The following is a 60,948-nucleotide window of genomic DNA, read 5'->3' as shown; positions in this document are numbered from 1 at the left end:
TTGTTTTTAAAGTGAAAATTGTATAATTTGAGACAGGCAAGCAGGGATGACCACAGACATTTCTACAGAACAGCTTGCCCAGAGTTGTATCTCTCTGTTCACTTGGGAACCATCATTTTTGCCCAGCTTACAGAATCACATTTAGGATGCATGTCAGCCACTTGCAAAGGCAGGAGCTAGAAGTTAACCCTTTTAAATAAATAGAAAGTATTGAGTGATCAGTTCTTCTATAGAGAATCCCTTTCTCCATGCCTTTTTTAAAGTTAGTTGAGCACCTTTATGTGCTAAAGATAGGTTAAATGGGGTCATAGGGCTAAAATAGCTAAGAACGTCAGAGAGACTTGGAAAAGGAATATAAATACCTCTTTCCTACACTGCCTCTAGTCATGCAGAAGGACAACAGTGTATGTTCCAGAAATAAAAATCTTGGCCTTCTGAAATATTTTGCTTTATAGTTGCTAACTAAACACAGGGCAAGGCAGAAATCCTGATTATGTCTTGTGTACTTCATTGGTTTTAGTAGGAACTATGGGACAGACGTTCCACAGACCAAGCTGGTAGGTTTTGATGTATTTGCCCCAAGACAAGCAGTGTAATCCAGAGATTAACAGAATAAATATCAAGGACTGAAACATAGTATTTTTCAAAGCTATGAACAGTTGTGTTATATGGACTGTGCCAGAAATCTGAGCTTCAGATTACTTAGATAGGGGATCAGAAACACATAAAGGGTTAATATCTGCTCTTCCAGATGTGAACTTCATTAATTTAATCTAAAACATCTTGAGAGATAATAATACACGTATTTCCAATTACAACAGTTATTTAAACAGCCCTAATCTTGCACTTCATGAAACCATTTACATTCACTGTAATGTCAAGCTCTACAGGGGAATACGTTAACAGAGAAAATTTAGCACCTTCTAATTACAGTACTTCTATGAAACAGAAACAAAACTGAGATTTGAAGGTTGAGCTGAAAGCAGGAACTATTCCATGGCAGATAGGAATGCAAAAGCACCAGGGCAGATAGATGGGTATACTACTTTTCACTTCTCTGTGGAGACACTGGCACACAAGTCTGGGAAAAGATGTGTTATCAAAAAACCCACATGTAATTTTGGAGTAAGAACACTTTCTCATTGAATGAGTAGATTCCATAGTTGTAGGTCATCAAAGAGAGCTACCATGTAGTTATATGCTCTAATCTTTCTAAAAGTCTGACACAGCTCATCAGAGAGTCACATCCCAAAATCATATACAGGATGAGTTGCATCTATGCAATATTTTCGGATTCTTGCTCAGAATGAGAAAGTCAGCTCTGATCTTGGCCATCTACTGGGGAGAGAGAGCAGCAAATGGCAGCACAGTATTTCCCTGTCAGTCAGACCTGAGGCTATCTGAAAGCACCAGTCCCATTTCACTCCTGGGGCTTTGCTTCAGCTCTGAAGGCCTCCATGCTGCTCCCATGACAGGCAGCTGACTCAGGCTGGCCTCCTGCTTGGCTCTGGGAAGCTCAGCTCTTGGGGCTACCACAGCAGTGTGGAAAGGACAGCTAAGAAAAAAGTCCCAGGGCCAGGATGTCACGTTAATGTACTGAAGCCTAAAGGACATGTCAGTAAACACAGTGTGAGTTTGCAGATGGGAAAATTTCAGATTATTATTCCAGACATGGTGCTGGCACTGCATCAGTGTGTTGTCCTCCATGGCACCGGGAATGCACCCACTGCTATCATGGATACGTGGGTGGGCAGCTCAGAGATGTTCATGGTCCGTTGAAATTCACAGTGAGTTGGGTACCATATGGCTTCAGCAGTCTTTGTAAATCTTGGCCCTACTTACATTTTCTGGTTATCTGGTAAGGTTTTCCCAAAAGTGACAATGACTTTACTGCTTTGTAGCAGTAACAATCTGCAAGTGATACGATAGCAGGCAAAGACACCATCTTAGGCTGGAACATTTTCTATGACATCACACAAAGAACAAAGACTACTTCTATCAAGCAAGACTTGCTGTGAAAAGCTTTTCTCTCATATCACTACATTTGATCACCAAAATACACATGCAACTTTTTTGAGATGCAGCAGCTTAGTTCCCTCTTTGAACTTGACTGAACCACTGACTGTCTATAGCTGACAAAATGACAGCAGAAATGCAAGCATAGGAATATGTAATTCCTGAAATAAATCCAGTGCACCCACAACACGTGATTACCTCAACCCTTTGGTGATGTTGATGTTGGGGGGTGCCATGTCTATACTGCACAGGTATATAACTGACCCCCTTCCCACCCTACATCCCCCTTGGTAACTGGTCATTTGCTGGTGGACAGCACAAGAAGTATGGTGGTTCCTGTAAGGGCTCTGGCGCGCACAAAGAAATCAAAATCTGTCTTAAAATAATGAAGCAATCTTTTGTGCAAAAAGATTCAAAGTGGAGCAAAAGCTCATCCATCTAATAAATGGCCCCCACCCACCTGCCAGGGGAAAGGCTCAGCAGTGCAGGGGACAGAGGCTGAAAGAAGATGATAGGGAGGGATTTTTTTTTTTTCGAATTGCAATTGTTTGGGTTTCTGATCCAAGGTAAATGACAAGAAATCGAAAAACACCCCCAACACACATATTTCAACTAAAGCAAGTGCTTGGGATTATTTTTTCCCCCTCTGTGTCTGTTTGAAGGTATTCTCTGAAGTTGACAAGCACGTGTTTTGGAGACCATTGAAAAGTTTCTGCCATAAATAGAGGAGGCAGCTTGGCTTAAGTGTTGCTAGGGAATACCTGGCAACAGGCAACAATAGTCCTTTTAGAGAGCCCAGGGCAAACAGTGACCGTGGTAATGGGGTGGGCTTAAGGGAGGCTCCTTGCCCAAAGCCCCTCCACTCACACTGCGCCTCCAGCCCTGGGCTGTGTTCCGGAAATTCCCTGCACAAAGCCTGCCATTCAATGGGAGGTGGGCCCGTGCGTGTGCTTTTCTGGCAGGGAGGGGGCTTTCAGAGGGAGGGGGCCTGCTTGCCAAAAAAAAAATCCAAACTTTTTTTTTTTTTTTTTTTTTTTTTTTTTTTTGCAAAGGCTAAGAGAAGCACAGAAAGTGCTAAGTTTGTAAAAGAAGCTGAAAAGGTTCAGAAAGGAGCATAATGGGGCCAGGGAATGCCCCATGAATTTTGAACAGAAAGCAGAAAAGAGACCCTAAAAAGCAATTAGTGATGCTGCTTGTCGCTGAAGAGGGAGCTTGAAGGAGGTGGGAAGGCGCAAAAGGAAGAGGGCAACTCCAATCACTTAGTAAAGTACGAGGGAAAGGGGGGGCAGGCATAGAGAGAGAGAGAGAGACTGGCGCCTTCGGGAATTTTTATAGTAAATGTAGATGGAGGCACACGGCAAGGGCAGCATCCAAGGAGCATCTAGAGCCAAAGGCACATGCCAAGATGCCTTTTAGCTTTGCCTCCCCTGCCCATTTCTGCAAAACCAGGGAAGCAGCAGGGCCGGGCTGCTGTCTCTCTGCTAGCCCAATGTGCCACAGGCTCAGCCTCAAATCCTCACGCATCCCTGAGAAGAGGATTCCTTAGCCAAGGGTCTCTGCCTGACAGTTGAAGGCAATGGGGACATTTCTAAAAGACCTCCACTCTCTCTCCCTTTGCTTTCCTCACCCCATTCCAATTTCCAGAGCCTTGCACAGACGCCTATTTAGCCATATATTCCCTGCACAAAATAAAAGTAACGCTGTCTGCTCATTAGCTGGGAGTTGTTAGGGGGAAAAAAAAGAAGGAAAAAAGGGCTGTCTGAACAGGGCTGAATAGCTATAACCTTAATGGGTTGTCAGAAGTCTGCAGGCAGCAGGGTGAGGGGAGCCAATCCCCCTCTAGTCTTTTGTCCTGGACATTGTTTAGGATCAGTGGTAGCTCATTAGGTCGGGACAGTAATATTCCTAACGATTCTGTGGGGCTGAGGCCTCAGAATGTGTCTTCAGCTGTTTTCCTGATGTCAATCTGATTCATGGAGAGGCATTTATCTCGACAGAGATCTTTGGTGGAAAGCGTTATTTACCTTTCATACCCTGATTACTAACCTTTGACAAAAGTTGCAGCTGGAAGGGGAAAAGGGGGAAGCCGAGAGTCCTGTTGGCATAAACTGAGGTGTGTTATAGTGAAAGGCAAGCTGGAAAAGCCAAGTAGATGGGGCCTTGGCCTACAATTTGACCTTACAGCTTGCCTCCTTGTATTTCGGATTCCATCGGTAAAGTAAGGATAATCACCCATTTTGTGTTCTGGTAGTGGTGGAGAAGAAAACACTGGAGTGTGAGGTTTCCAGGCAATGGGCCAGAGAAGTAGCTAAATTAATACCTTTTCTGTATTCAGGCATCCTAGAAGGGCTGGGATTTTTTTGTTAGTCGTTTGCTTTTTCTGGTTCCTAACAAAAACAAAAACCAAAACCCAACTGAATTAAACTGTAAATCAGAATGGATTTTTCAGTTGTGTATGATTTCGCTTACATCCTATACTTATTTTCAGCCTAGAAACATGAATCTGCTGAGGCAGGGAGCAAAGTTAAACTCCCACTTTCCCTCAGGCATTTCTGCAGGCATGGGGCTGAAGCAGATGCTGTTCACTGACACAGGCCAAATCCCCCTCATTGGTCATTTGTGTTGTCCAACAGCGTCACAAATCCAAAATGACATATTATTAAAATGATGAAATTAAAGAATAACTGATCACATGGCAGATTTCCTTGTGATTAGGCAACACATTACATATCCATTTGCCAGTCCTGCCAAACACAGAGAGCAAAGTACATTGTCATTCTCTACCCTCTCCAAGACTTTGCTTCTCGTATTTAAGGCCTGGGGTTTTCTAAGGAAACTCTCAAAGCTCCGTGCAGCTGCCCTACATCCCTATTAAAAAACAGCCAAACTAACAAGTAATGATGAAATTATTTCCTTATTTATTTTGTGTTAGAAAACAGAGTGGACAATGAACTGCTCTCTGAAACAAAGGGGCAAGAACTACTCGTCCCTTTCACTCCAGTAAGAGGAGGGTAAGTACGCAAAGGTCAGTGTACAGACACTGAAAGGTTCAAACCAAGAGCACGAGGCAATGGAAACAACATCCCCACATCCTCAGTGAGTGCAAAGCAGCTGCCTCCGTGGTGCTCCAGAGCTGGCCAGAGCTGGAGCAGCTGCCGTGGGCATCCCGTGAGCCAAAATAGCCCCCAGTGGCTCTGTCACATTCCCTATGCTAAGACCCTGGGGAAGGATTTGGTACCCCATAGGACACCATCTAAACACATGGACAGATGCAGAGAAAAAGCTTTGGGTTTCTCCACAGAGGCTTAGCTGTGATTTGGGTAACTCTAATACCTGGGGTGAGCTGCAAAGGAACATTGTGAATGATGAGGTCTCCACAAAGAACCCTCCCACCACCCCAAGGAGGGATGGAATTTCAGACCCACATTTTTATATTCTTCCTGTGGGAAGCATTATTCAGCTGCCAGTGAAAAGCCTGCTGGGCTAAATGTTATTCTTCACAGGTTACCTATTTTTGAGAGAGCATGAGCAGCAAGAGGTATCTGCCACCAGCAGACCATGACAGAGTGAGCAGGTCATGCCTCTTGAATAGATCCAGAATGGTTTTCTAGGTGATGAGCAGCAAAAGAAATGCTGCCCAGAAATGAAGCAATGCGATATATCTCATCATCTGCAAGACAGCTTTTGCTCATCAATTTTACTGGTTTCTCTCTTACCAGAAATATTAAATATCAATTTCCATACCTGGGCTACAACTGGCAGAGGTGTCTGTGCCCATATTCACATGAATGAATCAAGCTTGGCAGGCTGTAGCAAAAAGGGTGTTTTTAGTAGCAAGCTATTAAATAACCAGCAGCATTGTTATTATATGACAGAAATACTACAATAACTAATGGGACACATCCTGCTCTCTACCAGAACCAAGCAGAGAAAAAAAACAATCAGCAGAATCACTCAAAGGTTTCTGAAATATTTCAATCTCTTTTAAGATGGTCTCTGTGTGGTATTTCTAGCAGGGGAAGTAAAGGGATATGAAGACAATACTAACTTATACAGTGTTCCCTGGTCCATACTGATTTTTCTATCTTGTGCGAGGCTTAATAACTGCAGGCCTGTAAGGCACTTTTAAGAGTTGCACTGAGATTCTGACTGTGTGTAATGATGTCAAATGATATAATTTTTAAATTTTATTGTAAAAAGAGACTTGTGAGGCACTGGGTCGGGTTGCCCGAAGAAGTTGTGGATGCTACATCCCTGACAGTCTCCAAGGCCAGGATGAATGGACCTTGGAGCAACTTGGTCTAGTGGGAGGTATCCCTGCTCATGGTGGGGGGGCTGGAACTAAGTGATCCTTCAGGTCCCTTCCAGCCCAACCCATTCTGTAGTTCTGTGATTCCATGATGCACCTAACGCGTAATCACACCCAGGGCCCATCTGCACACACTTGTACCCCACTCACGCTCACACCCGTGCTCACACACGAGTGCACAGACCCGCGCACGCCTCCCGCACGGGGCAGCACCACGGACAGCGCCCGCCGCCCGCCCGCGCCCGGCCCGGCCCGGCCCGCTCCGGCAGCCAGCCCCGGAGCGCCCGCTCACCGCGGGGCTGGCAGCCGTGCTTGGGAAGCACGGAAACTCTTCTGGGAGCCACAGGCAAAACCACGCTGGAAACGCTTCCAGTTCCCAGCAAAATGCGCGAGACCAAATCCCTGCCGGGTCCCTTTGGTTTCAAAGGGGCTATTTTTAGAATCACCTGGTTTAAACACTGAGGAAACATGCCTACCTGGAAAACATCCCTACGGCTGAGCACATCAAGAAAAGCTCCCAGGCTGCACCTCAGGACAGCAAAGGCACAGACATTTTGCCTGCGATGGCCTTGTGTTCTCAGGTACATGTCTAATACTTTTTATGCAGCATGGTGATACAAGCCATAGCAACATTGCACCCCCTCATGCTCCAGCATGAACCCACAAAATAGCTTCTCCCTTAGCCAGTGAAGACTTCAGAAGTGATCGCCTGGTTGAGATGACATTCCTAGCTTAGAGGTGAATGTGGCTGTGGTTCTTGCTGAACATGTAATGGTTAAAGCACGCTTGACTTTACTGGGACACAACAGCTGGAGTTCACCAGGCTTAGTGCTCACTACTTGGGCACAAAAGAGGCTGCTTCAGCAGCAAGACTGAATGAGCTGAGGCTGCTGGCAGTGTTTAGAAAAGCAGATTCATAGATGGATGACATACAGTCTATGTGTAGAAATTAACACCATGACTGGCAGGCAGGTCTGAGGGACATCAGCACCCTGAGAGTGACTGGCTGTGGGCTGTGCAAATTCTGCATGGGTCTAGATGTACTGCAGAGTTCACAGAGCTCAGGTGAAAAGTGTAATCTAGCATCTTCAGCATCAACTACTCAATATCTTTTTTGATCAACTATACAAACACTATTTTCTATATCAACTCCCCCTTATATGACACCAGAAGAAACAGATTTTGGGTGCTATACAGCAGTATTCAGCCAGCCAAGCCCTGAGCTTTGTAGAACCAGGGATGTGAGACTGCAACCAGTTAAACTGTGATTCTCAGGTACCATGTGTGGCCATTTCTCTAGGATTTTTAGAACACATCTAACAGAAAGGATATACTGAGTTTCTGTGAATGTGCTGTGCAGAGCATGGATTTTGTCCAACGACCATGAGACCCTTCAGAGTGCTCTGTGGTGTTCAGCCATCCATAAACACCTCCAGAATCTCTTGAATTAGCAATGTTTATGAGAAATAAGGGTGTAGATGTGCCAGATACAACCCCTTCACAGCTGTAACAGATCTGACAGTTTAAATGAGCACCAGGTGGGAGAAAGAAAGCTTTGCATTCACACTTTTACAGCAAGTGACCTGTCCATTCCCCAAATCAGTTTGAAGCTGGGGCAGAGCCCAGCAGAGCACAGTGCTCAGGGGGCCTGGCCCTCCGTGGGAGAGCATGCTGCCATGCAGACACACTTGCAGCAGGATGAGCAGCTTTATCAGCCTGACACACACACAGGCTTTTCCTCTCAGCCAGGAGAATTTGCCTGGGCTCAGCTCAGCTCTCTGTCAACACATGCACAGCCTTGAACTAGCAAATTCAGAGCCAACAGGGTGTCTTTTCACTGAGCTCCCTCACAATGCAGCCATGATCTCTCTCACCCTGTCTGAGGCTCAGCCAAGCATGCAGAGTAAAAGACCCTCCACTATCCCTCCCCTTCATGCTTTCTGGTTGTTCTGTGAGGTATGATGGGAGACAGGGAAAGAAACTCCTGTCATTTATTACCAATCCAAACTTCTTTGATTTATTTGTAATCATCCTCCATGACAAACACAGTACCAGATACTGTGTACCATGCTGTAAAAAAGTACTGGCTTTATTACTGCATTTTTATTTTCAGCCTTGTGGCTGTCAAACAGCATTTGGGTCTAATTCATGGCATCACCACAGAGGCTGAATGCAGGCAATACAGAGCTGGGCAGCAAGTGATGCAGCACGTGCTTAAAAAGCCCAAGCTGGCCTTTGCTCAGAGAGGAAGCAAGTTTGCAGTAGCCCAAAACCTTAAACAGCTTATCCCCTCCTCCCTGCTGTAGCACAGGAGGCAACAGTGCAGTAAGGACTCCAGCCCCTGCCTGCTGATGCAGAGATGCTTTGGACTAGTACAAGGTTAGGATGTTCAGCAGAAACCTAAGAAACTGAAGAGGAAGATCTCTGATCTGAGTTCTCAGAGAGGAGAATTGAACACACATCTTCCAAAGACAGAGGACCAGGTGCACAAACATAGTTGGAGGTGAGCACCACTTTGCTCTGGTGGGTAGCTGGTTAGTGATGCAGACTCTGACGTCCCAGAATGAATGCAGATCCTATGCAGCCTGGAAAACAGGGCACCTAGTTACAGTTTGAACCTCCTGGCTGGGACTAAACAACCTGAATATTACAGCCTGAAGAGTGGAAAACCCTTCAATGATGTGAGCCAATCTATTCCTACCTAGATAATCCTGTGGCAATTAAAACATCATAATCAAAAACCCTCTTAAGGAAGGGTGGGTTGTGATTTGTAGAGCTCATTGAAAGGAAAAGAGTGAGATGAAGAAGTATGAAGGCCTTAAAGGACAAATTATCATCTCCCAGCCTAAATCATTGGTCAAGAAACTTTCCACAAAAAGAATAAACATAGAAAAGCATTTTCAAAATAAGTGTGGAAAAAAGGCAAATGTCCAGTAATGTATTAGGAATATTTTTCTCCAAAGTAATATATGAAGTGGCTGCATAAAAGAGAGGAAATGCAATTTTAGGTAGAGCTGTCTGAAATGAATCTGACAAGAAAACAAGATAAAATTGCCTGTTTATACTGTACGAAAAGATGTTCGCCACTCTAGCTGTGATGGTGGTGTTCAGATGTGCGCTTGCCCTATTCCCACATGGATTCATGGTGGCTGCACAGAGGCAGGCAAATGTGAGAGTGCTGGTGGCGGCTCCTCCAAACTCCCACCTGGCCAAGACCCATCACACGCCTGCCCAGATACGTGGTCTGTCAGACCTGGAGAAGGTTCACATGGACACCCTCATGAAGCAGTGTGGACCTAACCTTGTGTCCACCACAGCACGTTCCAGAGCTTCCCACTGATTCTGACCATCACAGGGCCATGCTCTGAAACACGTCAGCAACTAAAACACAGTATCCCCTCAGTGGCTGCTCTGTATCACGAGACATGTGTGAACACACCAGGGAAGAAAAGGAAAATCTTGTCCTTGATTTTAAATAGCCACAAGGGTATAGATCACAGCAGCAGCAGCAGCCAGCTAACAGGCTCTCTCAACTAGGAAAAAAGCTGTCTTTTCCCAGGCAGAAATATCAACATGGTTTTTTTTCTTTCAGCTGTTGGATCAATAAATCCTTTCAGACTAGGACAATTAGCCTCTGAAATAACTAATTCTTCAAGGGAGAAAAGGGACAGACTCTTTCTCTTTGCTGAGGTAAGTGCTGCAAAGGTAGGCCTTTTCTTGCGGGCTTACCACTTATTAAGAAATTATGTCCTTTCCCCTTGATGCTGGAGGCTGAAGCTGAATCCATCTTTTTTGCTTAGTTGTTCCATGCCAGTTTAAAAAGCTTTATTTGTCCAAGCAAAGTTTCTCTGTCACTGCAATTCACCTGAAGAGATACTTCTTCAATGGTGACCCATCACTATGGGGCAAAAATTCCAACTCTAATTCTTGAAAAAGACTGATTTCTGTAGCGCTGAAAGAGAAATTGAGAAACCACATATTTTGGGGCGTAGCAAAACATTCAAGAAACAAGTGGGAAATCATTGTTCAGCTTGTTTTTAGGAAGCATATAGAACAGTCTTTAGTGCAATAAATGACCAATGATTGCTGAAAATTAATCTTAAAATTTTCATGAGCTGTTTTCAGCACCGTTACCAAGTTTTGGTATTTTCTTTTCTCAGAAATGTAGACTTCTTTTCTCTCTGTCTCTCTCTCTCATTTTCTTAAAAAAAATTATAGCTTTTTTAGTAAAGAAAATCAGTGAATTTTGAATTCAAAACCATTCTGACAGTCAAGGATGCTGTCCATCTCCTCCAAACAGAAATTGTGTCTTCACTCTGATGCTCCCATCCCTCCCAACACTCACTTTACCACAGGAAACCTTCTCTTTTTGAAGTTTCTCTTGGCTTAGATCAGTCTCTAAGAAGGAGAAGATCCTTTCTGCCCCATCCCTTGTAGTGCTGGCTCTTTCCTGTGTGAGTTCACTTTGAGTAATTGATTTCTAAAAAGCCTGTGCCTGTATTTGCACTGTAAACACACACACTGCATCAGAAATCTCCTTTCAGTACATTCTGCTAAGCTTAAACAAAATTCTTGATTTTGGAAACACTAGACAGGCCGTTGTAAATCACCACCTTTGAAGGCATAAGTCAATGCCTTCCTTTTGCTAAGAACACTTGTAAAAGTGCACACGGACATTTTCCAGAACTTTGAACAATTCATTCTACCAGTTAGATGAAAAATGGTTTGCATACACCTGTATGGAAAGTGATATCTAATCTTTTATGTTTGCCATTGGAGAGTGCTCAGGTCAATCAACATGCAATAGAAGGTAGTGGTAACTCTTATTTTTTATTTAATTTTACAGTCAAGGTTGAGTATTTGTTTTTGAAAGATTGGAGGAGTTGGTTGGCAGTGCCAGGGAATCGGACTCTTTTTATCTTTAGTGTGCTTGTTATGAGGAGGAGGCAGGTGCAAAGCAAGCTTTCTAACACCGTCAGCAGCAATAATCCCCACCTGAGCACTGCCTGGCCACCTGCTCTCCAGGCACAGAGATAACCCAAGCTCTAAGTTCGTGCACTTCTAAGTCTTTGCTAAGTAAAGACTCATAAAAGACTCAAATTACGGTAACATCAGTGGGTATGACAATATATCGATATTTGATCCCTGACAGTGATTTCTTCCGGATTCATCCCAAGGCGTGCAGCCCAGTCTGAAAGGGCCTAACCCAATATAATGCACCTGTGGTTTATGGAGAGCCTGTTCAAAGCCTTGCTGAAGATGGCATCTAACTTCCTGATAACCCTCATGCCACCAGCCACCCAGCTTGTTCTTACAGCCAAGGCATCCTCAAAGCTACTGAATGCTGAGCTTGTCTTTCAGTCAGTAGTTAAAATCCATAAGCTTCTCATGCAGAGACTGGCCTTCAATTTACAGTGGGATTTGTCATTTTTATGGGAAATTACTTTCTCCGTGCTTAGTGACACACCCATCCCAAAACACAGTGTGAGGTGGCTGCCAAGAGGTGCAGCAGACAGGAGAAAGCAGAGATGTGCAGAAGCAAGTTTTTTAGCAGGCAATGCAACTTCCCTTATGTAGGGTAAAAAAAAGAAAAGAAAAGACAGATGAGGCTTGGCTTCATTTTTCTGTTATCTAAATAGATTCATTTATAGCCTGTAAATTACAACTGTCTGCAGGCAAACATTCCTTACTCCCCAGTCCTGATACAGCCACGTTCCTTCCCACAGATTGAACTACCAGGTTTTACTCTCCTGAGAGATTTTAAAGCTGCACTTTACAGAGGTGCCACAAAATACACCAAGGAAACCAACTGCAGCAAGGAAGCCCTGCAGAAATAGAGCTTAACCTGCCGGTTTGCTTATTCCCTTCACAAAAATATGCTACGTGCCATTGAAAGACCTGCCAGCTAAAAATCCTTGTTTACATCACTCTCCTGCAGGGCAGACATCCGTGGGCTAAGGGGAGGTGGCAATAGGAGAGCAGTTCTGGAGTCTGAGCTCAGCTGAGAGGATTGGAGGAAGATGTGTGAAGTAAAAAATACTCACTAAAACCTTCGTTAGCACATAATTAAGAAGCAGAGAAAGTTATTTGAGGCTGATTTTACGACTATGACAGGAGAAAATGAAATAAAGGCATTGACTTCCCCAAGTTTGCAAGGGACAAACTTGTCCCTTGGACATGATAAAAATGAGACAGTAAATGAACTGGTCATTGCTGACTCCTTACATGGACCCAGCTCAACAAACCCACTGTAAAAATCTAGCCCAAACCATCAAATTTTCCCTCATCCACTACCCTCAGGAAACTGCTAAAATTCACAGCCTACTCTCTGAACTGCAGGTGAAGCAGGGAGTTACCAGTACCACCTTTCACAATGCTGTTGGCTTCTTTGATATGGCTCTCTGGGATGAGCTGCAGGTCTCATTATCACCACAGTGCACACAGATAGGGAATGGAGAGGTTGGATGAAATTGGGATAAAAATGGAGGGGAGAAAATTAAGCTACCTGGTGAAAATTAATGACAAGTATGTACTGCTGGTGAAAGATGGACTAGCATGAAATTGTGAAGGTTTCTAGTACTCTTTCACTGGAGATTATGCAAAAATATTTTAAACTTTTAAACGTTTTGGGTTTTTTTTTTTTTTTTATCAAAGCATTATTTATTCCACCCCACTCTTTCAAGCAATGGGGAAAAGTTAAATAAATTTAAAAATTAAAGCCAAAGAAATCAGCAACTCTTCTGCTAACCTTGTTAGCAGACCTTTTGATGCTACTATCCTCACTACCTATAAGCCCTTCAAACCTCACAAAAATTTTAAAAATATCTTAAATCCACTTGAAAAGCACCATTAAGAAAACAAAGTCATGGTCTCACATATTCTAGGACCTCTAGAAACTATAATTTGTGAACTCTGTAAATGTTGTTGGTCACCATACCGCATGTCTCCAGCCGATTGACATTGTGTGTTCCATTTGTCAGAGCTTGTCTTTCATTCTGTTCATACGTGATACCTTTCCAAAACAAGTGCTGCCAATGGATGACTGAGGATATGCAGGCAATAAGAGTACAGGAAACTGCAGCAACACTGTAACTTTCACTGTTCCTTAAGGTGGAACAAGGCCAAGGATATTTTAGCATATTCAGGAAGAAGAAGAAAAAGAAAACAGCATGCAGAGAACCATTCTACGCTCAGTAGAAGTACAGTTACTTCATGCTGGATTTATCTCAGCACAACATAACAGCTTTCCACAAAGTGGTTTAGATGGAATTCCCAGGTGACTTGTTGTGTATTTAAATACTGCCTGCCTGAGATTTAAATAAACAGCTTTTATATTAATTAGAAGCAAATCCTCTCAATTGGAAGGTATTAACTGTTTCTAAATTGCACACACAACACTTACTCAGACCTTGATTCAGTTACATGCTTTTAACTTGCCAGCCACTCGTAGTCTAATATGCTATAACCACAGTTTACAGCAGTGCAATAAAATATTGATTCAACTGTTTTAACCTTTCATCGATCGGCATAACACGTAATTAAGTCCTAGGAGCAAGCGAGCAGCTCATTGCTAGCACACCAGCCTAGGTACATATTTACAGCCTAAGCCCAGCAGAATTGTTTGATGCATGTCTTGCAGTAATACACATGCCAATTATCTCTTTGCTGGCTTCTGATTGCAGTTTAATCAAAGACACTCCACACCGCGCAAGTAGGACCTGAACATGGACTGCCAGGCTCTTCACTGACCGAGTGCATTGATTTCACCAGCTGAGAACCTGACTCAGATGCTTTGTACTACACTGATTGCACAACCCCTGTAAAAGGGCCTGTGGCTTCCAGAAAGCACAGGAGTTTTTAGTTCCACCTGATACTGGGAATGCGAACTCCCTCTAAAGGCAGAACAAAGCTCCCTCCTTAAATTCACTGGGTTATTTAGTAGCTCTAAAGTTTTTAGAGCCTCAGGATCATCCCTCTCCCTAAAGTAACCACCTTGTCTGGCTCCCAGGAACAATGTTCTGCTTCTCTCAGCTTTGACCCCATTAGGTAAATCCATGTGGATTTTTTTTTCTGGCTGACTAGCTGAAAAAAAGATGTTTTTTCTCTTGGTTTACCTCACACCATTCAAAAAAGCTAAACAGATTCTCAAAATGTTTATGATCAGATTGAATAGGCCAAATTAATCCTTTGTGCTTGCAGCCTGTTTTTCGTTAATTAGTGGAAACCCAACCTGACAATATTCAATATCACAGTTTCCAGACTAAGAGTGCATTGCTGAGATAAATGGAGTAGAAGGAAGATGTCAGTTCCTGGCATTATCATCCTCCTGTACAATAGCATTTTGTTTGTTTGTTGGAATATATATGATAGTGGCAGATAATTTTTTTTTTTTCAGAGCCTAGGACATTTCAATAAATTCATGTAAATAAAATATACAGACAAAGAAAAATTGTGGTTATACAGCTCTTTTGGAAATCTCCATAATCTTGTACAAATCTCCTCTCTTTTGGGTGCCCTCACAGACGTGTTGAACTCTGCTCCAGCCAGCTGTGAGAGGTAAAGATGACCATGGTGAGAATATTACTTTTTCTAGATATTGTCCTTTTTGAAATGAACACTCTGGCAAGACATTTTAGAATTCTTTAAAATGGCTCCAGAAAAAAAGACTTTCAAGTGAGGAGCAGGTATTAAAAAAACCCCAACTCAATAAACAAACAAAAGAATCCAACAAAACAAAGCTAAAGTTATCCTGTCTCCTTTGTAACCTTCCTCCCTTGCTATGGAAGAGTGAAAGTTTTTCTTGAAAGCCAAACCCCTGTGGGTTTGCAGATTATTCCCTGCACACAGTGATCAAAGAGCAGGCTGTGGTTCTGAGCAGACCACAGAAATGATGGCCAGAGGCCTTGGACTGTCAGCAAGGCTGACACGCTGCCCCGGCAGTGCTGCACGACAGCACCTCCATCACTTCCAGCCACTGGGACACCTGACTTTTTGTGCCACACAAGGCAGTCTGACAGCCAGCACTTTTCCCATCCTTTTTATTCCCTTGAAACTGGAAAATAAGCCGCAGTTTCTCTTTTGCAAGGATCCATTTCTCCATCAGTCGTAGTTTCCTGGGCTTTCACATTACTTCTGGACAGAGTTTTACTCACTGTTGTGACAAGTGCTGTGCTCTGTACCCCACACATATTCCTGTCGTAGAGCACTTTTATAAAGCACAATGTACCTGAATTTTTTACTAAGGGGTTCATCCCAGCCCACTTGACCAATAGTCATCTCTATTTAAGGAAAATTCTCCATGCTCTAAATGGGTCATTTTGTAGTCAATGTGTCTGAACTTCAATTACAAATTAAATGTTTAACAGATGCAAGGGGGTTTCCTCCAGAACAGAGTCTTTACTCTCCTAGTTTTTTTTGATGAGTCCTATGAACGCACTAATCCAAAATCTAGGCTAGTTCTGTGGCCAGATCCCATTGTTAATGGAAAACTGGAATCATCCATGCAGAACCACTGATTTGTGTCCCCTAGCAGTCTGGCTTATATTAAATGAGATTAAATAGTGGGTTTTAAAGCTACTGCAGAAAACACTAAGAATGACTTTCTCAGGGTGACAACAAACTCCATTTTGCTGACATCCTTCTCAGTGGAACATTCTTGAAAGACATGGTGCCCCACAAGAGGTCAAAGGAATGAGGTGCTGTCCCAGCAGGCCAGCAGGAGACTTGGATCTGCATTTTCTTCACCTCTCCGCAGATCCTCTGCCAGTAATAGTACAGCTGAGATGAGGTTTCAGGCTTTCTGAATCTTTCTGGTAAGAAAGATTCATCTGGCTGTTTCTCTTCTAGCCAAGCAGACAAGTTCAAAAAATTGAGACCTGGAGCCAGCTTAATCATGCATTGCTTCCTAGGGAACAGGGCTAAAAAGGAGGAATACAAAAGAACCTCACCATATCCATACCCATGCATCAAACTCCAGGCAAAGCAGCGAGGCAGAAATACTTTGATTGGCAAGCTTTGCTGTCAGCCATATCTAATAAAAGAATGTCTTATCTTGGACACCTCTGCTGATCCCAGCTACTGCATTATCACACAGGAGGTACAAATTTTCTAGCAGAGCTTGACCTTCAGGAACATGAAATATTCACCCACTAGAAACTGTCCTGAGAACCATATAACTAGACTTACCCTGCATTTTCAAATTAAATACTTTCTTGTTAGGCAATACAGATCCTGTCAACAAAACTGAGTTTACTGTTTTGTTTTTTTTTTTTAACTAAGAACAGGAAACAAAAATTTGTTTAGATAATGCCAAAACATTTTGTTTCAGTAAAGTTGTTCCAAAACATAAAGAAGTGCTATTTATTCAAATGTATACATATTCAAATGTATAGAAATGAAAAAGTAACTCAAAGGGAATTGATTCCTGATTTCTGAGTTCCTCTAAACCTAGATGTGATCTCAGATGTCCCCTCTTGGCTACATTATGACACAAAGTGAGATAACAACGTTTAGTTACTGTCATCAAGTCAACACCACTGCTTTAAATTCAGAGAGAATCTGAATCAGATTTAAACTCAGATAGAATCAAATCTGGTTGACCACAAAGCATACTGTGTGTGTTATCTCAGGGCTCTGTCTGGGACAGGAAAGTGCCAGTCCTTCACAGCCCTGGCTGGAGGACTCAGAGCATGTCAGCTGAAGGAGTAGGATCAAAACGACAATCAGAAGGGTGACGGGTCTTGCTGGGATGACAGGCAGGGCGTGCATGGGGAGTGAGCACATACATGTGTACTCTGTTGCCCCTAAACTCCCCGCTGGCCCTTTTCTTGTGAGCCAGCGGGGCACCAAGCCCGCTGAGAGGACTGACTTGTGCAATTTCAATGCCCTTTAGTGATGCACAAGAACAGAGCCGACAGGAAAACAGAGGAGATGGGGCATCGCAAGGCTGCTGTTTATTTGCACAGCCGCAAAGCCCACGATCTGCCCATGATTCAGGGACCATGATTTGCACAAGATTCAGGCACCAGCAATTGCAGATATTTATACTGATAATTCTTTGTAGCAAATATTCTAAGGAGATCTCCTTTCAGAGACTGCTACATTCTAATAATGAAGCAAAGCAATAGATGCCTTCAAAGTCTCGCTTAGAATCACAGAAATCCCATTTGTAGGCATTAGTCAGGGGGAACATCAATACGTCATCCCAAGCCTGTCCTACCCACCTATTATTCTTACACATCTTTGGGGGGACCAAAGTGGTAGTCAGCAGCCTATAGTTACCCAGAGGTTTACCTCAAAAGCAGTCAGTAAACTAAAATATGCCCCTGTACTCAGTGACAGACAGCAGACAAAGGTAACACAGAAATCTGAAATGGGCCGCTTTCCTCAGTGACCCAAATTCTTGCTTCCTTCCTTGACCCAAAGTATTGCTTTCTTCCACCACAAAATGTTCCTGAAGCTACCACGTGAGAAAAGAGGGCAGAATACCCAAATGTCCCATTCTCTCCCTCCCCAAATTATTTTAGATATCCATATCCAAATCCTCAGCAGCTTTGTTTGTGGTAATTAACTGTAAATACTGAAATGCATCTCTTGATACATTTCATACTCAAAGGTGGCACCAAAAACTTTCTCCAAGTTTAGTCTTGCAAAGTAACGCTGCAAAAGTACATCATTATTTTCTGAAGAGATTAAGAAGTATCCATGTGGCTCTAACAAATAAATCAACACAAATACAGACAAAAAAGGTGACATCATGTGCTTATGTTGACTGTTTCGCTGGTAAAGATGTTTTAACTTCATTTAGAAATGCCTTCCTCTCTCTTTCTGGATACACATGTGGAACATTCAAAAAGGAGTCCCAGCTTGCAACACCCAGTTTGCAAAGGGAGTTCTTGGGAAGCAAATTTCAGGGTCCATATTCTTCTTATGAGTCACTTTATCCACTGCAAAACTATTGCAATGAAAAGATTTTTTTTTTTTTGAGGTAAAGCACAATTAAAATGACCTCCTTTGCTTAAGTTAAAACAGGAGTGAAATGAAGAATCTGACCCATTCCTCTAATTTTACAGGCTCAATAGTAATCTAGCTATGCTATTCACTTAGAGAAACCATTAATTTTGCTATGTGACTGAAACTAGAAGGCTTCAGCTTTCTTTCTCTCATTTTCCTCCCCTCTTTTTGCTCTTTGTCTATGCACCTGTTTGCACCACTTTACCATCCCATCTGAAAAACTTTGAGTAATCCTCTGGCACTAACCCTGGTGTGATAATACTTCTGTTATTCAGCTGCATAATTACAAAGGACAACACAGATAAAACAAGTCTTTCACTTCTGCTGTGAATATGCCAGTTTTGCCAGTCTTCAAGGTGAATGATTTCTAAAACCTTCTGTATTTAATGTTAATCTAAATTCTCCACACAATGAAATTTCCAGCACTTTAGGGAAAAATGGTTACTTTTGATACATCAAAGTGAATGCTAATGGTCGAAACTTTTACAGCAGCTTCTTTAGCAGCAACCTCTTCCCCAAAACACTTTATCAACCTTGAACGGATCTGCTGAGAGACAGTTCAGTATTAGATTTTGCTTTGACAAGGGGAAGCTACAGCAGAGGGAAGTGTAATGCTGGAACCAGCCAGCAGACCAGTGATATAGGCAGAAATAATTCCTTTCGCTGCTGCATCATAACCCTTTGGACCTTTATAATATCACCAAAAATTATGAATTGGGTGGTGTTTGTTTTCTTTTGGTTTTTGGGACAACTTTAACTAACTTATCTTCCACCTACAAGAAAGTTTGCTACCCAGTTAAAAGCTCAGCAAGACAATTAAATCTTGCCTAGTTCCCTAGCTCCTATTAGGGACAGGGAAAGTCAACGTCTTCACATCCCTTTTTCCCTCCTGCTTTGTCCCTCAACAGGGAAGGTGAAACTGCATTATTCTGTGTTTTCTGAGCAGGTTTGGATCATTTGGGCTGGAATCAAGGGGGAAGAGTCCTGGTGGCTTGGGTCTCTCCTCATGGATTTCAAACTGGTGGCTACTCTTGTTAAACCCCCAGATGCATTTTCCTGAAGGTCTTATGTAGGTTCAAGGGGTGAAACATGACTCAAGAAGAAACCTCACTCCAACAGGCAACAGGGAGCACATGGAGAGCTATAAAACAAGATAAATCACCCTGTACTCTCTTTTCCATAGCCTAAACAAATCATCTAAGTTTAGAACCAGTTTTTCTCCCCCACAGATAGACAAATATTATTCCCTTGTGCTCCTCACGCATGCTGTATTTTTGTCAGACTGCTGAGCTGTTTGGGGCCAGACAGCTGTTCTAGAGCCATGCTTAGCTCTGGGCCCACATCTGGGCATGGTGATGATACAGTGATAGCAGCAGCAAATTTAACAGGTAAGAGGAATTACAAGTAAGTACCCATCCGCCATGAATCTTTAAAATATTTGTGATTGTTTTTTCTGGAACGTTTGCTCAGCCAGAGAGAGTCCCCAAGGACAGGGCTTGCCAGACAGGAGCCAGTCTAGCACAGCCTCCTGTGATCTCTAAGAGAGAAGAATAAAGTTATTGATCAGTGCCTAGAAGAAAGCCAACCACGTTTCGTGGTCCAAGTCAGCAGGGAGAGCTTCGGGTACTCTCAAGGTCATCTCCAAACTAGTGGATTTTACCTTGCCCCCCAGAGAACTGAATAAGGCCTAAGGAGAAGAAGGACATCTTCAGCTGGTTCTTCACAGGCTTCTCAACAACCTTTTTAGCCAAACTAGGAAAATTGTCACACAGGAGCAATAATTGGCGACAATGTCAGCAAAAGGTAAGCTAAAACAGAGGGAAACATTAACCTCTCCATCCACGAGGGTTTTGCTCCTCACAGGCTGTTCCAGCATCTCCAATTGCTCTGTGACAACATCCAGCCTAAATCAAACCATGTGTGATGGGGAACAGATCTCCATATAGTCTTTCTAGCACTTGCAGAAAAGCAGTGATCGTTTCCAAATCCTGTCATTTTCCACTCAAGGAAACCACGGGATTGAGAAGTGGTTTCAATGTCTGAATCAAACCAGAAACTATCTAGGTTTGCAGCTTATTGTCCATGAAAACTTGAAATGCATAAAAAACATTATCCCAAATAGAGCACAAATAGCCTGTGTATATATCAATTCCATGAGGAGCCTTCCAAGGGCACGAAAAAATAACATCTTCTGCACAAAAAAGGCAAAAAAGAAACCTAATGAATCAATTCTCTGTACACAGGTTCATCAGGTGAAGGATGTCAGTTATTTTGTGCATGGGCATAATTTCAAAGTTTCAATTTAATTAGGATAATTTTCTAACAGTTTGGCTGTTCATCAGAACCTCATCAGGATAGAAATTGGGCAGAAACCCTTCTAGAACAGACCTGATTGTGAGAGATCTTTCATTCCATGGTCCTAGCCAGCTGGAAACACTGTGAATAGCCTCTTCAATGGTATTTCAGTCTCCTGCTTTTGGACCCAGATGAAACCAGGAAGTGCTGTGAAACCATAAATACCATTAAAAGACAGAGAGGGAGAAAGATTAACCAGATTCTGGCCAAGCTCCAAAACTCTGCATTTCAGTTTGGGGCAAAGGTTCAGGCTGGTTTTCACAGATCAGTTTGTCCACCTCAGTTATTTCCCACTCTGACGTGATATAAAGTGCCTTTGCTTGTCTTTTGTTCCCTTATAGACAAAGTGCTGGTCATATTCCTTATACATCAGGCAATGCATGTGCAGAAAGAGAAAGAGGACTGAAAGCATGGCAAGACTCCACAGCTAATTTAGGATCAGAAATAGTGGGCGGGAGAAGCTGATTCCAGCTGCAAGGGGTTATATGGAAATATCCCTCTCAATTTTTCAAAGTCTTGTCCCATGTAGCACTGTTGGTCATTAGCTAGAAATAATAATATGTATTATTGATCACAAATGAATAGAGAAATTCATTACATAGATCAGCAGAGACAAAGAAAAGGTTTTTTGTTCTGGTTGTTAACAGAGAGAGGAGCCAGGAGGAGTCCTTTCCCTCTTACCTGGTCCTGTGTCCCAAGAGTCAGACACATGGTAGGAGCTGGTAGGAGCAAGGAAGGAGGGCTGCTGACTCCTTAACCCCCTGGGTTTTAAAACAGCTGCTCAAATGCCTTTAAACGCAAATGTAAGTGGCGTCCTAAGCAGAGATTGGTGTATTCTCTTACATTTGGAAACACTCTTCTCAGATGCTGAGCGGCTCCTGCACCCACAGGGTACCTTCAGCACTCAGCCTCAAACTGCAGCGTGGGATACTGCCTCAGGATTTGAAATTGTGTTGTGGGATCATCTGAATGGGATAAACTGACTACTTCAGTGCCCACGGGGCTCCAGTGAAAGCACAGCCACAGATCCTGAACACACCACTTGCCACTGCTGAAACAATATGGAGTGGACAGACACATCTGGAGCAGACTGAGGCAACATCAACAAAAATGGCAGGTAGAAAGCAGCATATGATTTTCCAGAAATGATTTTCACACAAATATATTTACTTTTCCTTTTGGGGAGAGCAGGGGAAAAGAGAGCTGCACATCCTTTACAAACAGTGCTGGTATTATTCACACTGCCAACCAAACCACTTAAGCTACAGAACCTTTGCAGTACCACAAGTGTAATACAAAAAAACAACCAAAAACCACTTACTTCCTTTTTTTCCCCCCTGAGTATTGACATTCTTGTGCAGTATTAGGAGAGCTAATTTAGCTTCCAGTTCTAAGAATTTTTGAATCTATAGCCAGTAATTATTTGCATTCAGGGGTACAAAAGAGGAAAACAAAGCCCACAAATTCTAGCACATTCATGTGGGATTGGGAGTTGAATTAGGATCCTCACACCCCATTGAATTATCGGCCCCCCTATTAGAGCCTTATTAAAATGGTAATGATTATAATGCCAGTCATAGGCAGGCTGTCGCACCTGTCAAAAAAAATACCCCGATTATCCTGTTCATTCAACTGTCTGGCATTTGAATCCATGTCTCAGGTTTACTGTTCTATGAAGTTTTTCTTTCTCTTTCTTTATGTTTTTTTCCTTTTTATGAAGAAAAAGAAAAGATACAAGAACAAACACTTTCACAAAGGTGATAAAAAAAAATCCCCTCTAATTTAGCACATCTACTACACATGTGGTGTTAAGGTATCTAGGACAGCAGTCTGAGGACATAGACACAATTTCACTGAATTTCTCTATAATGAGGAAGAATACAGAGGGCTACACTAAAATCTCTTTATAAAAAGGAACACTGCTTTTTAAGAACAAAAAGAACTGTTGGCCTTCCTCTTTCCCCACACACACGCTCCATTTCTACACACAGCCATGATTACATTACTCAGAGCATTAAAGTCTTCATACACAAAATAAACACCTTGGATGGTTTAAAGGGACAGTCCTGAAAAGATCAACATTAATCCACAGGCTTTGCTAAGGATGAAATTGCATTAATTCATTTTCTCCTTTGAAAGTAGTGAACATATAATTCGAAATAAGCAACACTAATCTAGGGTCTAATCATGAAGACATTTAGTAAAAGGACACTGGGGCTTGAAGACCTCTACCAGCTTTCAATTTAAAATCCTACAGTGATTATTCCAATAACCTGTTGTTAATAGCAAAAACAACATTAAGTTTAATAAAGATATATGGATACTTGGCTATCCCTAAAGTAGAAAAACAGCACAGACATGTTCCTGAGAATTTAAGTGACAGTCAGGTGGAGAGAAGATTAAATATTTTTCACCCCATTCAAAAGATGCCTTTTTCCTTTCCTCCAGCCCCGTTGTATGAGTTTTTCAAATACCACAGCATAAAAGAACGTCAGTGGAAGAGTATTTAGGGGCTGAATGCCTTCAATAGCATCTAAGACAGATGCTGTGTCACTGAGTGCCCTGGACCCTTTTGGGAAGTGAAGCAACCAACAAAAGACCGGTTGGATTCTGTTTGTTTTGGTTTGTTCCAGAAAAACATTTTTGATGAAACATGAAAAAAAAAAAAAAGCTAGCGTTTTCTTAGCATTGGGAATAATGAAACGTGTAAGAACTGCACTTAGCAGCTCCTGAGTGCATAAAGCACTGGATTTTTTCCTGTTTTCACAGAAGTAACTAGGAAAAAATGCCTTTATTTTAGAAGACCACATGTAAACTTGCAATGACTCCCGTTCTAGGATGATAGGGGTTGTATCTAAATGCTATTTTTTTAGTCCTTCATTGTGTTTCTAAATACAGTTTTTCTGAGCTTACAACAGCTAAAATAATATTTTTAAGGTGAAAGGGAACAGAATTTGAAGGATGTTATAGTGAAAAACAAGAAGTAACCATAGAATTGTAGCAAATAAATGAGTGAGCAAACAGCATGCAGCTGCTGCCTATTACCTCCTTGGTTTAAACACACACACATTTTTATTTTTGGACCTGATGCTCCTCAATATTCTGTTTTCTGCTTTTTTAGATGGTAAATACTTAACAGTAGAGATGGATGCTGCTTGTTCAGTGCCTGCAAAGGGAACACCAGGCCTTAAAGAGGACTTTGGAATGATCCTTTCTTTAAAATCCCAGTTATCTCCATGCAAGTAGAGTTGGGTCAAGCTCAGAAATCCTGTCTATAAACAACCATGTTCACTCAACCCAATCACTCACACAGTCAGAGACATTTGAGCAATGTGTTTGAACAGTGAGAAATAAGCATGATTTCCATTCTCCACTCCTAAATTCAAGGGGTGACCAGAAGGCTGAAGCATCAAATTTAAGTTTGAAGATCAGATGAGCTTTGGCAAAGGGTAAATGATGCCCTGAGACCACACCACTAACCTCATAGCACGTGCTGTCCCAACCCTGCTGCCTACTCACTTTTTCTTGCGTTAACTGGCCTCTGCAAGCTCAGAGCTCCTTATCCCCCATCCCTGTCTCCTCACTGTCTAAATTGCTGGAATAAAGATTCTCCCTCCTGCATGCTGACCTCAGGAGAGCTGCAGCACCCAAAAGTGATAGCAGGGAGCTGCAAGTGCTTGAAGGAATGAGAGAAACTAGAGAGGATGGAGAGACTGGGACAGGATAGATGCAGGTGCTGCCTGAACATGTTTCTGCAGGTGGCACATTGCTTGGATCAGGTGAGGAGCAGCTGGAGCAGTGGGACCACAGGCTGTTTCCCACTATCTTAATGCACCTCCTTTCAGATGCTTCAATCAAACAGCTGCAAGAAAATTCAGCAATCTGTCTTCTGAGAGCATTACTGAGTGAAAGCTGGAACTGATTAAACACTACCATAGCAATGGTGACAAATGACTTCACTGAGAAGGGTCTCAAGATCACTTCACCAATGACTCACTAGCCCAGAATTTGCCTGTCAGAGCCCAGAATGTGAATATTTTGAGGCAGTGCCCCAGGTTGCACCCTCCTCTTTGAGGCATTTTCCCGCTTGAATTTCACCAAGACTCATGTGGTTCTGTGGCTTTTAATCTTGAGTGAATGAGTGTTGCCACCCTTGTGGATGTGGTAGCTAGAGAAACTATCCATTCCTTCAAAAAATCCTCAACCAGAAACAGACCACCTACCCATTATTAACCAGGGTTACCAGTTAAAAACGTATGAAGGGGGTCACATGAATGGACAGCAGTGTTTATGTTTTATTAGTTTGAACAACAAGGGAATAGATGGATGAAAGATAAGGTAATGATTTGTGACAGGAGCCCAAAATTTGATTTCAACAATTAAATTACCCTTCTAAGAGATCCCCAAGGAAATCTATTAAAATACCATCTTCCCCTATCCCCAAAGTATACAAAAGCTGCCTAGTAACTGTCCAGTATCACTGCCTTTGTGACATGTTGGATGATTCCCAAGACAAAAACCATATGCTGTCCGATGAATGGTAGAGCAATCAACAAGGAAAGGCTATTCTTTAAGTTACTTGCCCTAAGGAAATAAAAAAAGAGAGAGAAACCAACAACTACACCACAAAGTTTGCACTAAAACATAGGGTTTGGTTTTGTTCACTTGGTTTTTCACCAGATAATTAGAAGTACTCCCAAGTCACAAAACCACATCCCTAGAAAGTGTGAGAGGATTTTCACTTTTGACGCCGTAAAACTCTGCATCAGTGGCAATCCCCCATGTTCAGAGGAGCATGCAGCAGTGAAAAGTGCCTAATGCTTGCTCATCATATTAACCCTTTCACCAGTTCCCTGGGACTGTTACTGAAGCCTAAGCTTTCCCTCTCACCACCACTCTTTAGTTACCTTGTACTGTTATATTTAAGGTTACCCCTGCTGCATAAATATTGCTGTTTAAACTCAGAAATTTCAGATGTGCAGCAAAGATGAAACAAAAGAACATATTATGAACATCTGCATCATTACAGAGCTAAGGGAGATCCTTGGTTTGACTCAAGCTAGATATACCTGTTTGGCCTAAAAATAACACTTGCAGACAAATGCAGAATTCAAAGACAGCAACAGAGGGCTTAGGTTCTTACTTACCTATGGCACATCTCAGGTCCTCAATTTGCTTACTCACACTGAAAAATCTGTCTGCTGATGATAAGAAGCCACAATTCAGAAGTGGCATTTTGAAATACCAGCATGGTATCTGCTACAAGAAATCAATATCATGCACTGATGTGGTTGGTATCAAGAACAAAGCTTGCTCCTAGTCAGTTGCCCAGTATAGTTCAGAGTACTTCCCTACAAGCTACTTTCATTATAGATTATATTTAAAGAAACCAACTGCCAATCATCATTTCTCTATGCAGTGAAACGTTATGTGTTCAGATGTGATTTTAGAAGCTATGAATAAAAGGCATTTTTTTAGTGAGAAACCTCAATTTTTTGAGGCAAGCATATATTTCAGTTTACTGCTTTGTCCACACGCATCCTCCAAATCCACAAATTTTGGCATTCACATAACTTTCACTGAACGTCTCTTTCAGAATAACAAAACCTCATCAAAATGTGCAGAATTTTAAGCAAAGGAGACGTTTATGTCTAGGCAGATGCATACAATTAAGTGTTTGCAGGACTAGGACTTAAGAGGTCTGGTATCTAGCTGTAGAGGGCTACGCGCATCTCAAGGAGGAGCTTTGTAAAGAGCACCAGAATGCTTTACCTACCTAGCCTGGAGCACTTTCAATTCCAAAGCCCTCGAGTCTATTCAACTAATCAACAATCTCATAAAATTGCTGCAAAATTCAACAACAACAGAAAAAAAGAATAAAAAGATAATTTTTTACACAGCACGATTTCCCTTCTCTTAGAGAAAACTTTCAGCTCTTAGGAAAATGAAAGAAATTTTAAAGTATGATATCTATAACTTTTCCAGATACACTTTCCCTCTATATTATTACTTATGATACTGAAGCCAGATCTGAAAACCGCTCAAACCCTTCTTCAGTCTGGCCCCAAGTCTAGTTAGCATTCTGTTCAGAATATCCTGCTTTGACTGTGAAAAGGAGCAGTTACCTCTTTTATAAGCTGCTTTAGAGAGGAAAAAAAAAAAAAAGAGAAAAAGAAAGAAAGAAAAGAAAAAAGAAAAATTCTGTCCTTGAAAAGCTTGAATAGATGCATACCATTATGAGTCTGGTAGGAGTGACTGGGACAAGTACCTGAAAACACACTGAGGCCAAAACCTCCTCTGATTTACCACAGCCAGGGTTTTACTCCATTACTCCATTTCTTACTACACATAAACACATAAATTCTGCAAAGCTGCTGCCTAACCCCAGGGACAGGTGGGGTCCCTGTTCTAGTATTTCTAAGGCCCCCTAAAGATGATGTGTTGATATGGGGATGCCCATTAAGGTCCTGATGTCTGGAATGCACTTAGGCTACACCTGAACGCAACGAGATTCCTTGTTGTGATGTTCTCCTGCTTATCTTGTCTGAAAGACCTGACAATCAGTGATCCCTGTGCCCATCAGTAACTTGCAAAATGCAGCAAGGCAAGAAGAATCACCTGCCCTGCTGCGGTATCGGTTGGGTGTAACTCTCGAATAGATAATTACGAATCTCACATACAGCCCACTTTCCAAAGCCAGTCCTTTGGGATTGCAGAAGATCTTAAAGTGACAACAAGAAACACAACACTTACAAAATCAACTGTCGCAGACTGTCAGTTTGTGACTGTTTTTGAATGGCAATGATCACATAAAACATGACCTAAAAATGCTCATCATGGCATCACTATTACCTTTGATGTTGGAGACTGCTGTAGGTCTACACCCAAAACTTTTGTAAGGAAATGTGTTTGATACATGTGCAATGCTTCTTGGTACTTTTATAATACTCCAAGCCATAAAGTGGATACTGACCTGTTAGGAAAAAAGAGTAAAGGCAGTCAATTTTTTTTCCCATTAGGATTATTTCAACAGGTAAAAAGAGAAGCCTCTAGTTGATATACAGCATAAAATGGAATAGAAGACCATTTCTCAGTGCTTGCACTGAAAAGCATCTTTGGCTACGACTGTGGTTTACAAAAAGCTTAATTTTTCAGTGACAGACAAAAAAAAAAATCACCTTTACTTTTCTTATGAACACCTTTTGTCACCTTATAACTTCCTGGCATGTTAAAATGACCAGGAAGAGATTGTAGGACACTCACAGAGATTTCCAAATGTTTCCAAAAATTTCCAAATCAAATCCTTTTGACTGGAATTTAGCCATTAGTCCTGACTCAGGAAAAATCAACAGTGTGAACTCCACAGAGCAGCACATGGTAAGGAAGGGATGGAAGAGCACAGCAAGCTCTCTGCCATGTGCCCAGCCAACATCTGATGTTAAGCACCGTGGCCACAGCGCAGTCTTTCTGCATCATCCCAAGTGTATCATTTGGAGGATGCTTGGGGCGTACGGAGCATGTCTGGACAGTAGTCAGTACACGATAAATGAATGTCTGATTTGCTTAGCAGTTAAGCAGGCAGGATTCTGCCCACTCAGTGGCAATGTAGGAAAGAACACAACACCATAGAAGTAATACATAAACTGACAAACACACACACACACGCATGTTTTAGCTTTGATTCTCATCTGTGGCTTTTACAGTATGACCCTGGTAAAGCCACTACACCTTCAGATCTCATGTTTCCAAGTGTGAGATATCCATTCACTCTCCATTTAGCACAACAAGGGCTAAATTCTAGCCTAATACAAATAACAAGCAGCAGGTATATGCTTCCAGGAAGCATTTTGCCAGTCATGTTTCCAGTAGCCAGGAAAAATTCTGGTTATCCCCATGAATGGAAGGAGGGGATCTTGCCCAGGGGCACCCTGTCTCTGTACCTCTTGGATCCCAGTAATGTAAGAGCTGCCTGCGCCTCCATGCCAAAACCAAGGGATTGTTTCCAAATCTGTGAGCCAAAAGTGTGATTATACTTTTTTTGGACACACCTCCATTTGCCTGGTTGCTCCTTCCTGCACCTCTAGTTCCAGCAGAAATCTCATTGTCTCTTATCTTTCCTCCACAGGATCTTGTCTATTTTTAGCCAGAGCAACGATGGATTTTATTTTCTCTTCTTTCCCTCCATCCAATTCCCTCACCACAACCCCCCCACTGCCATCCTATGCATTTGCAACAAAAGTGGAAACTTCAGAAACTATTTGTATTTCATGGGCATTCGCACATTGTGCCAAAACGATGGCCCAAAAGTTTGGCGGGTAATCTCAACCCTAGAATTCGTGAGCTGATGATGAATGGCTGTGAAGCCTTTGTGATTGCTCAGGCTCCATTGTGGCTGGAACAATGGAGGAGGACACAAGTCTGGCTCAGGAGAGCAACGGATAAAACTGTTGGGGAGAATAGCGGGCTCCTGCCGACATGACCACTTGTTGACATTGAAAGGATTCAAAAACAAGTGAGCAGAAACAGAAACGATTCTGTTCGGCAAGGCTATTAGTTGCAACGTGTGGCAGTGGAGCGGTCACTCCTGATGTGTTTCCTCGCTAATGAGCCCTGAATGCCCTATTAAACTGGGATGCTATAGGCCCAGCGCCACTGGGACAATGCTATGCATGAACGACTCCCCCAGCACCTATTGGCTGCCCGCATGAAGGAAGCAACTGGCAACACTCAGATTTAAACGGGGCTGACAGTACAGTTAAATGATCATTAATTAGAGTTGCTGAACAGATAGGGACTCCAAGCAATTCTTAATGACAAGATAACAGTCTAGTATTACTCAGCTTTGCGCAAGTTCAAGCTCAGACCCCATCTCGGTCTTTGTACTGTACATGATGAGTGTCAAGTTGATTTTGGTTTCATTCCTATATTCACAAACCGTCAGAAATCCTAACTGTGTGTTGAGGCAGAAATAGAGATTTTCATATGTAAAGATGAAAATAATCCTGTGTTAGGAATAGATTTTGTGCAGAAAAATTCATATTAGAAAACCGAAAATAGAACAGTAAAAAGAATATCACTTCTATCAACATGTCTGTAAATGAATCCATAGGGAAGTCACCACTCACCCATTTTCTGTGCCCTTTCATCAGCCTCTCTCCCCAGTACTTAACACGATCTATTCATCCAACTTCACTCCAGCCTTACAGCTCAAACCCCTGGTTTGTTCCATCAATCACTCAATACTAATCTGGGAAAATAAGAGAACACACCACCAAACTATCAAGCATTAGAAGCAAAAAGTCAGAGCAAGACATGAGCTCTGGCTTGAGGGCATCATTCCCCAACCATGGGTTTGGGAAGAGCCTTACTCTAAGAGTACATTACGTCCTAATCACCAGCTTCTGAGCTCTTCTGAGCTGGTGACATCATTTGGTGAAACAACATGTATAGCCCCTCCTTGCAACAGGATATTGGATTAGCACGGGTCTGATTTTCTACAAGAAATCCTGTTCGCTGAAGATTATTATTGACTGTATACAGTCTAGGATACAGTATAGTTCAAAACCACACAGTACGGCTCCTAAAGGCTTACAGGCCCAGGGCACTTGTGAAAGTTCTCACACCAGGGACTGAAGTGGTGAGACAAGCAATGTGCATTTGTGATTAGAATAGTGATTATAAGTATTTGGCATTCATATTTTCATTTGGCATTGTGGGTTTTGTTAGAAAGTCTTCTTAAACTGTGAAAAGTATACTGCAATAGCCACCTTAGTTCTGCAGTAGGTTAGGTAGGAACACATGTATATAAGTGATACTGAAAACTAAGAAAAAGTTTCTTGATTGAAACATAAGATTACATAAACTCTTAGTAGCACATTATTCTGAAACTTTTTATAGCTTTATTTGCACATTTTAACAAAGATACTGTAGAGAGGGAGGTAGATCATGGCTATGACAAGATTGTTGCAGATTGTTGAGCAACTCACTTTAGCAATTATTCATATTTCTTATGGAATTCTCTGACATGATGCATACAATATAACATGAGTACGTTCTACGAATCTTAAAGCACCTCCATATAGGCCCTAATACAAGTAGTCCCTGATCCAGAGGATTTCTGAGGCAGCACTGAATGCAACTGCCAAGTAAACAAATTTCTTCTTTCATCTCTTCCCTCCTCATCTCTGTTGAAGGAGGTAGCCTTTTTAAAGGAAATAAGAATGTCATGGTAAATGCTATCATATCACCCAAGAAATTTCTTATCTGCTTTTAATTTTTCTTATGGCAGATTTGGGGGGGGGGGGGAGGGGTGTTGTTCTTTTCCTTTGCAAATCAGTCTGTGAAAGCCTTCCCCAGAACACGCAATCTACATCCAGAGTATTAATTTCTCCAAAGGGAAAGGAGGTAAATGACAGTCAAGCCTGGGATTATGGGAGGAATATGGTTCTTCCTTTAGCAGCAGGGCAGCAGGCATTGCTCTACAATCACTACTGAGGTGCAAAACAACTTGTGAAATGGCATTCTGCTTAGTAGGCTCTAAACCTTGATTTCTAAGTGTAAAATTTTCCCAGCTAAAGAGGAATCAGAAAGATTCCAATACAAAGAATAGTATTACTTTTCAGGTAGTGTGAGTCTTATCATGCTCCACTGATCAACAGGATGAGTGGAGACAGGATGAGGCTGCCTCCCTACCTCCCTCTTTATTTCCCCTTTCTCCCTCAACAGTACTGCATCCTTCCAGCACATACAGACTCAGCAGCACAGAGTGGACTTACACATTTTGATCCATTAAATGCTGGGCCAGGACATGGCAAAACTCACTCTGACATCATGAGATTGAGGATCTATTTTACAGAGGCAGCAGGTGGTCGGGCTCTTTGTCTGGCAGGAAAGGCAGTCTATCTACATCAAATTCCAGCACTGAGACTCTCAATCACATCTGAATTTTCAATGTCCCAAGAAAATCTGTTCTTTTATTTCTGACTTCTAGGCATTAAACATAGTCTCAGATAGTAAATCTCTAGATTTGTAGAGACTGTCATAACATTGGGGTTTTTCTAAATGAACAAAATTTAGGCACCTCCCTAGAACTGTGAAATACTAGGATTGATTGACAAAGTGAAAACAGAGCCTAAAACCTTGCATTCTTCTGAAGACGCTCACTGATTTTATAATTCTCTCAAGATTTACATGACATATTCTGTGGGACTTTACACAAAGCAGGTGAAAACATGAGGGGACCCTGTGAGAAACACAACAGGAGTGACATAGATAAAGATTTGACTATTTGGGTATTCATTTCTATTTAAAGATTTACAGAAACTGAGATACAACTGCGCCATTGAGCACTTGCCTCAGAAAATTTGTAAGTCAGCTTGTTGTGTTATTATTTGTACAATAATCCCCAGTTTACTTTTCCAGTTCAGGCCTCTGTCACACATGTGGTTGCTGCGATGTTCAGAGCTCCCAGCTAAGAGGGGCCCCAGGAAGCTGGGTGCAGGATGAACATACAGGCTTTATTATGTTAAAGCCCACACAACAATTACATCCTCCTCTTGGAAAAGGGATCAGTGAGGAGGTGTATTGTTCGTTTGCTATTGTCTCTCCCTCCTTTGATGCCTGGGTTGAGCTCTCATTAGGCCTAATTGGATATTTGCAGCATGCCCTCAGTGGAGGGTATACCTGTGTGTTCTCCATGCCCAAGGGCTGACTGGAAAATGGGATGGCTCCTTCAGGGAGGCTCTGGGGCCACGTTGTGCTGGCCAGATGAAGATCTCTGAGGGCCAACGCTGCCAGAGCACAGCTGACAGGCCCCATGAGCAGTGCTTGGGGTTGAGACCTCAGCAAGAGCAAGGCAGAGAACTGCAGCATCCCCAGAAACCCCCTTGCTTCATCTGGAGAAGGAGAGGGATGTCTAAGCCATGTGCAGTTTGTCCCAGAGGGTTTAATTTTTTCACTTTTTCTAAAGCAGTATTACAGCTTTCAGGTCAGACTTCCTCCATGGCACTCAGGCAGCCTGTTAGATTGGTTTTATTTATGACAAAACCAAACAAACCTTGCCCTTTTGCTTATGGTGGGCTCTGTTTTAGTTGTTAAGATCAGGAAAAATAATATTGCATTTAAGGTAAGCTCGGAGGAAATACATAGCCAGCCTTCCTACCCGCCTAATGTATCTGTTACAGGCCTCCTCTGTTGATTTAAACCTCGGTGTTCATTTATACTCCGAGATGAAAACCAACACCAAAACAAACCCCACTTTTGTCAAGGAATATTCAAAGGAATGTCGTGTCAGCAAAACTTCAATGAAAGCAAGGAGCATTGAGATGCATAAAACTATAATGTCTCCAGTTCCACATAGCTCTGTACCATATGGCCAGAGAGAAGCAGATGGGCCAGGTCACCGCGGGGGAAGAGAGACAGAGGCTTGGGATTGTTATCTGACCCAGTGGGCCAACACTAACAGACTGTCCCCAGTGACCAGGCTATTATTATCAGAAAGAGTTGATAAGAATGTGATCCCCACATTTATTTGCCCTCAGGTAGTTTTCACATGGGACACCTCATCAAAATGACCTTTTTTTTGCAGACGTTTATTTTGAGGCTGGAAGATTTGACTCATGAAGAAGCCATGAATTGCACTGCACTTGTCTTTTATTGATTTTAGATACCAGCTATTCATATCTGTTTACTTGACTAAAGTTCAGAAACTTGCTTGTCTAAACAAGATAAATTCAATAAATAATGCAAAAATTTTTTAAAAAAATTATTACTATTATTGCTGTTACATGGCTGTGTAAATATCAGCCCAGCAAAAATAGAACAGAATAGCATGGTTAGTGACAGAGAAATCCTGGGATGTCTGAAATGATTTCAGCAGGAGAGTTCTATGTTACTGTGTTTCTCAGTGAGCTGCCCAGTATTAGCAATAAGAAAAGTTCCCCAAACTATTAAAGTTCAAGGTATAGTTACCTAAACGTTGCACGGGAGGATTTTTTGAAGCATTATTTCAGGAAAAAAAAAACCACAATAAAACCAACAACAAAAAGGTACAAAACTGCATGAAAAAATACTTGCATAGGAAAGTTGGAGACAGAAATCAGCTATTCCTGCTTATGATTCAAAGATGCCAAATATTTCACCTGAGATGCAGAATGGACCCATTAAGAGTAGTGACACTGCAGGTTTTACTCATGAGATTATCTGTGTTGCATTTTATGGCTTTTGCTGTCAAACACCTTACAGCTCCCAGCCGACACCTTCCTGGAGGCCCAAGCATCTAAGAGAGCTCAGCATCTGCCCCACGGGAGGGTGCAGACTTCCTGACCTCCTGGATCCCAGCTCTTCAAATCACAGCCATCCTTGTTCCTACTGCTGAAAGAGGGACCTCAGCCACGAACATGAGGGACCAATGCTCTTGCTAGAGCCAGGTGCCCCTGTGCTTGGAACAGTGGGGATCATGTCACCGCTCGGTATCTCCAACCAGCTGGAACATTTACCATGGTTTCTTTTTGCCCAGGACTGGATGCTGACATTCCTTTTGGGTGAGTTATTTCTTAGCTGTGCGACTTGGATAAACAATAGGTGGAGATGGAGAAGTCAATTTTACAACAATGATATCATTTGTTCCTCCCATTCTAAGCTGTTTTGCATAATGGAGACTTTGCTGACCAGATATTGCTGCTTGACCTTATGCACAACTAACTAGTTATTATGGGCTGCAAAAGCAGGAAAGCTCTGTGTCCAGAATCTCTAAACCTTATTAAAATGGCCATTTGGGACAATGTCACTCTAATTTAAACAGAGACTTATTGCTGCTAAATGACATTACTAGAGCTCATGGAATTTAGGCAGATCGTTACCTCTTGCTGAGCTTGGAGCCTCTGGCTGACCTCGATGTGCATCCTCGCCTCGATACACCATCCTTGGGAAACTCAGCACTTGCACTGAGCCAGGGATTTGGCATGGAGAGGGGTGATTTTCTGTTTCCCACAGCACTTACTCCAGGTTGGAGATGTGTTAGGGAAGGGGGGTGTGTCTGTGTGTGTGCATCTGCATACGGGTAGGGGAGGTGGACAAGGGGTAATCAAGCCCTTCAAAGAGAATTTTGTCTGTCCAGGATAGTCTACACCACTCACCGGTGTTTGGGGCCATGGACTAGCTCAGGATTAGGATCCAATGCATACTGTGGCTAAGCACAGATTTTGCTGAGTGATACCTCATAACTATTCATTGCAGCCTTTGTGGGCTTGAATTAAACTTTTCCGCTATTGACTTCCAATAGGAAAAGCATTCCTAAACTACAGGAGCATGTAAGGAAAGCCCATTCCTCATCTGTAGAGGTGTCAAGAGTACATCTAAGAGAGAAAAAGGAAGATGTTTGTTGGCTTACCATTCCTGGATTTTCTCCTCTGCTGAAAATGGTAAGGTTTCTACTGAAAATTAAGGTTATTCAAGGTAATTTGAACATTTCTGGGTAAAAGAAGTCCTGGAGTCCCTGCTGTGAGCATGGATGTGAGGACACAATACCTCTGGACGTGCCCCAGTGGAGCTGGTAACCCTCTTGTGGGAGACACACAGCACCTACCTCAGCCATATGCTGCCAAGTTACACAGACTGACATAGAGATACAGCATAGTCACAATAGACTACCTTTATTTTCAGTTCCATGGAGGCTCATTTCACCTCATCTCTACTTTTGTAAAGTATTTTTGCTCTTGTGCCTCTGAGGTAACTTGATCCAGTTATTTTTATTTAGTCTAATCTTAAAAATACTATAAACCAGCTCTGATTTGAATACCTGACTGATTTAGGATACTCTTTGCTCTTCTGAACTGGCTGTCTTTTCTCTCCATGTCCCCTACTTTACAAGAAAAAGCTTCCATTGACTGGTCAGACATAGAAATACTTCTGAAACGCAAGCAGCTAGACTTCTGGGAAAGGGAATGATATATTCAGAAACTTCCTAGAAATGACAAAAAGCTATATGAGGGTGCCAAAACTCTGATCACTTACAAGAACTCTTTCAATATACACACAGAAGCAAGAATGACAAAGAACAAAGAAAACAGAAGATGTAAAGAGGGCAAGAAAACTAATTCCCAAAGTATTAAATGTTTAGAGACAGAATATTGGTCATTTAGTGCAAGTGATTTCCCCTGGTGACCGGGAATGCGGTAGAAACAAAAATCAAAGTATAACTCTGCTTAATATACATTGTCTCAGCTTGATGCTGCAAAGTACATTTCATTACAAGCCAAAAGAACAGCCCTCACTGATGCTTGCTCGAATGCTTCAGTTTCTGGATTAAGCTGTCCCATTGTTTTGAAGCATAGTTATGGTTTAGAGATCAATGGGACATAGACTATCCTAATCTACTATGAACAGCCCATAGCAGAGAAGGGATACTCTGCACTAGAGAGCCATCTAAGTCTTCTAATTACTTTGGCTACTGATAGATTGGCTCTTACCCCCTTGAATTCCTTTGTCACTGAGGAGTTAAAATTCATGAGCGTCTATGCTGCTGAATGCTTACTCCAGTGCTGCTATTTTCTGCGCCAAGCTAGCCATCACCGCAAAGAGTCGGAGGTCTGTCAGGCCATCTGTTACATAATAGTCAACAATCTCTAAAATCTGGGGAAACTGAGATGGAGAGAGCAAAGATGATGAAGGGTTTAAAAAGAACAGATTGCTGCCTTGCTTGGAAGGGAGGGAGGCAGGGGGAAGGGAGAAATAAAAAGCCCTGATGGAAGCAGAGACAAACCCGATTAGCACAGCCAGCAAAACAGTCCCCCCAAAATATTAATGCACCAGACTGGTGGGGAAAACAATGTTTTAGCGCTGGACAGCTGAAGGAGGCCACAAAAAATTACAACTGTAATTTAGGCATTGTCATAGACAAGCAGACACTGAAGATCATTTGAGAACATCCTCTAAATCAGTAAAGAAGACCACTGCAAATATTTCTGTCTCTGTGTTATACAACACACTGTTGCTGTACCACAGGGAAGTAAGCGTAGTATTTTCATTCCACTCTTTTCCTTTCCTAATTTCCCCCTCCCTTTGCAAAGAGGTGTTTGCTGATTTTAAGGCATCAGAAAGGTGATGACTCGGAAGTAGGGTTCAGCTACCTTGCATTTGTCTTGCTACATGTCCACATTTTAAAAAAGACTGACTCTCAGAAGAAATATTATCCATTTAACTGCCTCTCCAGCCACTGAAATTGTACCAGCGGTAATACTGGCTGGGTGAGCCACCCAGCTGCATTTAAACTCTCCTAACATGAGCTGACTTCTAGTCTGCTCTGCGCAGTCGTATCTGTTCTTATCCTTGCTCCCCTCTCTAAAGCTTGCAGAGCTTACTCTACCAGCAATAACCATAATGCTGGTGTCTTCTTGATCTCCTCTTATGGGGATGTGTCAGACTAAGCACACTGCAGGTATCAGCACCAGACTCCTTGGAGCTTCCTCCAAATGGATGTCCATTCTACATCAAGGCACAAATTTTACCCCCAGACTCTCTTGACATTAAAATCCACTGAGAATCAGAGGTCTTATGGCCGTTTCAGGAAGCTGTTTCTGTTTGAACAGAAACATGAAGCACCAAGCAGACTCAGGCTGTGGTTCTGTCAGCCCTCTGTCTTTCAGGGACTGGGTCCTACCCACGGGATTCAGTGGCCTCTCACATGAAAACACATGATCTTTACTCCTGTGAAGTTCATGTGCTTCAGACCATTTCATCAGACAACACTGGAATACCCATTATGTATGTGCTCTCTAGCTCAAGTGCTTTGCTTTGTTACCCCTTTGATCAAATAATTTTTAAACTACAGCAGAAAACACAATACATGGCAGTTGAGGAAGGGAGAGGAAAGGGATATTTTCTGAATGCACATAAACAACTAAAGATGCAGGGATAAATTTGCTGGTTAACTTTTCATATGACAGTAACCAATGCCAAAGCAAACACATCATAATGGAAGCAAGTAAAATCTGTGTTCATTCACTCATTGCTGCTACTATAGGTTAAGGTGGTTCATTAACTGATATACAAGTGCATAGTGTAATGCACCCCTCTTAGCTGTGTTAATGGATCACATAAGATAATGCTGACAGATGGAAAAGATGAGCTTTATTGGTCTGATAAAAATAAACAATAAATGCAGGCAGTGCTGAACTGGATTATCATAGTGCCACATGAGTTGTGTAATGATGTTAGCACTGGCGCCTGCCTCAGAGCTGATGCTTCGGAATACTAACATTGAGCCACTTGATACGTGTTTGATGTCTAAACAAGTCACATCCTTTGCTGAGAGGAACAAATTGCGATGGAGACTGGCTGTGGGGCTTCAAGTTTCAGATAAAAACCTGGCCAGAAGAATTCCATCCAAATAATTGTCCAAAAGACTTTCTACTTTTAATCGTATGAAATATGTGGTTGGACCCTTTTTGCTTCTTTTGTTGGTTTTTTTTTAAACATCCAAATAACTTGGTCCCTGCTCTAGTGCTAAAGCCTTGTCTAACATTTCGTGCTGGGAATGCAAAGCAGGGCACCAAGTACAGTAGTACAAATAACACTTTATTTACAGTTTCATGGCTTTCAGATTTCCTGTCTCCATAATCACTTCCTACTAATTTCCTTCTGTTTTGTTTAAAATGGTAGTCTTTTCAAAGAAAGTGCCCAAAGAAACAACGCCTTTGTAAGGTTTGGATTAAATCACGGAGGTTTTTATACTTCTTTTTCTGTATTTCCCAGTACCGGTTTTCTGCATTAACAGAGTTTGTGCTGTATGTCTGGATGGTTCAAACAAGATCGTGATAAGAGAACTGCAAAAAGGCCAGCACTGAAGGGCCAAAGTCTCAGCTGGAGGAAGCTGGCACAGCTCCATCAATGTGCATCAGCTACAAACCAGCCTCACTTGAAGAACCAAATAAATGTTTTAATGCTGGACATGAAAAACTTTCAAGCACTACCATGACACTTGGAAAATTTGCTAATACTTGAGCACATACAAAACATTAAGATAAAATCAAATATCTGTGTTGTAGGAAGTAAATAAAAGCAACTACCACACAAGTGGTGTTTCTATACAGGGAGAGTAGCTCAATCTGAAATTAAATCCGCAGAGTATTTGACATATTTTTATCTTCTCTAGTGGTTTCAGTTGCCTAATGAGCAACATCTCCTACAGCTATATTTAGACTCCTCTACATTATGCCAAGTTGGCTGACCAAAATGGGACAGATCCCAAATCCTCTGTAACTTTTCAAACTGAAGCTAACAATTGAAAAAAAAAAAAAAAAAAAATCTGTGCAAAGCCTTAACACTGAGTAGCATGAGTAGACTGTACCCTTAATATTACCTCCTTGTTATATCCCAACTACCTGGCCAAAATTACCTGTATAAAAATGAAGGCATACACCCCGTTTCCACTGCTGACCTCTGGCCTTCCCCTTCCTTCAGAGCTCTGATTTTTCTCCAGGCCTTCCAGACCCTGAACACTACTCTTACTTCCGAAAACGGAAGGGTAAGGAACGTGTGTTATTTAATTTATTAGTGGGTTATCTATAGAATTGTTTAATAAAAAAAAAAAACCTCATACATATGCCAGTGCTGCTGCTGGTCAGTGTTGACCAACCAAATATCACAAAAATGAAGGTATGAATACTGGAAATGTTTGCCACCCTTCTCACACTTTTCCACGAATGGATCTTTGACTTTACTTACACTGTAAGTCAATAAAGGGGCAACTTCTTTCAAGACCATCAAAACTTGCTGGGGTTCAAGTACCCATCTCATCAGCATCCTCTTGCAAGGACCCTCACAATATATTAGTTTCCAGAAAATTAGACAGTCGCCTCTGGGCAGAGCTCCAGTGTCTCCAAATGTGGCTTTTACAATGCGTAGTTAAGCTCTGCTTTCATTTTTCAAGTTGAGGGAAAACCCTCAAAACCTCTTACTCTTTCCCTTCACTGAACACAAAAGCACAGAAGTTTAGCTTTTTTTGGCTCCACACCACCTTCTTCATCAATTAGTCATTTCTCAATATGTAATACAACAGTAGTAGTAGTAGTAGTAGTAGAAGAACGAGAACTTTGAAAAATCAAAAATTTTATGAATACACAGAATTTCTGAAAGAAAGGAAGGATTTGATATCTGTCTATGGCTTTCCATTATACTAAGCTAAAATGCACTACAGTATTTCTACAGAGATACTAACATTCATTACTTTTCTCAGTGAGATGATACATCAGATATTTACAGGTACTGCACAGTCCAAATGGCTTTATGATCTTCTGGAGAGGACATAGAGACAGAGAAGAAAAGATCTGAACAGGCAAGAAGTGATGTGATTTACAGCTTCTTTTAAACAAACCAACACTTTTTACTTAAAAGTCATTCACATGTAAGACTAATACCTTTTTCTTTTTTTTTTTTTTTTTTACCCCAGCTATCTCTCATGGAGCTTCACTGCTTACCTGGATAATTATGAGGAGCACCCAGCTTTTGACTGGAAAAATCCTTACAATAATCTACAGCACATTTACTAGATTTGAAAGATCCAAGTCACACGGGAGATGATGGTCATGCCTGCATCGCAAACTGGAGGACACTGCAGAGATTCCACAGCAGATGGAGCCCTGAAGAGCTATACCTCTAAGTTTCAGTGCCCCACAGCCTACACCAACCAGCATGGTTCTGGGAACAACTTATCCACAGTACAGGCGGTGCTGCTGTTGAATCTACACGTCATCCTCCACAGGACATGTTAGACTGTGCACCTTCTAACACAGCTGCTGAGTGTCTGGGCCTGCTTTGCCTCACACCCAGCTGAGTTGGCTCCCTCTGGACCACAGATTCTTACATATCCACTTTGAGGTTTACATGAATTAAGGTAAGTAAATGTGATCAGTGGAGACAATCTGTTCATATTGAGAGTATATTCTCTGATTACGCTTGAAGTTTTACCACTCTCATCTTAGTCAGACCGGCATACTTAAAATACACATTCCTCACAGGATCATTATAAAACATTCCCTCTTTAGATTCAACAATCCATGTAGGACATGGTGTAGGGTTGTGAGCTCTCTTAGAAGTCTGTGTTCAATCTTCTGTTTACCGTCTCTGGGAGTTAGAGCAGAAGCAAGATCAATTTTGTCTCATTGTAGTGATAGGCAGAAAGACTTTTCTGGAGAAGAGCTTAAATAGGGGCAGGACTGATCTCTTAGAGACTTTTATCAGACTCTGCCGGTGCTTAGAACCTCCAAAAATAATTAGTAATGGCAATTTTAAAAACCCAAACAAAACCCCCTCCATACTAAAATAGGTCTTGGTTACAAACCAGGAATGTCTTTTCTAGGAAAAGGACATAAAAGCTGAAGTTGTAATGGAGACATTGGGCACGGAGAGTATAGTTTCTGTTTTATGGGGAGAGAGAGCAAATATGGAGGCATTCCGTGCTTCTTATAACCACAAAGTTGTGGACTGCCTCCCCTGCTCTCAAGTTCACCAGGTGTGCTAGTTTATACTTGCAGTTCAATCAAGATGAAAATGAAGTAATAGCATTCAGGAAATGACACATAGAAAGGAAGAACCAAGTGAAAAAGTAGTATCAGGCATAACCTGAAACTTGAGCATCCTACTTCAATCAACTTTATATCCCAAGTAAGTGTGAGAGCTTAGCAAATCTTTTAAATATGCCTTTGATCTGTTCAGATGCTCAAGAGAGAGTCCAAGACCAGAAACCTGGCACCCAGGGGAGCTTTTGTCTAAAGAAAGGTGCTCTTCAGGTCCCCACTGAATGAGAGAGGGGCAGAAGCTCTGTGGGAGGTGTTCTCCAGCTGTGGAGAGATGCAAACACTTTGCTGCTGTCCTAATATTTCACACTCCAGACCAGGCCACAAGACAAACAACCCGGGTGTTGTTTCAACTGTCTAATTTGACATGGTTTAACACTACAAGAAGTGAAAGAAAACCTTAGCACTCCTCCCACCCCTCTCCTTGGACCAACTGAGCTGTCACTGTCTGCACAGAAAGTGATTATTCGGTTGAAAACACATTTCGGCCTGATGCGAACGGAACAGACTTAAAAAGTGGAGTTTCCTTTTGTGCCTCTCCTCCAAGGAGAGTGAAAAGCAGCAAGAAGAGATGCAGGAGGGAAGGGGGTGACCACTGTGCACCATCAGCACTCCATGCTGCCTGTTCTGCAGCCCACCCTCAGCAGGCAGCCCCAAAGGCAGCCAGCTGTGGCCTTGCCAGAGGGGTGAAGAGTCTTGTGCAGGCAGTGACAGATATTTTCAGGGGGAAATGTACAGAGGGAGCTGGAAAAAAGTGTTGGCGTGATGGAGTTTCAAAACCAGAGCTTTGCTAAGCAGCAGGCTGCAACCTTTGGTTAAAGTTTATCTTGCAGAGGTTGGTAGCTTAGCAACAAGGAGTATTTTCATTTGTTTTGTACAAACAGAAGAAGCAGCATCAGGCATGTCAGAGTACAGATGTGTCAAGGCATCAGGGGAGAATCACTGGGGAGCAGTGATTTTCAGCACGGATGAGCAGGGATACCCATCTCCAGCAACATGGGACTCTCCTTCACACATGAGAATGAAATTGCCAGGACACAGAAAGGATTTTCAAGATCCCATCCAGAGTAAAGTCATTTTACTTATATATGCTAAGAGTCTATTTTCGATTTTAAAGATGTCCATGAAGCAAACTTCATGGAGTTGACTTCCTATTTTGAAGAATATCCCTGACTACTAAAGCTCACTTTAATCTGGGTGCAGAAGGATGTAATATATGAGGAAAAAAAAAAAGCAAGTCATATATGCAAGTAGCAAATAGCTGCTCTGCCATCATACAAACTGAGAATTTGTATCTTGGGGTGTTTTTGCAGCCTAACTGGACAATTGACCTCTGTCCCCATTCAACATCTTTCCAGGCAGCAGTTTTTACTTTCAGCTCAGTACTGAAAATCAAGAGTGAAGAAGCTGTCACATCCCACCACATCATGTCCTTCATTCACTCCCCTAAGAACCTGCACACACAGCCAGTATCTCTTCCTGTTCAAGTCAATAAATATTTTGATGGCTGAATACCAGTGCATTTCACAAACTCTCAACAGAGAAAGTACAGCAGCAGAAAGGAAAAGATGCCCTAATTATTCACAGGTAATGATCTCAGGTTCTCACTACACATTTATATCCCTACCCTCTGTTAATGAATTCATAATGTGGTAAGAGTTGAGCAACAGCAGAAAGCACACCTTACACAGCCAGTCGGATGTACAGCTGTGACACTGTTGCATAGGTCCTCCTCTGCTCCAATAAGTTTTCACCTTAAAAAGGTGAAACAAATTTCTCCAGAGCTTTCCATTCAGCAGAACTTAGGGGAAGCAAAGCCAGAGTACCCTACACCAGCAGATGCCTGGGGGACCACTCAGTGCTCCCATGGGATACTGCCTCCTCTCCATGTACCTGCCAGACGTGCAGTGAACAAGGCAGGGCTCCAAAGAAGAGGGGAACTTTCACCATTAACACCAGGACATTCCTCTTAGACATTTTGAAGAGAAGCATACTGTACAGAAATGCCCTCTGACAAATTTGTGCAAACAGCCTTCAGACAACAGGCTGACACAGGTCTTACTGACACTGGCAGCACCACGGGGTCGTTTGCACACGGATGGTCGGGGCCTGGCAGCACATTAAGGACTAAGGCTTTTGTTACACTCTGCCACAAAGATCTTCTTGTATGGAAGTGTGCTTGAGCAAGCTCAGTTATCAATGTGGAAACTGATGTAACTGAGTGATTAGAAAGCATAGTTCCTTCTTCCTATCCAGTCACTAAACCACCTTTCACTGTCTTGGAAAACACTGTTTTTTCTGCAAAAATATTGTGGAAAGAGAGTAAAGTGGACTTAGGACACCACTAGGATAAGCTTGCCAGCTCCTTACATTCGAACATCTTGAAGTGGACCTTCCTAATCCAGAAGTCTGGTGAACATGTTATGGGTTGGTAGTGCTGGGGGCAGGGGAAGGTAAAGTGTTGGTGTATTGCTTGTTTTAGTTTTATGTATTCAACTTCTCTCTCTTTTAGACACACACACAAATACACATCTTTCACAATTTGTGTGATATACAACAACATGAATTTTGTCAGGTTGCACAAACATTTATCCTAAGAAAACAAGTGTTTCTACTACTTGCATGAGCTCCCAATAAACAGAAGGTTCCAGCAGATCTACAGTGGCACCTTACCTGAAAAAAATTTCAGTGTCCAACTTCATCTCACCCAAAGCTTTCAAAGGATCAGAAATATGAAAGCAAATGGTCACACCTTAAGAATTCCATTGGATTCAAAACTTACAACCTGCCAGATTAAAATCTTCTATAGCAATGATCCATGCCATCAACACCTGAAATTTTACGAACAGTCTTGTTTTCTTGAAAGGAAAATCTTGTTTTCTTATACCCATTTGTGATTGTTTTGCAGATCTACAGAAGGTCTTCCACTTCCACAGCAAGGCCAAAACACCTTCATTATGCACAGCACAACCCAATAAAATGTCCCCACCATGATGTAAGAGAGAGAACTCTCACTAATCAGCACACATTCTGAAAGACACAGCCCAAATTACATGAATCAAAATCTAAACGTAATTCCAGACTCAATATTCTAAATTCAAAGTGACTCCTATAATTATAACTTTTCCATATTTAAAACAATAGGTTGAGTGAACAGGAGAAAAGAAGGGCGTGGAATGAAATAAAGAGAAGAAGGATCTCTGTGTCATAGTGAGTCACAGATTTGTCTCATTCAGTAATATTCACAGATGAACGAAACACTCCTCTTCCTGGCTGGAAGCACTAAGCTCAAGTGAGCAAATACCTAGCAGGAGAAGCAGTCATTCAATTAGAAAAAGTTTAAAAGAGAAAAGAATCAGAGTCTCTCATAGAATTGGAAATTATGGAGGACTGGAGAGGCAAAGTTCAGGTCAGCGTCTGAAGGCTCATAATTCAGGGTTAAGAATAGGATTTTCTGCTGTTAGACAGGGACGTGACCAATGAAGGTGACAGAAGAGATGGAAGTTCATGTGAGATTGGCCAAGAAAGACAGAAATGTGAGCTAGAAAGATGATGCAGACGTGAAAAATATGATGTAAGGTCTGTTGAGGAGGGTATTTACAGTAGAGAATTACCAGTAAGTAGCAGCGGACTTATTTTGTGCTGATGGCTGGAGGTCTACTTACCCCCTTCCAGATTGCCAGAGACCCCTCTCTGATCACCCCAAAAGGCTTGCTGCCAGTCCCCTGCTCCTGGGGCTGAGCTGCAGGGTCAGCCCTAATGTGGCACCACTGGCCAACATGGCTGATTGGACTGAGGGGAGCCTCACCGGGGCCTCAAGCAGGAGCTCCGGATCTGTGTTTAAGCTCCCACACTTGCCCTTGGACCCCACATGAGCGACATTGTTGACCCTGACCTGTGGTCTGACTCCTTGGCTTGACCTCAGACCTGCTTCATTGCTATGGATGTGTCTAGAGCCATTAGGCTGCATTTGACCCTGGTGACTGCCAGTGGAGGATGTGACCTGCTCTCCTCTCTCCAGTGCTGTGGGGCTTGCCAGGGAACTCACTGCCCTGCCCATCCTGCTGCCCTGCCTCACCCTTGATTCCCAGCTCTCCTGTCCTTGCTGTGCCCAGATGCAGGAGGAGAAAGCCTACCTGGAGCAGGTTCAGGGTGATGAAAGGAGCACAAGGGATACTGACAGGGCCTGCTTTGGCCAGCCTGGCAATACCAGAGCTCTGAGCTGGAGCACAGCCCCCTCACTAAATATCTCTAAGGTAAGCAGGCGGAAAAAGGAACAAGCTAAACAAGCTGGCAGTGTTAGCATGAAAACAAATGTCATTTGGAAATTAGACACAGATTTCTTACCATCAAAGCAGCTTGGGTCTTGAAAGGCCTGCTAATCAGTGCAGAGGGAGCAGGAACGACAGCTTTTAGATAGAGCTTGAACAGCTCACAGAAATGATTATATGACAGGCAGAGCAAGTGCCAGATCCAAGCTCTTATTTGTGCAATGAACACAACAATGCTCAGCACATCCCTAGGGCTGGCAGCAGACTGGATACCTGAGGAAGCCAAACTTTTTCTTCTCACTTGTCTTTTCACTACAACCTTTGTGCCTTGTTTCCTTGCTTCCTTCTCTACACTGCACATTCCTGGCATTGTGACTCCACCACAGCTGGCTAAGGGGAAGGAGAGAGAAGTCCCCATTTATCTTTTTGGCAAATTCCCCCTTGTTTTAAACACTTTGCTTTTTTTGAATATTAGTGCTACCATGCTCATATTAGATGTGCCTGATTAATTCCTTGGTGTTTTACCTGGTGAATACTGAAGTTAATTACAGTCAGCATGCTCACTGCAATAGACATTTTTCTCTGCACTGTTCTCTCACAGTGAGCTAAAGAGAAAGCCTGAGCCCATATTTGAAATCCTCATTCAAATACTGCATTCAGTCAAGCAGTTTAAAATTGCTTTTAGGGAGGGAGGGAGGAGAGAGGGAGGAGGCTTGGGGGGAGTGTGGTCTTGTACTTGGTGACTGCTGCAAGCTGGAACAGCACGGAGAAGGAAGGGCCTGTTTTTTGATATTCATAGCAGGGAATTTAATTTAAGGCTGATGTGTTGCTGGTTGGAAATATGTATTAAATACCCAGATGCAAGAGAAATGGGTAGAGAAAACAGCAAAATAAATACAGGATATTGGCTCATCTATGCCGAGTGCTGATTTCCTAAACCTGGCACATTGGGGATTCACTGCCTGCCCTGATTTTGTGTGTCACTGATTTGGCTAGGATCTAAACACAGAGCTTCACAGTTACTGAACCACTGTCCCAGACCCAGCCAAGGCTGAGCACAAAGCAGGCCTGAACAAACCAGCAGGCAGACTACAAAGGAAAAGCAATTGTTCTGCTTAGCAGCAGCGCTGTTTCTGCTATGCTTAGCATAGGAACAAGTTAATTTGGGAGCACAATCTTCTTAAAAGGAAGAGCTCCTTAGCCCAGCTATCCCTAGGTTTCATGCAGTGTGCTGCCCTTTTTACTGTGCATGAGCCATGGATGTTACTCACAATGTATTTTTTTATTACTCAAATAGTATAAAAGCTTCTGATAAAAATCAGCTCTCTTAAACCTCTGGCTGGCATCTTGTTAAAAACTGACATCATGTTTCCCTGTCATCATTGGCTCACGAGGAAGTTTCTGCCACGATTTAATAAGCAAAAAGAAGGATTTTACTGTTAAGACAAAATAAACTGCAATATCAAAACTTTCATATAATTTTTTTCTCCAGTGCCCTTGGTCTAAAGTATTTGGTCTTAACTGACTCTCCACAGAGGTAAAGATACATCATCGTGAGTACAAAACATGCCTAAAAAATATAGAGCACAGCCTCTAAATGCACACAAGATGTCCACAGCTCCATCCGTATTAACAGAGGTGTAGAGACCACCAGTGTCCAGAAATGAGCCCCAAGACAGTTAAGCAGCCGAGAGCAGAGCAAGGAGGGGGCACCTGAGCACACAGACTCACTGTGCTGAGATCTGCAGTGTCCAGCATGGCCAGAGGAGCCTCAGGGTAAACAAACTCCCTTGGCATAGGGGATGGAGGGCATTGTCCTGCTAGCAGTGCAGCACAGGCACCCCCATTCTCTCCACAGGGTGTGCAGGCAGTTCTGTCAGGAAGGAAGAGATACAACCTTGTCTCTTCTTTGCTACAGTGATCATCTGCAGATGGTTTCACATTTCTTGGGGGCAGCTAATATAAATTAGAGCAATTTTCAACCCCCTCTAAGACATCCAGGGCATCCAACACTGGGCTGCCAGAGATGCAGCTCGCACTTTTCACTCACTGCTGGCTTAAGCTGTGCTCTCCTCAGCTGCCTGAGCTGCTCCTTTGCTACCCTTGACAAGCTATCCCATAGCTGTGTACCACTATACTTTGTTCTCCCACATTTTTTTGTAACAGCCTGCAAAATGCCACAAAAGGAGGACAAGCAGATCCTTGGACCCACTGTTTCTCACCTGCCAGGGAGCAGGGGACACTGCAGGGAACACAGGGCGAGATCGTGAGACTTCCTTCCCTCCTCTGCACAGCAGCAGAGGTCTAAATTCCACTCTGTCCTCATTCAGCAGAGCCAGCAGCTGCACAAGGGCTGAATGAAGACCCCAAAGCCCAGCCCCACACTTGGTGTTGTGCAGGCAGTGGGGCAGTGCTGCCCTTCAGCCGTGCCAGGGGCCATTCCAGAGCCATCAGCTGCCGTGGATGGAGCGGAGGCACCGAGCCCTGCTCGGGCACTCAGGGAATGAGCAAAGTGAGTGCTGGATATAGCACCCTCATTCAAACAGCATGGCATTTTAGCACCAGAAATAGTATCTTTCTCTTTTTCTTTCTTTTTTTTTTTTTTTTCAGTGAAACTACTGGCAGAGAAAGATACAACTTAGCATGAAAATAAGTATCAGAATAAGGCCCTAGCTGAATAGTCGGTACTCTGCATAATTCTCTCTTTTCATCCCTTCAGCCTAGATCCTCTCCAAATATTCAGATCAAAATTTGCAAAGTAGGTCCAGCATTTTGGCCATCCAAGTAAAAGCTGGACATTTGGATTCTGCCTCCATCATATCCCTCTACTTTGAATAAAATCAGCTCTCTGATTTTGCCATCAGGCTAATTATGAAGTCTCTGTCCCTTTCTTTCTCTCTCTCTGTCAAAGATCAAAGAGCCAAAAGATATACACTTACTAGTAATAAAGAAAAGAAATATACCATTTTAAGGAATGCATTCAATTCTCCTCTCTACTAGTACTTTGTGCATTCAACATCTTACTTCATCTTCAGCATATGAAAAATCATGTAAGAGGAAGGACAGAGAAAACCACAAGTCAGGATAAACTGTGGAATGATATTCCTGCCATTTAATGGCAAAAGTCTGTTTCAAAGATCCCAACATGCTTTACAGAGTCTACATTTAAATGATGCATTGTTAGACAGTGGAGAAGACCAGCAGAGGGAAGTAGTCTCAAATTATAAGTGAAAATTAAAAATTACAAACAAAAATACAGAACAGGAGACAAATCCAACCACACAATTTTCATTTTAACTCTCTGGACAGTACAGTAAAAGGGCCAGCACACACTCCCATCAAAAGCAGTGGGCATAACCTTTAGAGCCATCTTTCTTAAATCACAGATGAATTCAAATGGGAAGAGGCACGCAACAACAAAAAAAATAGTTGTTAATGCATAAAACTACTGTCTGACTTCCAATAGCTGGACTCAAGAACCCTGGTTAAATACTGACTTTCTTTCAGAGTCAATCAGATAATAAGACCCCTTTAGAAGCACAGAATAGTTAAATTCATCACCATAATTTAATTGTAGAAGGTTATTAAAGAGCACTTCGACTCCCCTCCTGCTTCGGCGCTGCTTTTGTGTATTAAACTCAGACTAATCAAATTGCAGATTCCAAGAGTACTGTATTAGTCATCCCCATCCCTTTTAATTTGTTTAATGGCCTCCTTTTTTCTCCCCCCTCTTGTGTGTGTGTTCTGACTGGCTGTGCAGCGCTTAGGCTCACGACATGTAAATAAAGACTGGATAGGGGAACAGTTCGTCGAAAAGAATAAAGCGTGCCTCCATTCTAAAGTTACATTTGATGTCAGCGTAATTCATGGGACGTGTACTGCAAGCAATGGTGCTTATTATTTCTGCTTAGCTGTCTACAGACACAGGAGAAGAGGGAGAGGGGAAAAAAAAGGAAGAAAGGAAAAGAAAAGAAGTCTGAATTTACACTTACTGCTTCAAAAGCCCTTTTGTGCTTCGCCAACTTCTCCTGGCTGAAGATGCAGTATTTTGCCAAAAAGTCGACCGCAAGAGCAGACAAAAAAAGGATAAAATAGCCCATTTTCCCCACTTTTCCTTAAGCATTTTTGTAAACCACTATAAAGAGAACTATTTTTTTAGATGCACAACAACACTGGCCACAGACACCTCCCCTTGCAGAAATTTCAATTTATGGTTTGCTTCTTGTGTTTTGGTGGGTGTTGTTGTGGGTTTTCCTTTTTCTTTTCCCCTTCTCTTTCTTATTTGGAAATGTCTTTTCACCTGGCCCAGGGCACAAAGTCAAAGTTAGCTGTGAATAGGAGATGTTTAACATGTATAAAGCATAAGAGCTCCATCCTGGTCAGGCAGTAGGCTGAGAGTGTGGCAAGGGCTTGTTGTTGTTTGTTTTAAATGTTAAAGAAAATAACCTCTTCAGACTCGAGATCTGCAGAGTGGCATCCTCCATAGATACTCCCAAAGATACCACTAGAAATTAAATTCCTTTGGTTTGTTCCAGTCAGAAAAGACAGGTATTCAAATAAACTTTTCTCTTTCAGTATTAAGGAGCTATATCACAGAAAAGACACACCTTTTCCTACTTCTCTCTTACTGAGGTCAAGTAGGACACATTAAACCACTAAAAAATACCATGCAGGATTCCCTATCCTCAAGTTTTTTGCTTGTTTCCAGGTCTATCACCCAAGAAGACAAAGTATGAAGCTGGCCTTGCTTCCTCACACCCAACACAGAATGAAAAACTGCTGAGAGTAGGATGAGAAAATTGGAGGGAAAAGTCTGGTCATGCCACGAACACAGGCGGAGCTCATGAGCTCTGTGGATGGGACCAACTCTGCCACCTCTGCATTCAAACTCCTCCTAATACTTATTAGTTCCTTTCCAATGTCTTTCTCTCCGTCCCTAGGCTGCTACTTCTACCACCTCATCACCACCTTCATAGGAAAGAAACCCTACTTTCACATCAAGGGAAACCGCCAGGAGATTCAGGACCTGATGGGGGAAAAGTGTTGGGTCTCATCTCTTGCAATTTCCTGTTCGTTTAGAATGAGAACTGGAAAATAGAGATAATCATTTGCAAAAGCGTGCCAGAAAAATAATCTGAATTACCATCATCATCATTATCAGTAAAATTATTTTACTATAAAGAGAGAAGGAGTGATTCACAGTGCTGTGGCAATGTGGTATTCTGGCTGGTATCTAAACAAGCTTGCAACATAAATCTCTTGTTTCCTTTTAAAAGAGTACATTTGTCTTCAGGTTCTGTTTTGGGGTATGAGCAAGAAAGGTTCCTATTGGGAGGGAATGTTCATTGTTTGTTTATTGCTGTGTCCTGAATGGTACAATAGGACAAATAAAGATGCCTGAATGCCATTGTTTCATATTCTATAAACCCCAGATGAACCAAATCTGTGTGATAAAAACAACAAAAATATCTTGGCTTTTCATGTCAAAACAGCAGCAGAGATTTCTATTTCAAGCACGAATTGACAGATGCTCCAACATTGCTGTTATCACATGGTGTTTTTTCTAATTCTAAACTAAACTATGACGCTGAAAGGAATGAGAAAACTAATTTCTGGCCAAACTGGTTTTGCACAGGTCTATCTTACTGTCAGCCTCTAAGAAAGTTTTAAGTCAAAGACAACCAAAGCACTAATCGCATAGGTTCTGGAAAAGAATTGCACTGTGCTTAGGATTCAGAACTTCCCTAGGACCTAATACCTGTTTTTACCACAAAAATTTTCAGAAGTTGCCCTTTTTTTGTTTGCACACCGACATGGGCTTGGGAGATGTGGAGTTCCAACCCTCTGGGAAGCATCACTTCTGGGAAGATCTGCATTGGCGCCCTCTGGTGATTCTGGAAAACAGCAAACCATGAAAGAAAAACTGTCATTTCACTTGTAATAAAACCTTAATGTTTCTTCTCATCCAAGTATTTCATAAAGTTGCAACTCCCCTTGCAACTGAGTGGTTAACCAAATAGCCCTTTAACAATTTCAGGAGGGGAAAGATGGAGGCTCATGTCTCTCCCAGAAATGTAGGATCAGGAAAGAAAACTTTAGTTCTTATTTAAGCAGTTTTAAGGTCAGATTAGGATCTTAAACAATCTATTCTGCTTTGGTGAATGACAAAGGCCAAAGGATGCAATATATTCCTGTGTAACTGGTCCAATTATTTGTACCTAGCCAAAGCACAGTTTTCAGGAAGACTTTCCTGTGTTGGTCTGAAGCTGGCAGAATAAGGAGAATCCCATATAGATGTATGGTACACTTTTTTGAAGACCAATGTTTGGCTTACATGACACTTGAACTTGTTTTAAATCTCAACAAAATCAGTTTTTCCAAGGTTAAAGAACCCTTTTTGTAGTATATCCCCCCTGCAAAATGACTTACATGCTGTAGTTAAAGACGATGCCTGGAGGAAATTAAATGAAGGTCAGTCAGTATTTCTGTCAGACATTTTTACCATTCCTTAAAAGATTTTTTGGTGATTTTTGTCCCCCTAAAAAGACTGACAACTTTTTAAAACATGGACACCAAAACTGTATGGACAGCCTCACCAGCACCATTGATCTCTCCTTACTTATTCTTTTCCTCCAGTATGGCCAAAGGGGCAAACAAAGAGCAGATTTCTATTCCAATCTTGGGCAATAACTTCAGCTTTAGGAAAAGGTTTTTCTCCAGCCATGTTCCTCACGCATCTGTTTCTCTCTCTTTGTTTATTCTCCCCATCCCCAGGAAGTTTTTAAATAGTTGATCAATTTTGACCGAGTGAGACAGAGGAATAGATGGTTGACAGGAATTAAGTACCTGCAAGTTTCATGAAAATAGGCAGCAGAGTAGAGGGAGGGAGGGAGGCCCTATTAATTCCCTCATTGAGGGAAAGACCTCAGCATGAGCTCAACCTTTGTTACAGCCTGGAAATCCACACGAGAGAGAAATCCTGGAAAGCAGCCATCATTAGTAGCACCGCTCATGGAACCACCTGTTTAATTAATTATTCTCTGCTGTAAAGAACCGTTTAAAAACAGCTCCATAGCTTTCAATATAAGCTTGCTTGCAGTGCCCCCAGTAGGAGTCACAGAGACTGAGGTCAGGGGGAACTGGGCCCCATGTGCATTGTACCTCTCATAATATATACCCTAAAAGGCAGCTACAGGCCTTTGGGCTCAGTCAGACCCACGTTTGGGTCTGCCATATTTTTCCTACTGTTGCTCAGCACTTTACAGCCAGGAACTCCTCTGCCCTCCCACCATCGAGCTCTGTCTCCTCTCCCTGCCTCCAGGGAGGGAGCCCAGAGCAACTGCATCCAAAGTCATGCTCAGGCCCTCACTCTGTAGCTACTCAGTTTGCACAGAGGAGGAAAGCCTAAGAAAAACCAGCTGCCAAACTCTAAATAAATCCATCTGAGCATGTCTGCACTGAAACAGCATCATGAACAGACCAGATTTATGGGACAGAGATAGTGTGTCCCCTCGGGCTGGACTAGTTAGTCACCCTATACCAAATGAGGAGGCATAGAATCATAGAATATCCTGAATTGAAAGGGATCCACAGGGACCATTGAGTCCAACTCCTGGCCCTGCACAAGACAACTGCAAGTCGTGACTCCAAAGCAGGTAAGCATTCCACCTTTGCAGAGACATAGTAGCGAGGCTATTTGTTCCTTAGGTACAGGTAGAATCATATTGTCTTTATTCAAGCCAGCAATAATTCTAACAAAATATTTCAAAGGGGGTTGCAAAACTAAAATTTAATCCCTTCGAAGAAAAAAGAAGTAACTAGTAGTAGTACACTTTTTTTAGTCCAGTATTTCTAAGATCATACCTCACAAAGGCACTTGAGAGAAAAAACAAGCTTTATTACTGCTACAAAGAACAGGAAAATTAGTGTTGGGTTCTTTGTTCCCAAGCTGGGCACAGCCTGTAGCATTTCCTTCATGCACACAGTCGTGCCTGTATATCTGCTTTCTGAACCCCTGAGTGCTTTGCAGGGTGCACAGGGCATGATCCGTGAAAACAGTCCTAAGTTTGCAGAGAAGGGGGCCCAGCAAGTGGGTGTGAACAAGGGTAGTGAAGGGAAAGGCAAGGGAAATACAAGAGGATTCCAGACACACTCAGGGGAACACCCAGGCGTGGGGGACACTTGCATGGGGATCTTGTGGCTGTGCAGAGCTCACGGGCTGTGTCAGCTTTGGCAGCACACCCCATTCCTGAGGAGGGGAGGGTGGCTTACTTTGCTTTTGTAAACTAAAACTCTCGTACTTGCAGTAAGCTTCTCATATTAAAAGAATATTAAAACTGAAAAGTCAAGTACTTAAAGGCCAGGAAATTATGGAAAATACTCCAGTATTACGTTCTGAAAGGCCACGTCATGATGCAAGAAGGAGGGTAGAAGTCAAACTGTACTGGAAACTTTAGCTTTGGCATTTCAAAACATTTCAAAACAAGATAAAAACTGAGGGAGCCATATCATGAAATCAGTCCCAACCTCTATTCCTACCCAGCTCTATAACTTCCATTTAGTTTTTTATTGCATTTGTTGTCTGTTCTTAAAACGATTCAGAAGATCTTGGAACATTTTATGAACATCAAAAGATTAACCCTTAACCTTCCCTGAATAACACATTTTTCCCCTTTTACAGACAGGGAAACCAAAAGATTAAGTAACATTTCCAAAGCCAGTGAACACAGTGGTAGCAGACACAGAAAACCACTGCTCTTCAGCACCGTGCTTTAACTGGAGACAATGGTCTCCCATGGGATATCTGTGTCAGAGCTTTGAAGGACATCAAACTACACCAGGCTGTCAATAGAGATAATGGAATAATTGGCAACTGTGTCTAGGATGCTTTTCCTTTCAGGAAAGCTGGATTAGGATCTTCAGCCAATTAAGTAATGCTGTTGACTGGGCAATCATAGATTGCCCAGATAGAAAGGAAACTACAAGGGAAAGAATAACCAGGGGCTCCATTAAATTCTAAAAACAGTATACTACTTACAAGAATCTGAAGAAGCTTTGCTGGAGTAGAAACTAACTCATATTGGGACTTTACCACTAAAACATCAGGGCTGGGAACAAAAACCTTCAGGTTCCTAGCAATAATTCTGAATTAACACGCTTGCTTTTCAGAACCAACCATTACATATGAAACCAGGGAAGAGAATAATACAGTGTAAAAGACATAAATTGAATGTCAAAAGTATATGCATAGGTATATACCTTTCTTTCCAAAAATCAGCCCCTTTTAAAGTGCATCAGTATTTTGTAAATGCGAGGGGATTCCCTTCTCATCTGCATTGGACTGACTTTAAAATCTTGTGGTTTTAACCAAAATAAATCCATTTTATGTACCCTATTGCAAGAAATATATGATAATGAATTCAATCAAAAATGTTTTCTAAATGGGGCTGTCCAACGCTTTTACAGGCTTTCAATGTTTGCCATGAACCTATGGGCAGAGCTAGCTAACACACCACCACTGGCAGATAAAACACAGAAGAGGTTCAAGAGTCTGTAAAGTTTGTACTCCCATATTAAACAAGTAAAAGTAAATTGAGGCACACAGCAACACTTTCATATGAAAGAGGAGACCTCTTTTCTAGGTTAAGGAGGTCCAAAGGGCACCTCATTTTACAGGCATCACCAACAGGCAGTCCTGTAACTCCCAGGTGTGGAATCCATGAGGCATTGTAAAGAACTCACTTTATTCACCCTTAGAAAGAAATACACCTTATAAATTTAAGATTCAGACTTTGATCTGAAACTAGTTTCTCTGCTCTTCTCCCCCCTCCTTCTCTCTCTCACACATACATATAAACATAGAAATCTTAATATTCTGGATACCTCTTGCTAGGTTACACAAATATTACCTAGTCTTTGCAAATAAGGGTGTGGATGCCATTGTAACAGCAAAGGACAAGCCAGTCTGCCATTCCCAAAGCTCTGCCATGAAATAGGAAAGGCCTAGAGAGGAAAAATTCAGCTGGATATCACCAAACTCAGCCTCCCTGGGCATTAAATATATAAGCGCAATCTCTTTGATAAAGATTGCACAGGTTAAAAGAAGATTCCCAGTAAAGTGGGATGAAACTGAAGAAGGTCCATGTGTACCCCTCCCATATGCCCCATAGATGGGCAGGACAATCTATTTCACAGCACCTTGATAAAACTTGTACATTACCATATTGTGTAGCTCAAACAATGACAACTGTCATGAAGAAACGCATTTCTCTCAAGACCCCATTCTTTTGGACAGCTTTAATTTTTAGCACCAGTTTTTCCTTTGCTAGTCCAGCTGCCAAGTCCAGTCATGCTTTCCTTTTACACTTTGTATTCACTTCTGCCAAAGTAGAAGTAGACCTGTACTTTTCTAAACCCTCCTAAAAACTTTCTGCTGACTTTTGAAAATGTCTGGCTCTATAATATCAGGCAGGCATTCTGATTCATGCTACCCCTGTCTCATGCTTCCCTGGTTAGGCACCAGTTCAAGAATAAGGATTTACAGAAAGTTTTTTACCTCATTAGATCTTACCCTTTCAGAGTGTATTAAAGTTCAATAGCATTGGAGCTTGATGTCTGGCTTTGCAACTAAGGTTTCTTTCAAGATGCACTGTCCACAGAGCTGTGGGTCATTAAACACTTTTCAGTTTCTTACCATCAAAAATGCGTCAGCAGGAAAAGCCTCAGCGATCCTGCTTTATAAAAACAAGCAGGCAACCAAACTCACAGCAGATACTGTCATCCTTGGCCCTGATATGAAGGTTTACTAGTGAGTTGGAGAGAGCTTGGGGGCTTAATTCTTCACTTGCATGAACTTTTGGGGTCAGCTGGCAAAAACTTGATCAAATCAAATCAATTCCAAGGCAGCGCCTGTCTTGTCAGGACAAAACGGGAAGCCTTTTGTTTCTGTGGGACTCAGGCCTTATCAGCTCATTCTGTCACTCACGCTTCCTTAGCCCACTTGCAAATCCTCCTGGATTTACTGCAGATGTATGAAGCTTGCTGGAAATAATAGTACAAGCAAAGAGGCTAGTCCAGCTATCGACTCCAAGCTCTGGGTAATACCAATGGGAAATTATTCACACAAAAGGTGCGCTGGGGTGACAAATGAAGAGTGTGCTTTGGCCCTTTGGAGATGCTGGGAGCTTGGACAAAGCTAACACACTAATGCCAAACAGCTCGCTTTATCTGATTACATACTGAGCACTTGCCTCCCCTTCCCGGTACCAGCACCCTGCCCACCCCTCACACTCTCCTTTCATGCACACAGGTTGCCTTCTTCTATGCAGTCTAGCATGAAATGGAAATCTACAGCAAGAACCTGTCTAAAAAAGCATTATATACTCCTTGCTTTTCTCAACAGACATCTTCAATGTTTAAATACAGCAAAACTGAATATTCCTCAACAAAATGGGAGGAATGCGAGGAGAGATTTATGCCATGTTTTCTCACATCTACCACCCACACCACTGAGACAAGTAAATAATTCTTTTGCCCCCTTTTTAACATCTGAGTTTCTTCTACCGCATCAGTGCATGCCCCTCCCTTTCTTTTTTCTTTTTTTTTTCTCAAAGTTCATAAATATATTTCTAATGGGTGTCCTGCAGCAACTGCATGGAAAGACCAATTCAGTCCTTGGGTCAGTTAGGAAGCATTACAGTTCACCAACTACCACACTACTACTGTTTTGCCCCCAGTAAAGGATGCACAATGAAACCAGCATGGGCTGAGCCTCCAAAGGCCTGACTGCTCTGGATCTTCTGTGTGAATCACACAATACTGCATTAGGCATGGCAGCAACATCGAGGTATGCTGTGAAGGACTCTGGGAAACTTGCTGACCTTCATGAGGCTGAGATCCTTAGTCAAACTGTGGATAACTTCAGCACTTTCAGTATTTCAACAAAGCTTATAAAAAAAATGGTAAGCAACTTTTTACATGGGCAAACAGTGATAGGAAAAGGGCAATTATTTTAAACTAAAGGAGGGGAGATTTAGGTTAGATGTTAGAATGAATTTCTTTGCTCGGAGGGTGGCGAGGCATTGAAACAGGCTGCCCAGAGATGCTGTGGATGTTGCCTCCCTGGAAGTGTTCAAGGCCAGATCAAATGGGTTTCTGAGTAACCTCATCTAGTGGGCAGCATCCCTGTCCATGGCATGAGGGTTGGAATTACATGATATTTAAGGTCCCTTCCAACCCAAACAATTTCTATTCTATTCTATTCTATCCTATCCTATCCTATCTTTGGAAGTCTGTTCACCTGAAGCTCATGAAGTGCTTTGAGGTAAATTCCCATAATGGAAGATTTCAACTATATCAGAAACATTAGCTCCTAACAATGGCTTTACTCTGCTGATTGTAAGAAGAAGGGACACAAATGCCAATAACAGCAATAAAGCAAATCAGACATGCCTTTGGTGTAGTTAGGAAAAACCACCAAACTGCTATATTGAGCTCACTGACATAAATAAAATAAGAGGATTATTATGACACGTCTTCCATTGCAATAGCAGCTCATAGAGGTATGAAAAAGAAAACACAAATTTAGACATCAGCCAACCTGGAAAATTATTTCTGAGAGTTTTAACAGAAACTGAAGCAGTTCTTTCTCCTCATTTCCCGAACACCGAGGAAGCGCCAGAGCTGGGAAGAAAGCTAATATTGTGCCACAGTTTAAAAAGGGTAAATGGCACGACCTAGGTAATTATAGACCTGTCAGCTTGACATCAAACCCAGGCAAAACAGTGCAGCAGCTGATAAGGGATTTGATTAATAAAGAATGGAAGGAGGGAAATATAATTAATGCCAGTCAACACAGGTTTATGAAAATAGATCTTGTCAAACTAACTTGATTTGTTTTCTGGATAAGATTACTGGTTTGGTTGATATAGGTAATAGACTTAGGACTTCTACTGTGTATTTCACTTGGTATCACATGAAACTTTTGTTAAGACACCGGAATAACATCAAACTATCATGCTACCTATTCAGTGGGTTAAAAACTGGCTGACAGGTTCAAAAATGTCATTACAAATGAACAACATTTATTGAGCTGTATCTTGGTCCACTCCATTTTAACATCTTTGCTAATAATGTGGAAGAAAAACTTGTCACTAAAGACCACAGAGGGTCAGTTGATCAGGAAGATGATATATTATTAAGCAGCTTTGCTGCTGGTTCAGAGTAATCAGGATTGTTTAGCTAAAACATACGGCACAGACTCAAGCTCTGTCCCTAAATGTCCTGTCAGTACCCAGACAGCCTGGAAGGCAGGACTACAAGGATGGTGTCTCTCCCTTACTGCATTATTCAGCACATCTACTCAGCAAGCATTTCTTCCATCTAAAGTTGCTCAAGTTGGCTAAAACACCCACACCATGGCCAGGTCACATCCACTCACACTGCTCCACAGCTTGTGCAGTTTTCTGTGAACACAATCCTGCTTTTGTTAGCCCTTTACTGAGATTTTTAGGAGTCCATGGCCTGGGTTGCCTCCTGTTCCCAAAGCGAAGCCCGACTCCTTCTCTGTATGGATGATATATCTACAAGATGACATTACAAATTTGTTAAAGTGTTCCAAAATCAGAACCTGCATGAGCACCTTGTTACCTGGCTGGTCCAACAGGGATGGAGGCCTGGAGCAGACTGAGGCACATTAAGGGTCTTTTACGCAGATGATAGTTCAGGTGATGACATGCTCACAGAGACAGACCTCAGAAGTGAGCAGTGCCCACATAGCCTTAATGTGATATTGATGCCAATGTCACAGAAAAAGTGTCCAAGTCCCTCTCCACAGCCCATTTAAGAGGGGACCAGAGAAAATCCTTGCCATACTCAGCAGAGCAATTCTCATAACCATGTAACTGTTAAAGATTCTCTCTTTATGACACTGAGTGATTATTATATGAAATATGCTCTGAGAAGCAAAGGAGAATCAAGCCACTCTCCCAGCATGAAGTTAGGAAGCTGCCCCAAGGGTCTTCATTTAGTGAATTTTTTTCACTAGGGTAAGGATTAGGACAGGGTATTCACTGACTTTCACAATTCCCAGAAAGACAAAGCTGAACAAGTGACATCTGAGAGCAAAACTTGGAATTTGCCCATCAGATTGAACTGCTTTCAGTTTTGTGTAAGGCAAAAAAGGGCTCGTGACACCACAGAAGTAAAGATGCACTCCAACTGTTGAAAAATTCTTTATGGCACCCCAGATGCCTCCTGATGGAAACAGATTTATAAGCAGTTGTTAAATTTCTGATTTGGACTTCATGCAGGAAAAAAAAGAAAAGACAGCAACTTTTCTGGTTTATTTTAGGATTCTGTTAGGTACAGTTCTATTTTAGACTTAATGCAAAAATTTCTTTCTATCAACACTTTTGGCACTGAACAAAACCTCAGCCTTTGTTATATTTTTATGGGGCCTGTTGTTCTATCAGAGGTATTTTAATGCATATTGTTGTTTCTGTTTTAGCGAGTGTTGCTCATTTTGTCAGAAGCAGATGGTGTTTACTGAATTTTGTTTGTTCCAAAAATAAGCAACATCCAACTGTTCAGTGTGGAGGTGTGAAAGAGGAAAGGTCTGATGCATAAACACAGCTTCTCCCTCTTACTTCCCCTTGCTATTCTTCTGGTGAAAGAGCTGCCAGTGTCTCCTTAGAAGCCTCTAAAACTGAGGAGTTTGTGCTGTCACTCTACCAAAGAGGGCACACAGCTCCAACCAGCGTTGCTGCCAGAGCAAAGCAGTAGCTAACAGCTCCTGAGGTGCCAGCTCAGAGAGCTTTGTAACAGCTTCTTTGCAGCCCACCAAAGGAAGAAGACACTTCTTACTAGCTAGTGTTAGCAGTCAGCCTAAATTAGGACACATCGGGTTCCCTCTCTGGTCAGCAGAGGGAAGGCAGCTTTTTTTTGGGTAGCACAAGTAAGGTGTCTCTGCTGGCTAAAGAGACAACCTGTCTTAGAGTTTCACAGGCAAATGACTTCTCCATTCTGCTGACTTCCCTCCATGTGTTGCTGGGTAGGAAAAGCAGTGCAGAGGCTGCACAAGGTCCCAAGGGATGGATGCTTCTGTGCATCTTCAGATTGCTCAGAAGAACACAGAGCAACTATGGTTTTCCAGGACTGGGCTCTACCAGAAGGGGTAGAGATAGATATATTCTATATATCAGGGGTGAGAGGATAGATATATTCTGACTCTCATCTAGAAGCCCAGAACAGCACACAGGAGTCACAAGGAGACAGTTTTGCAGTCAGCATTATAAAAATGAGCAGGGACAGAACTCTGCCAGGATCCCAGACACCAGCTCCACATCTGAGGTTTACTCTGCAGGGACAGGCACAGATGTCCAGGAGTACCATCTAACCAGGCCTTGGAATTGCA

At 42.2% G+C, this 60,948-nt stretch overlaps 1 long non-coding RNA gene across 1 annotated transcript; it reads left to right on the top strand.

The window, feature by feature from the left end:
• The first annotated feature begins 3,165 nt into the window (after positions 1 to 3,165).
• Positions 3,166 to 50,968, top strand: LOC104696232. The gene is made up of 6 exons (XR_002047973.3): positions 3,166 to 5,027; positions 9,918 to 10,015; positions 33,935 to 34,233; positions 34,974 to 35,112; positions 40,140 to 40,583; positions 50,245 to 50,968. It is a non-coding gene; the product is annotated as an uncharacterized LOC104696232 (long non-coding RNA).
• The last annotated feature ends 9,980 nt before the right edge of the window (positions 50,969 to 60,948 follow it).

Source organism: Corvus cornix, chromosome 1A, assembly GCF_000738735.6.
Source record: "Corvus cornix cornix isolate S_Up_H32 chromosome 1A, ASM73873v5, whole genome shotgun sequence".
Taxonomy (NCBI): domain Eukaryota; kingdom Metazoa; phylum Chordata; class Aves; order Passeriformes; family Corvidae; genus Corvus; species Corvus cornix.
The sequence above is the reverse complement of the archived record's forward strand: the minus strand, read 5'-3'. Positions and strand labels throughout refer to the sequence as shown.